Here is a 72,089-nt window from a genome sequence, read left to right as displayed (position 1 = left end):
TAGAACAATTTTGTATATCAAATATCTTCTCCATTTGCATCATCTATTTTTCTACCACCAATGAAATTAGGTTCATCATGCTTTTGCTGCGCCACTCTGATTCAATATCCCCAATCAATCCTTTCATTCCCCTTAATTAATCAGAAACAAATGAAATAGGAGGACCAAAGGTCCTCATCATCCTAGATTCCTAAAATGCATCAAAGAAAATTTCCACCAATCACTATAGTTCATTAGACCTCAATATATTTTGCACGTCAACATATCAAATATTCCAGTAATCCTCAAACAATGCTCTAATACCACCTCTGTCACGCCCCTCAAAATATCCATGATTTTTAAAATTTTCATCACAGACTAATCCAGGATCCAAACTAACGTTTGAGGACATTGAAAAACATTCAATCAAATTCACATCCATAAAACCTGTGCATTTTAAAATCATATATCACATCACTCGATAATTCACATTTATGGCAACCCAAGCCAACTTGACAAACATGAAAAACATTTATAAATCCACAAGCTAAATAAATTATACAATCAGAACTCCAACAATTCACCACAAGTTCATATCGTCATGAATTAGACTTAACATTTCGAAATTCTAAATAAGAGAGATCTTCTAACACTTTTACACAGTATATCCATTTCGATCAACAGAACAATTCAATACATACAAAATATGCTTATACAACAATAGCATAACAACCAACAAGACTTGCCCATAATTCTGAATAGCTATCCACTGCTTCAGCCCAAATCAAACATCTCGAAGAGTGACAAGCTGACCTGAAAGATTTATATAACAACGGAGTGAGCCAAAAACGGCTCAGCAAGTGACAAAACATATTCAGAACAAAAGGAACGGTTTCAAACAAGTAAGGTATCATAATGTAAGGCAGAATACAAGAATTCTCAAGGATACCATCTCATTAGATACAAAATCATATGTATCATGTCATTCAAAATATATTTGATTTATATCAAATGGAGCATAGAGTAATTGGAGCATATCAATGGCAAATAGGACATTTAATAATATATCAGTTCATAACAAATGGAGCACAGAGTAATTGGAGCATATCAATGGCAAATAGGACATTTCAGAACATATCAGTTCATAGCAAATGGAGCACAGAGTAATTGGAGCATATCAATGGCGTACGAAATGTTCCGGAGCATATCAACGACATATGGAATATTTCGAAACATATCAATACTGGATGAAACATTTCAGAGCATATCAATAACAAATACCGTACAGAAGCTCAAACGTCGTCTTTGACGTTGCAAATATATCAATCTTATCCAAAGCATGTACAGAAACACATAACCAAAGCTCTGGATATCATATCAAACATACAGAAGGTGTAGTGGGATCTCAGTCAGAATGTGATTCATCCATTTCTGAATGATCACCTGACAAAAGTCTCCCACATCTGGGAGCTCCATCCACCTACGTCTAGGTGAAGTCAGAGGGGGCCGATAGAGCATCGCAGGCTCTAAGCACATACCCTTTACCATTTCTGGCAAAGGTCCAGACAATCCCACAACACCAGAGTACAAGAGGGCAGTTTTAACAATAAGTAGCACATATCGGAAGCACACGCGGAACAACAAAACGTACATATGCCTTTACGAGTGAATACGAAGTAAGCAATAATCTTTCACAATGGTATTCGAATTTTGAAAGGAAATGGAATAGGCACATATCGAAAGCAAATGCGGAACAATGGGATACACATGTGCCTAAATGAGTCAATAAGATATAGCATAAACGTTACACAATAGTTTTCAAGAATGCAAATAACTTTAAGGGCAAGAGCATACAAGAATTCAAAGCAGTATTATAAAGCTCAATTGAATAAGAAAGCTAAAGGATATCAAATTCCAAAAGAATGAAACCAGAATATTAGAAATCGACCAAAGCTCGATTTCTGGCAGAATACAAGAGGCACATTGAACAAATGATTCAAACTATCAATCGTGCTCCAATTTACTTAGAAATATATCATTGGATTATACTTTCAAATAAGACAGGCTTCATATGAATTGAACTTTCCAATAGAGAGAGTTACAAATAATTTGGTAAACAAGGGTCGTAGAACAAAATCTCTGTTTGGCAGAATTCATAATGTCATATTCAAAAGATAACTGGGCAGGTGTTTGGATTCCAAATCTTTCAATCCATATATCAAAAGAAAGATCTACGAGTCTAGTTTCCAATGAAATAAGCTTTGAATAAATCAACATTTGCAATAGGGACTTATAAGCAGTTCAGTATCAAAAGGTCAGAAATTACGATCCCTATTTTGTAAAATTATTAGGCTCATTTGAAACAGAAGTTTGGGCTGACAAACTTACTCCGAATTCTTAACATATGCTATCAAAACAAAGGTTTATGAGTCTATATTCTGATCAAATAAGTTTTGTCCAAATCAGAGGTCAATACATGAAGTTATAATCATAACAAGGACGAAAGGTCAGAATCTCAAAAGTTGCACAGATTCGGATCGATATGTCTAAACAAGAGATATATCAAATGCAAGGCTAGAACAATTCAAGTTCCACATATTCAAATCAAATGTAGAGATCAAATTACAGTAAGGAAAGATTAGGATACTTGCAATAGGAAAGATAAGAACAATTACAGGAGGAACGAATCGGGATCTTGCAATAAGAAATATCAGAGCAATTATAGGAGAAACGATCAGGGAACTTGCTTTTTAAGGATTTCGATCCGAAGATCCAAAGAAGGTGCCAGCCCAAATCCTTCTACTTTTCCTCCGTGTCCTCTCTCTGTTTCGTTTTGTGCTCCTGTTTTCTTCCTTTCTTCACAACTACACCACGTGTCGAACATCGAGGCACAATCACCTGCTCTCTCTTACTCTCATTCCTTCTTTTTCTTTCCCAAACGCAACTGCCACAGCCGCCGCCGCTGCCGCTGCCACAATCGCAGCCCCTTCCACCGCACTACCTTCCTTCCTCCCTTCTCTCGCAGACATAACTGCTGCATATGCAGTCACTGCCGCTGCGGCCGCAATCCCGTCAGCAGCCCCTTTTTCCGCCTTTCCTTTCTTTTCTTTCCCAGCTGTAACTGTCGCAGTCGTAGTCGCAACCATGGCCGCAGCCACCATAACCGCAACCTCTTCTTCCTCCGCTACTCTATTTCCTCTCCTTCTTCTCTTTCAACTACAGATGCCACTGCCGCAGCTGCCACCCCTTGTCCTCTTCCTCTTTTCTTCCTCTCCTTCCCTTTCTCTTCTTCTTCCTTTCCTTCTCTTCTTTCCCAGCTGCACTGCTGCAGTCGCAGCCTCAGCCACGGCCGTAGCCTCTTCTTCCTCCCCTGCTCATCTTCCTCTCCTTCCCTTCTTCCTTCCTCTTTTTCTTTCCCTGCCACAGCTGCAACTGCCACAGCCGCAACTGCAGCTGCTTCTTTTCATCTCCTCTTCCTTCTCCTTCCTTTCTTCTTCTTCTCTTCTTCCTCACCTTCTTTTCTTCCTCTCCTTCTCTTTCAGCTGCAGCTGCCACCGCCGCAGCTGCAGGTCCTCCTTCCCCTTCTCTTCTTCTCCTCTTCTTCTTCCCTCCTCCTCCCCGGCGTCACACACACCCTCTCCTCTATTTCCTCTGCAGGAAACAGAGGTATCACAACCTCTTCTCCTGCTTCCTCTTCTTCTTCTCTTCCTCTTCTCCTTCTTCTCCTCTTCGAACGCCCCACACCTCTCCTCTGTTTCCATTTGCAGGAAACAGAGGTGCTGCAGCCCTAGCTACTGCCACCTCTCGCTCCTCTCCCTCTTCCCTCTCTTTTCCCTCTTCTTCTCCTCTTCCCTTTTCCTCCCCAACGCCACACACCTCCTCGCTGCAGCCTTGCTGCAGCTATCCTCCGTTCTTCTTCTTCTTCTTCTTCTTCTCTTCTCCTCCCCAACGCCCCACACATACTCTCCTCTGTTTCCACCTGCGGGAAACAGAGGTGCAGCAGCCCTAGCTGCTGCTGCTGCCTCTCCCTCTCCTCTCCATCTTCCCTCTCTTCTTCTTCTTCTTCTTTTCTTCTCTTCTCCCTCTTCCTCCTCTCTTGTTTTCCCTCTTCTTCTTCTTTCTTCTCTCCTCACGCCCCACCGCTCCTCTCTGTTTCTCGAAGAAACAGAGAGTGCGTGGGAGGCGGTGGGATAAAACCGAAATTTTCGGTTTTCTTTATTTTGTTTTCATTTTGCAACTTTGCAATTTAATCCTTGAAATTTTTATATTTACATATAGGTCCTCAAATTTACATATAAATCCTTATTAATAATTTTTAAAAGTGAGGGATATTACAGAAAGGCATATGTATATTTCTTTGTTCCGCATGTGCTTCCAATATATACTAATTTCATTATTAATACTGTCCCTTTGTACTCTGGTGTTTGTGGGAAAAATGTGAACCTTTGTCAGAAATAGTAAAGGGAGTTATGCTTAGAGCCCTCGATGCTCTGTTGGCCCCCTATTACTTCACTCAGACGTGGGTGGATGGAGCTCCCAGACGTGGGAGACTTATGTTTGGTGGTCATTCAGAAATGGATGGACCATATTATGTTATGATCTCATTTCACCTTCTATGTGTTTGATATGATATCCAAAGCTTTGGCTATGTTTCTACACATGCTTTGGATAAGAATGAAATGAATGCATCGTCATGTGACATTTGAGCTTCTATTTATGTTTTGTTCTTTGATATATTTCCGAAATGTTATAAGTCTTTGTTATACCTTGAAATTATTATATGCCATGGATATGCTCCTTATATCAATGATATGCTCCAATTACCCTTCCTCGATTATATGAACAAAACATGCTTCGAATAAAATGACATCGTAATTCTGCATTCAAACAACATATGCTTCTGTTTCATCTTATATCTCTGCTTTATATTTTTGATACCTTATTCATTTGAAAATATGTCCTCTTTGCTATGGATATGTTAGTCGCTTGCTGAGCTTTATATGCTCACCCCGTTGATATATAAATTTTTCAGGATTGCTTATCGCTCGCTAAAATATGTAGTTTGGGTTAAGGCAGTGAGAAGCTAGAAGATTTTGGGGCAAATCTTTCGTACTTGATATGTTGATGTTGTATAAGTTTTTTTTGTGTGTATCAATGATAAATATAGATTGATGTATCCTGTAAATATTTGAAAAGTACCTCTCATGTTATGATTTTGGGAATGTTAAGTTAAAATTATGTAATATATGATATAAACATGTGGTACATGTTGGTTTTGTAATTGTATAGATACTCACAACTATGGATTTATGATGTGGTTATGGTTTAGTTAAGTTGCCTTTGGATTTTAAGAATCATCTAGTGACATGATGTATGATTATAAACTACATAGGTTTTGTGAATTGTGGATTATAGAGGTGAATGACTTGAATGTTTTTCTTAGTGACCTCAAATATGTGATTGGATCCTGGATTGTTTGTTGAATTATAATATTATCAATCTTGAGTTAGGTTCACGCCTCCTCAATGAAAATTAAATTTGGGGGGGCCTGACAAGTCGATCTCTCACAAATCTACAACAAGAACCGTAGATTGGCAAGAATTGTAGATCTCTCACAGATCTGCCTCAATACCCTCTACCCTCCTCACTATAAGAACTACAGATCTCTCACAAATTATAATGATCATTGTGGCAGACTGCAACCAAACACTTCCACTATTGAAGACTCCTCTCCTCTTCTCCCTTAAAGCAAAGATAAGAAAGGAACAATGCTGTTGTCATCCCTTACGAGGCAAATGAGTGTAGCAGCCTAGATATCTAGGGCAAAGAAGATGAGCTACTCCTACAATCGTTCCCTAGGAACTGTACCTACCCAGCACTGTAGTGGAGTGACTTATCCCATCCTGATCGTTGTTACAAGCACCGCTCACAACAGAATAGACCTGCTCCTTCAAGTCATCGTTGACGACGTCTTCTCCCTCGTTGTCCAGCCTCTCGACAGCATATTGAGCCCTCTTGAACACCACAAACTCATAATCTCCTTGCTGCCCATCACAGCCATCACTGCTAAGCAAGGAACAGTAGTTCTTCCTCACGGGTGCACCACTAGTGCTGCCCTCCAAATGATTGAGACTGAACTTGTCTACCTTTGTGACAAGAGTGTCTCCTGATTTGCAATCCTATATGCTAAATCTTTTGAGTACCTTATCAATATAGCTCCTTTATTATAATCCTAGATTACCCTGAGATCTATCTTGATATATATGGATTTCTAATATAAAAGAGGCATCACCAAGATCTTTCTTCTCAAAATTTCTTGATAGAAATCCCTTGGTTTCATACAATATGCCTATATCATTTATGGCAAGTAAAATGTCATTCATATACAAGCTCAAGAAAATGAATTTACTCCCATTGAACTTGTGATACATACAATCATCAACAATATTCATCTCAAAACCAAATGAGAGAATTACTTGATGAAATTTGTGATACCATTGACAAGATACTAGTTTTAACCAATAGATGGATTTAATCAAATTTATAAACCATTTTGTTTGAGTCTCCCCACACAAAGTTTTCTGGTTATACCATATAAATTGTTTCATCAATGTTTCTATTAAGAAACACTATTTTGACATCCATCTGATGAAGCTTCAAATCAAAATGTGTAGCTAGAGCCATAGTTATCCTAAAATAGTCATTCATTAAAACCAGAGAGAAAGTCACTTTAAAGTTAATCCCTTCCTTTTAAGTTATAGTGTCACGCCCCTCAAAATATCGACAATATTTAAAATTTTCATCGCAACTAATCCAGGATCCAAACACACATTTGAGGTCACTAAGAAAACATTCAGATCAAAATTTCACCTCTATAGTCTACAAATTCATAACCCTATGCAGTTCATAAACATACCACACATCACTCGATAATTCAAACAAACTCAACTCAACTCAACAAAATAATAACCACAACGTAATTTCACAAGTGGGGAAGTCTATGCAGTCACCAAACCAATGATTACCATAAGTTCATATCATTACATGAATTTAACTTAACATTCCAAAATCCTAAACATGAGGGATCCTTTAACTTACACAAAATCCACAGGTTTAGATTCATCGTCACCATTTCATTAGATGCAGAGTGGCTTATACAACAAATTCATTTATGCTAACAAAGATCTGCCCAAAATCTTCTAACTTTCCACTGCCTCAGCCCAATCTTAACATTTAAGCAAGCGATACGCTATCCTGAAAAATTTATCAACCAACGGGGTGAGCATATAGAGCTCAGCAAGTGACTAACATATCCATATCAAAGTAGGACAATTTCCAAAGAGATAAAATTTCAGAATACGAGGTAGAATATACGAATTCGTGGACATAATATCATTAGGTGCAGAATCACAATTGTTCTTTCAATCATACAGATTTGGTTCATAACATATGGGGCATAGAGTAATTGGAGCATATCAGAAACGAATGAAACGTTTTGGAGCATACAATAACAAATGAATCATAACTGAGCTTATCAATGGCATATGAAATGTTCCGGAGCATATCAATGGTGTATGGAACATTTCGAAGCATATCCACAATGAATGAAATATTTCGGAGCTTATCAATATCACATACCAAACAGAAGCTCAAACGTCGTCTTTGATGTTGCATTCATAACATTCTTATTCAAAGCTCTGGATACCATATCAAACATACAGAAGGTGTAGTGGGATCTCAACCAAAGTGTGATTCATCCATTTCTGAATGACCACCAGACAGAAGTCTCCCACGTCTGGGAGCTCCATCCACCCACGTCTAGGTGAAGCCAGAGGGGGCCGGCAGAGCATCGCAGGCTCTAAACACATACCCTTTATCATTTCTGGCAAAGGTCCAGACAATCCCACAAACACCAGAGTACAAGAGGGCAGTTTTAACAATAAGTAGTATATATCGGAAGCACACGCGGAACAACAAAACATACATGTGCCTTTTCGAGACAATACGATGCAAGGAACAAATCTCTCACAAATGTATTCAAATTTGGAATGAAATGAAAGCAAGAGTATACAGGGATTCCATGCAATCATTTTTAGCTCAATTCAAATAAGAAGGTTGGATGAATTCAATATCCAAAGGAATGGAATAGAATACACGAAATCGACCAAAGCTCGATTTCTAACAGAATTCCAGTGGCACATAGAACAAATACTTTAGATTATCAATTATGCTCCAATACCCTTAAGAAAGCTATTGTTGAAAGATATATCAATTTATTTTCTTTTGAAACAAGTTTCGTACGAATCATGGTTTCCAACAAGGAGTTACCTTTGATTTGGTAACACAAGGTCAAAAACACAATCAGCAGAATTCATAGGGTCGGATTCAATAGATAATAGAGTAGGCATTTGAATTCCAAAATTTTCAAAATATATGCCAAAAGAAAGGTCTACAAGCCTAGTTTCGGACGAAGTCAGTTTGGTACAAATCAGAATTTCCAACAGGGACTTATAGGTATTTTAGTATCAAAAGGTCAGAAATTTTGGCACCTGTTCTGCAGCATCTATAGGCTCATTTGAAATAGATGTTTGGGTAAGTATTCGGTGTCCAAAATCTACAAAATCAGTGTCAAAATAAATATATAAGAGTCTAATTTCAAACTAACTAGGTCCTGCCTGAATCCACCTTTGGTGCTAAAAATTATAGCTGAAATAGTATCTAGGGATCAGTTTACCAAAAAATTTCAGAATCCATGGTTCTATGTCCAAGGAGAGACATATCAGTTTCTAAATAGAAATCCTTCAGTTTATTTTGAATCAACATAAAAACAAAGACTAATTTCTGTAGGATGGGGTTAGAACACTTGCCTTTGAGAATTTTGACCCCCAATTGAGAAGATTGAGTAAGAAACCTCAAAGCCCCAATTTTTTTCTTCTTCTTCTTCCCCCTTTCTTTTCTCTTCTTCTTTCTTTCTCTTCTGTTCTTCCACACCGCAGCTGCCTTCTCTGGTTCCTTAAGAATGAAAGCAGATAGGCTTAAGCGGTGGGATTTTTTATTTTGTGCATTTTACAGTTTAGTCCTAGTTTTTATTATATTCACGATTAGGTCCTCAGGGTTTACATATAGGTCCTCAGATTCTTTTTTTTTTTTTTGAACAGATCTCCCAAATCTTAAAAATAAGTTACCTCTGATTCATACTCTATTTTTTTTGTCAATTTAAAATAGATGCTTACATTATCACTAGAAATTTATACGAAAATTCGAAAATGAGGGGTGTTACACCTCCCCCCCTTAAAAGAAAAATTTAGTCCTCTAAATTTATCGTACCTCTATCGACGAAAAGACGAAGGTACACCTTTTTCATTTCCTCCTCTAGCTCCCAACTTGTTTCCTCTCCAGAATGATGTCTCCAAATTACTTGAACTAGTGGGATGACCCGATTCCTTAGGATTTTTTTCTTTCTTATCAACAATCTGAATAGGCTCTTCCACATAAGATAAATCTCTATCGATCTCCATCATCTCATACTCAATGATGTGAGAAGGGTCATATATATACTTCCTAATCATCGAGACATGAAATATATCATGGACATGGCTCAATGCTGGTGGCAAGGCAATCCTGTAAGCGACAGAACCAACCCTCTCAAGAACCTCAAAAGGTCCAATAAATCTTGGGCTTAACTTTCCTTTCTTCCCAAACCTTATAATGCCTTTGGAAGGGGAGACTTTTAAGAATACAAAATCTCCGATTTCAAACTCAATATCTCGTCTCCTATTGTCGGCATAACTCTTTTGACGACTCTGAGCAGTTTTTAACCTTTTCCTTATAACTTGAATTTTCTCGGTAGTTTCTTGTACTTTGTCCGGTGCTAACAGCTTTCTGTCACCAACTTCCTCCCAACATATAGGTGTTATGCACTTTCGCCCATATAAAGCTTCATAAGGAGCCATCTGAATACTTGAATGATAACTATTATTATAAGTGAACTCAACAAGTGAAATATCCATATCACATTCACCTTTCCAATCCATAACATAGGCTCTAAGCAAATCCTCAAGTGTTTGAATTGTTCTTTCTGACTGACCATCAGTCTGAGGATGATATGCAGTACTAAACTTGAGTTTAGTGCCCATAGATTCCTGTAATCTTCTCCAGAATCTAGAGAGAAATCTAGAGTCTCTATCAGAGACGATCTCCTTTGGAATACCATGAAGTCTTACTATTTCATTAACATATAAATCTGCAAGTCTATCAAGCGAATTAGTCATATTAATCGGTAAGAAGTGTGCAGATTTTGTTAACCTATCAATGATAACCCAAATAGCATCATGCTTTCTAGAGGTTCTGGGTAGTCCTGAAACAAAATCCATAGTAATACATTCCCATTTCCATTCAGGAATATCTAAAGGTTGCAACAACCCTCCAAGTCTTTGGTGTTCTACTTTGATTTGCTGACAAGTCAAACATTTTGAAACATACATTGCAATTTCCTTCTTCATGCCTTCCCACCAATAATGACTTTGAAGATCTCTATACATCTTAGTGCTCCCAGGATGTATGGTGTACTTTGAAGTATGACTTTCCTTTAGGATTTGATTCTTGATATCCGGTTCATTTGGTACACATACTCTCTCCCCAAATCTCAATAGGCCATCCTTTGAAACTTGAAATTGTGGCTTCAATTCCTTTTCTACTTCATTCCTCAAGTATATTAAATGTGGATCTCGTAATTGTCCTTCCTTAATTTGTTGAATAAGATCAGATTGCACTTGAATGGAGGCCATCAATATCATCGAGTCTTGATCTTTCCTCAAAGCTTTCAAATCAAAATTTTCTTCTAATAACTTCCATTGCTTCACGACCAGACTAGCCATAAAACTTGTAGATTTCCTACTAAGTGCATCAGCTACAACATTGGCCTTGCCCGGGTGATAACGGATGGCACAATCATAACCCTTCAGAAGTTCTATCCATCTTCGCTGCCTCATGTTTAACTCTTTCTAAGTGAAAATATATTTTAAACTCTTGTGATCAGTAAAGATTTCAAACTGTCGTTCATACAAATAATGTCTCCAAATCTTTAGAGCAAAAATAATTGCTGCCAATTCCAAATCATGAGTTGGATAATTCAATTCATAACCTTTAAATCGGGTCTTCCAATAGGTGTAGTCTGTCCCATTAAACATATGGGTGGACGTGTAATAGAATGGCTCTCTTGGTTTCCAGCGTAAGCCATCTCTCTTGGGTTTTAATCCGTTTGAGAGTTAACCGAGCTCTGATACCAATTGTTAGGATCGAGAGCACTAAGAGGGGGGGGGGGTGAATTAGTGCAGCGGAAAACTTTCTGCGATTAAAACCGAAAGCTGCGTTCGCACGATAAAAATAATTTCTATGTGAAAGTCGATACTGAGCAAGATTAACGTCAATCTATGCAGGCAGTTTGCAGTTATGATGAAAACCAGAATATAGGAGCAAACTGAAATCCGACGTTCGTACGAAGAAACTGATTTACGTCTAAATGCTGATTCGTAAATCACTTGATTAGACAAGACGTAGTTTAAGCAAGAGTATAAAGGCAGTGTGCAGTTATGGTAAAGCTCAAAACGTAAACGCAATCTGCAATATGATGATCGTACGAAAAAGTAGATTTACGTCTAAACGCAGATTTAGAAAGTTCTGTACTTAGAAACTTATTCGTAAGATCGTAGAAGGTACTAAACAGTTATGATTGAAATCAAAACGTAAATGTAAACTGAAATATGATGATCGTACGAAAAAAGCCGATTTACGTCTAAACGCAGATTCGGAAAGCTCTGAACTTAGAAACTCGTTCGTAAAATCGCAGAAGGCAATAACCTATTGAGAAGTTTGCAGTAAAGGTAAAATGCTCAAAGGAAATGCAAACCGAGATTTAGAGTGGTTCGGTCAATCTTGACCTACTCCACTTTTGGCTTCCTCCACCGATGAGGTCACCGACGTCAACTAGAGGCCTTCCTTCAATAGGCGAAGGCCAACCACCCTTTTACAGATTCACTCCTTTTGATGGGCTTAGGAGACAACCCTTACAGAAGTTTTCTCTCCTCTCTTTACAACACAAACTTTGAAGAACAGAAGGAGGAGAACTTTTGGTCTTTACAACAGTTTTGAGCTCTAAGAATCACAGAAAGATATCAAGAAGAGGAGTGTAAGTTGCTGCCTTTCAGTGCTGAATGGGTGGGTTATTTATAGGCCCTAACCCAGTTCAAATTTGGAGCTCAAATCTGTCAATTCCTGGAATTTTGGGATCAGGCGGTTGCACCTCCTGACTGGGGCGGTTGCACCGCTTGGCAGAGCTCGAAGACTGAGCCTCTGGGTGGTGACACCTCTGTCAGGGGTGGTTGCACCTCTTTGCCAGAGCTCGAAGACCGAGCTCAAGCGGTTGCACCTCATGACTGGGGCGGTTGCACCGCCTGGCAGAGCTCGAAACTTGAGCTCAAGCGGTGCCACCTCTTGTCAAGAGAGGTTGCACCGCCTAGTCTCGCTCGGAGACTGAGCCCAGGCGGTTGCACCTCCTGGCTGGGGCGGTTGCATCGCCCAGTCTCCCTAAGAGACTTAGCCCAGGCGGTGCTACCTCTTGGCTTGGACAGTTGCACCTCCCACAGCAACCAGGGTCCGAATGGGTTGATCCATTCGGCCCAATTTGGGTTTTTCAGGGGCCCAATTGCCCCAAGATTAAGCTAATGGAATCACCTCCCATTTTCAACTGAATCATTAGTGCTAACTACGATAAATCCTAAGACGATTTCTGCAGCTTGCTCCGATACGTCAATCGCTTCTTTCGGCGAGTTTCGGCGAACTTCCGTCGATCATCCGATGAACCCTCGGTGATGCTCCTGTGGACTTCCGGCAAACTCCTGGACTTGCGACGATCCACTTGGCAAGTTCCGACGAGCTTCTTTGGCAAACTTCTGGACTTCTCGGATTTGTTCCCGCAGAACCTCCGACGACTATCCGAACTTCCGTCGAGCTCTCGAACTCCCAACATGATCATTGTCATGACTCCGGCGCAACTCCTGCTGTATGTCTTACTTTTATCGTAGTTAATCCTGCACACTTATCTCAACACATAGATTAGACAACAAATGATAATTGACTTCATCATCAAAATTCGAGATTCAACAGGTGTGACAGTGGACCCCTTCAAAATTGAAGCAAGGCAAAACTAGCCTACCCCGAGGAACATAAAATTGCTACATGGCTTTCTGAGTTTAACAGGATACTACTGCAAGTTCGTGAAAAACTATGAAGAGATCAGTGCACCACTTACTTCCTTACTGAAAAAAGATGTCTTCCAATGGTCGGACAAAGCCTCTACTGCCTTCGACAAACTTAAGGCAGCCATGACGACGAAGCCGGTGCTAATAGTACCAGATTTTAACCGACCCTTCATTATTGAGGCCGACGCATCTGGAGTCAGAATTGGAGCCATTCTCATGCAAGATGGTCGACCACTCGCATTCACTAGTAAGGCATTATCTCCCTCCCATCAAAATAAGTCAACATATGATAAGGAGATGCTCGCCATTGTGCGCGCAGCAACGAGGTGGAGACCCTACTTGATTGGTCGACGATTTCAAATTAAAACCGACCATAAAAGCCTCAAGTACTTTTTGGAGCGAAAGATATCATCCCCTGAGCTACAAATATGGGTAACAAACCTTCTTGGATTTGATTATGAAATAACTTACAAAAGGGGGAAAGAGAATGTTCTTGCATATGCGCTTTCGCAACTACCCGAGTAAGTTGAAGTTTCGGTCGTTTCACCTCCGACAAGCAACTTCCTCGAGGATATTAAGATGGAATAGCAGGAAGATTCAGATACTAGTAAGATTATAAAAAAATTGGAGGAAGCACCAAGCCCCATGGCTCATTACAATTGAAACTCAAAAGATTTACACTATAAGGGACGCATTGTGCTTATGATAAATTCTACTTGTATCTTCACGAGTAGATTTTGGACAAAGTTATTCCATATGCAGGGTACTAAATTGAAAAAGAGTACGACATATCACCCACAAACCGACGGCCAGACAAAAATTTTAAATATGTGCTTGGAGACAGCCCAAAGCCACCCACCAAATATGACTACCCAAGGAGAACTTTAGACTAAGCCAAGTACCATTATTGATCGACAGATCGTGACTCGACGACAATGATCCACTTCTGAATTGCTAATACAGTGGGCAAATCTACTAACAGAAGCTGCCACTTGGGAGAACTATGATGACTTGAAGATCAAATTCTCAAAATTCATGAATCGTTAGCCTCGAGGACAAGGCTGATTTGAAGAGGGCGGGTTTGTTAGGACTCTAGCTAGGAGATTCCTAATTGAGAGGGACATTCATGTAAAACCTACCTAAGCCGACCCCTATTAAAGAGGTGAAGTGGCCGGCTAGGGTTAGGAGGTTATTTCTTAGAGAAGAATAAGGAGTTGTAAAGGAATATGAGTCTTGAGTAGGAGTCCTATTAGGAGTTGGTTAGAAGTAAGAGTCTTGAATAGGAGTCCTATTAGGAGTTGGTTAGAAGTAGGAGTCTTAAGTAAGAGTCATATTAGGAGTAGGGTTTAGAAGCCCTATAAATAGTCATGTATTCCACCTCTTTTGATAAGCAATAGAGGAATCTTTTCTACAGCCTTTGAGCAGCAACTTGTGTTGGGAAATCTTGTGGGGGCGACATCACATGCGCAGCAGAAGAACAAGAAAACAAAATCCCCGATTCCCAAAAAGATGTTCATCGTCGTGCGAAGATTGGTGCGCAAAATTCCGCGAAACATAAAACTGTGTATAGAGTAGATTGTGTTACCTAGGGAGATCGTATATCCCTGTTTCCTTACAGATCCTTAGGAGAGGGTGAAGGAGGTCAAGCGTCCTACTCTCTAGCGATGATCCACACAGCAGGGTTGCGACGACGCTCCTCAAGACTCCAGGCCTGCTCTAAGGTGGAGAGGAAGAGGAGAATAGGAAAGTCAAGCAAAGGCTCTCGCCTATTAGGCTCTGAATCCCTCCTATTTATAGAGGTCCCCTGTCAAACCCTAATGGGTCCTCCCCTAGTGGGTATTGGATCTGCATCCAATAAGACAAGGGCTCCGTCGGATATCTCATATCCGAACCTCTACTCATCGCAATGCCTACCATATGTGTATGACCCTCTAGGCCCAATATCGAGCTGGCCGTGAGTCATACCTGTCAGAACTCCTTCTAACTCAGTGAATTATTATCTCTGTAATAATTCACTTGACTCATCGACTACGGAAGTACTATGCCACTACGCCGTAGTCCCCAGACGATACAGGAGAATCCAATCCATTGGACCTGTCTATCCTCAGTTACCATGTACCTATAGTCCCTCATCCATCTAATATCCCAGAGACCGTATATTGAGCATAATGTTGTCAGACCCATACGGTTTCTACTCGAGTCTCGCTCTAATCGGATTCTCCCGGAGAACTCTTTCTCTCTTAACTCGAATGACCCTAGCCAGGGATTTGTCAGAGCAAGAACACATGTGATATTCCTCTCATGACGCCGAGAGTGGATGGTCCTCTATCGACACTCAATAGCCCTCGTAAGGTCGACTACCACTCCCAATGACTAACTATACTAGATCTGGGACAGCCAAACCTATAAGTCTGGTATCAAAGAGTGGAGCACTCATATAGGACATTCTTGGTGTCTCAAGTCTAAGGACCAGATACACCACTAGGACTACGGAATCGTTGTCTGACAATAAGGCATCATCAACCATCCAGCATTCCGTAAGCGGATCAATCAGTGAACTCATTCTCTAATTAGCACCTGTACTGTATCCCTAGTGTCCCTACACGAGCAACTATGAGACCAGCTGCATCCATCATATGGACGGGTATACAGCACACCAGTCTATCCGGTTATCACGATGTCCCTCTCGAGTAACCTATGACCGGGATTATTTAGGATATGTGTTTAAAGGTGAATCGATCTCATTATCATGATCTCATCACGATCTGATTCCCATTTCACAAATCCAAGGACATCACAATATATTTATGCATTTATGCAATAGTTATAAAGTGATATACGCAAAAATATAATAAGCAAAAAGATTCTGTATCAAGTCACACGTGCCATCACTCACGTGATTGGCTTGCTGGGCACCTATGACTAGCAATCTCCCACTTGACCTAAAGCCAATCACCTATGTGTCTAATCCCCATCAGACCCCTGTGACGCTCAAAGAAAAAATGAGACAACGGCTTTCTCAGTGGATCTGCAATGTTATCTTCGGATGGAACTCTTTCCACTACTACATATCCTCGGGTTACGATCTCTCTGATAAGTTGGAACCTCCTCAGAACAATTCTGATGAGACCTGGGTTCCCTTATTTGAGTAATCGCCCCATTATTATCGCAATATAAGGAGATCGACTCCTAGCTACCCAGCACGACTCCCAAATCTGTGATGAACTTCTTCACCCAAACTCCCTCCTTTGCTACATCTAATGCAGCAATGTACTCCGCCTTTGTGGTCAAGTCAGCAATGGTATCTTGCTTGGAACTCTTCCAGCACACTGCTCCTCTATTCAAGGTGTACACATACCCTGAATTCGACTTTATATCATCGACATCAGACTGAAAACTTGAGTCAGTGTAGCCTTCAACCTTAAGGCTATTACCTGCATATATTAGTAAAAGATCCTTAGTCCTTCTCAAGTACTTAAGGATACACTTTACTGCTTTCCAGTGCTCCAAGCCTGGATCCGCCTAATACCTGCTCGTGACACTCAGAGCATGCGCTATATCAGGCCTAGTACATGTTGGGAAATCATGGGGGGCGACATCACATGCGTAGCGGAAGAACAAGAAAACAAAATCCCCGATTCCCAAAAAGATGTTCGTCGTCGTGCGAAGATTGGTGCGCAAAATTCCGCGAAACATAAAACTGCGTATAGAGTAGATTGTGTTACCTAGGGAGATCGTATATCCCTATTTCCTTGTAGATCCTTAGGAGAGGGTGAAGGAGGTCAAGCGTCCTCCTCTCTAGCGGTGATCCACACAGTAGGGTTGCGACGACGCTCCTCAAGACTCCAGGCCTGCTCTGAGGTGGAGAGGAAGAGGAGAATAGGAAAGGCAAGCAAAGGCTCTAGCCTATGCGGCTCTGAATCCCTCCTATTTATAGAGGTCCCCTGTCAAACCCTAATGGGTCCTCCCCTAGTGGGTATTGGATCTGCATCAACTAAGACAAGGGCTCCGTTGGATATCTCATATCCGAACCTCTACTCATCGCAATACCTACCATATGTGTGTGACCCTCTAGGCCTAATATCGAGCTGGCCGTGAGTCATACCCGTCAGAACTCCTTCTAACTCAGTGAATTATTATCTCTGTAATAATTCACTTGACTCATCGACTACGGACATACAAGGCCACTACGCCGTAGTCCCCAAACGATACAGGGGAATCCAATCCATTAGACCTGTCTGTCCTCAATTACCGTATACCTATAATCCCTCATCCATCTAATATCCTAGAGACCGTATATTGAGCATGGTGCTGTTAGACCCATACGGTTTCTACTCGAGTCTCGCTCTAATCGGATTCTCTTGGAGAACTCTTTCTCTCTCAACCCGAATGACCCTGGCCAGGGATTTGTCTGAGCAAGAACACATGGGATATTCCTCTCATGACGCCGAGAGTAGATGATCCTCTATCGACACTCAATAGCCCTCGTAAGGTCGACTACCACTCCCAATGACCAGCTGTACTAGATCTGGGACAACCAAACCAATAAGTCTAGTATCAAAGAGTGGAGCACTCATACAGGACATCCTTGGTGTCTCAAGTCTAAGGACCAGATACACCACTAGGACTACGGAATCGCTGTCTGACAATAAGGCATCATCAATCATCCAACATTCCGTAAGCGGATCAATCAGTGAACTCATTCTCAAATGAGCACCTGTACTGTATCCCTAGTGTCCCTACACGAGCAGCTATGAGACCAGCTGCATCCATCATATGGACGGGTATACAGCACACCAGTCTATCCGGTTATCACGATGTCCCTCTCGAGTAACCTATGATCGGGATTATTTAGGATATGTGTTTAAAGGTGAATCGATCTCATTATCGTGATCTCATCACGATCCGATTCCCATTGCACAAATCCAAGGACATCACAATATATGTATGCATTTATGCAATAGTTATAAAGTGATATACGCCAAAATATAATAAGCAAAAAGATTCTGTATCAAGTCACACGTGCCATCACTCACGTGATTGGCTTGCTGGGCACCTATGACTAGCAATCTCCCACTTGACCTAAAGCCAATCACCTATGTGTCTGATCCCCATCAGACCCCTGTGACGCTCAAAGATAAAATGAGACAACGACTTTCTCAGTGGATCTGCAATGTTATCTTCGGATGGAACTCTTTCCACTGCTACATATCCTCGGGTTACGATCTCTCTGATAAGTTAGAACCTCCTCAGAACACTTCTAATGAGACCCGGGTCCCATATTTGAGTAATCGCCCCGTTATTATCGCAATATAAGGAGATCGGTTCCTCGCTACCCGGCACGACTCCCAAATCTGTGATGAACTTCTTCACCCAGACTCCCTCCTTTGCTACATCTAATGCAGCAATGTACTCCGCCTTTGTGGTCGAGTCAGCAGTGGTATCTTGCTTGGAACTCTTCCAGCACACTGCTCCTCCATTCAAGGTGTACACATACCCTGAATTCGACTTGCTATCATCGACATCAGACTGAAAACTTGAGTCAGTGTAGCCTTTAACCTTAAGGATATTACCTCCATATACTAGGAAAAGATCCTTAGTCCTTCTCAAGTACATAAGGATACACTTTACTGCTTTCCAGTGCTCCAAGCCTGGATCCGCTTGATACCTGCTCGTGACACTCAGAGCATGCGCTATATCAGGCCTAGTACATAGCATGGCATACATGATAGACCCTATTGCTGAGGTATAAGGTATCATATCCATGTTCGCCCTTTCTTTGAATATTCCATGCCAAAAATTTTGACAATGGTTTCTATGTACCTGGACTGGGACAAGCCAAGCATCCTTTTGGATCTATCTCTATAGATTCTAATCCCCAAGATATAGGATGCTTCCCCTAAGTCCTTCATGGAGAAGTGTCTAGATAACCAAGCCTTTACTATGGATAGCATTCCTACGTCATTCCCAATGATGAGGATGTCATCCACATATAACACCAAAAAGGTGATAGCGCTCCCACTTACCTTCCTGTACACACAAGGCTCATCTTCGTTCTTAACGAAGTCATAAGATCTGATTGCCTCATCAAATCTTATGTTCCAACTTAGGGAAGCTTGCTTTAGTCCATAAATGGATCTAAGCAACCTACACACCTTATCTGGGCAGTTCTTGGACACGAATCCCTCAGGTTGCATCATATACACCTCCTCCTCGAGGTTCCCGTTGAGGAATGCGGTTTTCACATCCATCTGTCAGATCTCATAATCATAGTGTACTGCAATAGCCAATAGAATTCTGATGGATTTTAGCATTGCTATGGGTGAGAAGGTTTCGTCGTAGTCAACACCTTGCCTTTGACGATACCCCTTAGCCACTAGCCTTGCTTTATAGGTCTCTACCTTTCCATCTACTCCGATCTTTTTCTTAAAGATCCACTTACAACCGTTGGGTACAATACCTTCAAGCGCATCAACTAGGTTCCAAACCTTGTTGGAGTACATAGAATCCATCTCAGAATTCATGGCTTCTTGCCACTTCCCGGAGTCTATACTCATAATAGCCTCCTTGTAGGTTTGAGGATCAATATCCTTAACATCCTCTTCTCTAATATGTCCCACATATCTCTCAGGAGGATGAGATACTCTATCAGACCTGCGTAAAGTTGAAAATTGTGTATTAGGTACCTGAACAAACTCGGGCTGTAGAGTGGTGCTTGAGCTTGGTTCTTCAACCTCGCTCAACTCTATCATTCTCCCACTGTCTCCGCCAAGAATGTGTTCCTTCTCAAGGAACACTACTCTCTTAGCTATAAAGACCTTTTGGTCCTCGAGATGATAGAAATAATACCCACAAGTTTCCTTGGGGTATCCCACAAATTTGCATCGCTCTGTCCTTGATTCTAACTTATCGGGGTGGTGTCTTTTAACATGAGCAGGGCAGCCCCAAATCTTAACAACCTTAAGATCAGGCTTCTTCCCTTTCCATAGCTCATATGGTGTAGACACTACCGACTTAGTTGGAATTCTATTCAGAAGGTAAGCTGCGGTTTCTAGGGCATATCCCCAGAATGAGATGGGTAGGTCAGCGAAACTCATCATGGACCGTACCATATCTAATAACATACGATTTCTCCATTCAGAGACACCATTGAGCTGAGTTGTGTAAGGAGGTGTCCATTGGGATAATATCCCATGGTCCTTGAGGAACTAAGTAAACTCTGTACTTAAGTACTCACCTCCTCGATCTGATCGAAGAGTTTTGATACTCTTTCCAGTCTGGTTCTCCACCTCATTCTTATACTCTCTAAATTTCTCAAAGGCCTCGGATTTGTACTTCATTAAGTACACATATCCATACCTTGAGAAATCATCAGTAAATGTAATGAAGTAGGAGTAACCTCCAATGGCATGAGTTGACATGGGTCCACATACATCACTATGTATGAGTTCCTACAACTCAGTGGCTCTCTCTCCAATTCCACTAAATGGAGAGTTGGTCAATTTTACACGAATGCAAGGTTCACAAGTTGCATATGACACATAGTCGAATGGATCTAGATATCCATCATTTAGTTACTTTTGAATCCTTCTTTCATGGATGTGACCTAGCCTACAATGCCACAGGTATGCACTATTCACTTCATCTCGTTTCCTCTTAGACACATTTACATTCATGATATGTGGAGTAGTGTCTAACATATATAAACCATTATGCAATGTTCCTTTCATTATGATCTTATCATCTAATAATATCGAACAACCATTGTTCTCAAAAACAAATTTATATCCACTAACTGTGAAACATGAAATGGAGATAACATTTTTGATAATAGAAGGAACAAAATAACATACATCTAATGCAATAAAAGCTCCACTAGGCAGATGTAGGAAGACCTCGCCAACAGCTAATACAGCAACTTTTGCTCCATTACCCATCTTGAGGTCCATCTCGCCTCTCTCTAGTCTCCTAGGCCTTGCTAGAACCTGCAACGAATTGCATATATGATAAGCACTAGCGGTATTCAATACCCATGTTTTATCATAAGAGTCTAACAAATGGAGACTAATCATGAATGTATGTAAAGCTTCATCAAGCTTTTGTTTCGCCCTTTCTGCAAGGTACTCTTTGTAGTTCCTCTTCCAGTGCCCATCTTTACCACAGTGGAAGCATTGGCCTTTGTCCTTTACAGGGTCTTTCTTAGCAGCTTTTGCTTTACCTGGTCTACCCTTGCCCTTTCCCTTCTTAAGGGACCTTTCTGCTTTCCTTTTCTTTCTGGTCTCACTAGTGTAGAGAACTGGCATCTCTTTCTTAATAGTACTCTTTGCTTCCCTCAACATATTGAGGAGCTCTAGGAGAGTCACCTCAAGCTTGTTCATATTAAAATTCATTATGAACTATGAAAAGGAATCTGGTAGGGACTGAAGCACAATGTCCACACACAAGTTATCCTCTAGGACCATTCCTAGACCTGTGAGTTTCTCTATCCACTCAATCATCTTTAGGACATGGTTCTAAACCGGTGTCCCCTCAGTCATCCTAGCGCGGAAAAGGCTCTTGGATATCTCATATCGTTGAGTCCTTCCCTGTTCCTCAAATAATTTGTGAACATGTAGAAGAATGGATCTAGCATCCATCTTTTCATGTTGTCTCTATAACTCAAGAGTCATAGAGCCCAACATATAGCACTGAGCAAGAGTGGAGTCATCAATGTACTTCACGTAGCAAGCGATCTCATCCTCGTTTGCCCCTTCTTCGGGCATAGGTATCACTGTATCAAGGACGTACACGATTTTCTCCGCTGTGAGAACAATTCTCAAGTTACGAAGCCAATCCGTATAATTTGGACCAGTGAGGCGGTTGACATCAAGTATGCCACATAAGGGATTTGAAAGCGACATTTTCTGAAAATAAAGATGCAACAGAAATGAACAACATGCAGATTTTGTAAGAAATAAACTATCAAGATATGGACTTCTATCTTAACATGCAGATGCAGCAGAAATGAATAACCACTATTTTACTAACGAGTCACGCGACACCCTCAGCACGTGAAACGAAAGTCTCCGGCAGACTTCTAGTGGGGATCAGGATCCAATCAGCATCTTAGTGTAACCTCGAGGGACTCGACCAATCACACTAAGCCTAAAAGGTAGGCAACTCTTGCCGATCACAACTCCTTGTGATTCCTGTCCTGTTCGGCCTCCGAATCACCATGGCCTCGAGGGACTCGACCAACCATGATGCTCGGTTAAGTCAACACCTTCGTTACAAGATGAGTCTGATTTGATGATATACCCTCGAGGGACTCGACCAAGTATATCATGCCCTCAGGTCATCGGTGACATCTCTATGTCGTAAGCAAGATAGCGAATCGCGTTATAGGTGAGTCTCGAGGGACTCGACCAACTCAACCTATACCAGGAATCGATTCCTACTTATAACGATGGAAGGCCACGTGGGTCAATCTAATTGCCTCACGTTTACCGACTTAATATTATCGAGAGATGTTTCTAAGATTTGGTCTCCTAATATGACATGTCACACATAGACATATTTAATATATATATACATCGCATGCAAATATATATACTTATCTAGTATGTGTATAATCAATTACACCAGATGATCATGGACCACAACCTAATGTGATTAGGCCTGAGCCAGTAGGCCTAATCACTCACATCAAGATCTATGTGTGCAACGGTGCATCTCCATGCCCTGTGATCGTCCATCTCGTCCTTATCGGTTCCGTCGACATCTTGATGCATCTTCATGCATCGCGATCGTCCGTCTCGTGGGTCCCGTTATCGCATCCATGCTCCCGCTGCGCCTCCTCATGTGATTATAACTTAATCATAGGCAAGCAGGCCCGACAATAAACGAGAAATATAATGGAGGCTCGCAGACCTCAATAATAATAATCACAAGTACACACATCACACGGTCCATAATCATCCGTCCACACATCATACATCACATGTATAAATAATCATCATCATGTAGGACTACTAGATAATAATAAAAATAATAATCAACTAAACCTTTTAATTAATTAATATTTTCTGAAATCAAGGACATGTAGGGAATTTTTGAATTTATAGGAGTATTTTTGTAATTTGGACAAAAGACAGAAACTGGAATTTCTCAAATTCCGAGGGGTAAAACTATCTTTTTTCCAGGAAACCCTAATATGCCCTACTATCCTTTGTTGCTGTCGTCGCCGCCGCCACCCTACTGGCGGTGGCTTGTGTGGCGGGGCGAGGGCGCTGCCCTCGCCTGCAGGTGACAAGCCCGATGGCGGTGCTGCCGTTGCAGGTGAGCTCCCTCGCGGGTGGTTCTACCAGCGGGGCAACGCCCGCAGGCGGTGCTGTCCCGCCGGGCGGCCGCCCCTATGGGGGGGAGGGTTTCACCCGCGGGAGCAGTGGCGGCAAGCGCCGCTGCCCTACGGCACCTCACCCCACGGGAGAACCGGCCGCAGGCGCCTTTGCCCGCGGGCTCCCAGCCCCGCCGGACGCAAGCCCGCTGCAAGCAGGCCACCGGCCGGCTGTTGCAGGCACAGCGCTTGCGCATGCATCGACGTTGTGCTGCCTGCCTTCGGTTGCGCTGAACGCACGCAGATCGAGGGCAACAACTGTTGCTGCCCTTCCTTGTTTTTGCGTCAACGATTTTGACGTCAAAATTCTTCCTAAACACAACACACGCTGTTCAAAACCAATCATTCGCATGAACAACCTGGCTCTGATACCACTGTTGGGAAATCATGGGGGAGCGACATCACATGCGCAGCGGAAGAACAAGAAAACAAAATCCCCGATTCCCAAAAAGATGTTCGTCGTTGTGCGAAGATTGGTGCGCAAAATTCCGCGAAACATAAAACTACGTATAGAGTAGATTGTGTTACCTAGGGAGATCGTATATCCCTATTTCCTTGCAGATCCTTAGGAGAGGGTGAAGGAGGTCAAGTGTCCTCCTCTCTAGCGGTGATCCACACAGCAGGGTTTCTAGGGCATATCCCTAGAATTAGATGGGTAGGTCAGCGAAACTCATCATGGACCGTACCATATCTAATAACGTACGATTTTTCCTTTCAGAGACACCATTGAGCTGAGGTGTGTAAGGAGGTGTCTATTGGGATAATATCCCATGGTCCTTGAGGAACTGAGTAAACTTTATACTTAAGTACTCACCTCCTCGATCTGATCGAAGAGTTTTGATACTCTTTCTAGTCTGGTTCTCCACCTCATTCTTATACTCTCTGAATTTTTCAAAAGCCTCGGACTTGTACTTCATTAAGTACACATATCCATACCTTGAGAAATCATCAGTAAATGTAATGAAGTAGGAGTAACCTCCAATGGCATGAGTTGACATGGGTCCACATACATCACTATGAATGAGTTCCAACAACTCAGTGGCTCTCTCTCCAATTCCACTAAATGGAGAGTGGGTCAATTTTCCACGAATGCAAGGTTCACAAGTTGCATATGACACGTAGTCGAATGGATCTAGATATCCATCATTTAGTAACTTTTAAATCCTTCTTTCATGGATGTGACCTAGCCTACAATGCCATAGGTATGCACTGTTCACCTCATCTCGTTTCCTCTTAGACACTTACATTCATGATATGTGGAGTAGTGTCTTGCATAAATAAACCATTATGCAATGTTCCTTTCGTGATGATCTTATCATCTAATAAAATCGAACAACCATTGTTCTCAAAAACAAATTTATATCCACTAACTGTTAAACATGAAATGGAGATAATGTTTTTGATAATAGAAGGAACAAAATAACATGCATCTAATGCAATAAAAGCTCCACTAGGCAGATGTAGGGAGACCTCGCCAACAGCTAATACAGCAACTTTTGCTCCATTACCTATCTTGAGGTCCATCTCGCCTCTCTCTAGTCTCCTAGGCCTTGCTAGAACCTGCAACGAATTGCATATATGATAAGCACTAGCGGTATTCAATACCCATGTTTTATCATAAGAGTCTGACAAATGGAGACTGATCATGAATGTACCTGAAGCTTCACCAAGCTTCTTGTTTCGCCCTTTCTACAAGGTACTCTTTGTAGTTCCTCTTTCAGTGCCCATCTTTACCATAGTGGAAGCATTGGCCTTTGTCCTTTACTGGGTCTTTCTTAGCAACCTTTGCTTTACCTGGTCTGCCCTTTCCCTATTCCTTCTTAAGGGACCTTTCTGCTTTCCTTTTCTTTCTGGTCTCACCAGTATAGAGAACTGGCTTCTCTTTCTTAAAAGTACTCTCTGCCTCCCTCAACATATTGAGGAGCTTTGGGAGAGTCACCTCAAGCTTGTTCATATTAAAATTCATTATGAACTATAGAAAGGAATCTGGTAGGGACTGAAGCACAATGTCCACACACAAGTTATCCTCTAGGACCATTCCTAGACCTGTGCGTTTCTCTATCCACTCAATCATCTTTAGGATATGGTTCTGAACCAGTGTCCCCTCAGTCATCCTAGCGCGGAAGAGGCTCTTAGATATCTCATATCGCTGAGTCCTTCCCTGTTCCTTAAACAATTTACGGACATGTAGGAGAATGGATCTGGCATCCATCCTTTCATGTTGTCTTGTAACTCAAGAGTCATAGAGCCCAACATATAGCACTGAGCAAGAGTGGAGTCATCAATGTACTTCACGTAGCGAGCGATCTCATCCTCGTTTGCCCCTTCTTCGGGCGTAGGCATCACTGTATCAAGGACGTACACGATTTTCTCCGCTGTGAGAACAATTCTCAAGTTACGGAGCCAATCCGTATAATTTGGACCAGTGAGGCGGTTGACATAAGGGATTTGAAAGCGACATTTTCTAAAAATAAAGATGCAGCAGAAATGAATAACATGCAGATTTTACAAGAAATAAACTATCAAGATATCGACTTCTATCTTAATATGCTCCCACTATTTTACTAACGAGTCACGCGACACCCTCAGCACGTGAAACGGAAGTCTCCGGCAGACTTCTAGTGGGGATCAGGATCCAATCAGCGTCTTAGTGTAACCTCGAGGGACTCGACCAATCAAACTAAGCCTAAAAGGTAGGCAACTCTTGCCGATCACAACTCCTTGTGATTCCCGTCCTATTCGACCTCTGAATCACCATGGCCTCGAGGGACTCGACCAACCATGATGCTCAGTTAAGTCAACACTTTCGTTACAAGATGAGTCAGATTTGACGATATACCCTCGAGGGACTCGACCAAGTATACCATGCCCTCAGGTCACTGGTGACATCTCTATGTCGTAAGCAAGATAGCGAATCATGATATAGGTGAGTCTCGAGGGACTCGACCAACTCAACCTATACCGGGAATCGGTTCCTACTTATAACGATGGAAGGCCACGTGGGTCTATCTAATTGCCTCACGTTTACCGAGTTAATATTATCGAGAGATATTTCTAAGATTTTGTCTCCTAATATGACATGTCACACATATATATATTTAATATATATATACATCGCATGTAAATATATATACTTATCTAGTATGTGTATAATTAATTACACCAGATGATCATGGACCACAACCTAATGTGATTAGGCCTGAGCCAGTAGGCCTAATCACTCACATCAAGATCTATGTGTGCAACGGTGCATCTCCATGCCCTGTGATCGTCCATCTCGTCCTCATCGGTTCCGTCGATATCTTGATGCATCTTCATGCATCGCGATCGTACGTCTCGTGGGTCCCGTTATCGAATCCATGCTCCCGTTGCGCCTCCTCATGTGATTACAACTTAATCATAGGTACGCAAGCCCGACAATAAACGAGAAATATAATGGAGGCTCGCGGACCTCAATAATAATAATCACAAGTACACACATCACACGGTCTATGATCATCCGTCCACACATCATACATCACATGTATAAATAATCATCATCATGTAGGACTACTAGATAATAATAAAAATAATAATCAACTATACCTTTTAATTAATTAATATTTTCTGAAATCAGGGACATGTAGGGAATTTCTGAATTTATAGGGGTATTTTTGTAATTTGGACAAAAGACAGAAACTGGAATTTCTCAAATTCCGAGGGGTAAAACTATCTTTTTTTCATAAAACCCTAATGCCCTATCCCCTTTCGCAGGTGCCGCCGTCGCCACCCTGCCGCGGCGGCCTGTGCGGCGAATGAGGGCACTACCCTCGCCTGCAGGCGGCACGCTTGCTAGCGGAGCTGCCGCTGCGGGTGGGCGCCCCCTTCGGGTGCCGCTGCCTCCGTAGGGGGTGCTGTCCCGCCAGGCGGCCACCCCTGTGGGGGGAGTTTAGCCCGCGGGAGCAGCGGCGGCAGGCGTCGTTGCCTTGCGGCGGCAGGCGTTGCTTCCTTGCGGCAGCTCGCGCCGCTGCCCTGCGGGGCCTCTGCCCATGGGCTGCCAGCCCCGCCGGCTGCAAGCCTGCTGCAAGCAGGCCGCCGGCCGGCTACTGCAATCGCAGCCCCTATGCTGCCCGCCTTCGGCTGCGCTTCACGCACGCAGATCGAGGGTAACAACTGTTGCTGCCCTTTCTCGCTTTTGGGTCAACGGTTTTGACGTCAAAATTCTTCCTAAACACAACACATGCTGTTCAAAACTAATCATTCGCACGAACAACCTAGCTCTGATACCACTATTGGGAAATCTTGTGAGGGCGACATCACATGCGCAACGGAAGAACAAGAAAACAAAATCCCCGATTCCCAAAAAGATGTTCGTCGTCGTGCGAAGATTGGTGCGCAAAATTCCGCGAAACATAAAACAGCTTATAGAGTAGATTGTGTTACCTAGGGAGATCGTATATCCCTGTTTCCTTGCAGATCCTTAGGAGAGGGTGAAGGAGGTCAAGCGTCCTCCTCTCTAGCAGTGATCCACACAGCAGGGTTGCGACGACGCTCCTCAAGACTCTAGGCCTGCTCTGAGGTGGAGAGGAAGAGGAGAATAGGAAAGGCAAGCAAAGGCTCTCGCCTATGAGGCTCTGAATCCCTCCTATTTATAGAGGTCCCCTGTCAAACCCTAATAGGTCCTCCCCTAGTAGGTATTGGATCTGCATCCAATAAGACAAGGGCTCTGTCGGATATCTCATATCCGAACCTCTACTCATCGCAATGTCTACCATATGTGTGTGACCCTCTAGGCCCAATATCGAGCTGGCCGTGAGTCATACCTGTCAGAACTTCTTCTAACTCAATGAATTATTATCTCTGTAATAATTCACTTGACTCATCGACTACGGAAGTACTAGGCCACTACGCCGTAGTCCCCAAACGATACAGGGGAATCCAATCCATTGGACCTGTCTGTCCTCAGTTACCGTGTACCTATAGTCCCTCATCCATCTAATATCCCAGAGACCGTATATTGAGCATGGTGCTGTCAGACCCATACGGTTTCTACTCGAGTCTCGCTCTAATCGGATTCTCCCGGAGAACTCTTTCTCTCTCAACCCGAATGACTCTGGCCAGGGATTTGTCTGAGCAAGAACACATGGGATATTCCTCTCATGACGCCGAGAGTGGATGATCCTCTATCGACACTCAATAGCCCTCGTAAGGTCGACTACCACTCCCAATGACCAGCTGTACTAGATCTGGGACAGCCAAACCTATAAGTCTGGTATCAAAGAGTGGAGCACTCATACAGGACATCCTTGGTGTCTAAAGTCTAAGGACCAGATACACCACTAGGACTACGGAATCGCTGTCTGACAATAAGGCATCATCAATCATCCAACATTCCGTAAGCGGATCAATCAGTGAACTCATTCTCCAATGAGCACTTGTACTGTATCCCTAGTGTCCCTACACGAGCAGCTATGAGACCAGCTGCATCCATCATATGGACGGGTATACAGCACACCAGTCTATCCGGTTATCACGATGTCCCTCTCGAGTAACCTATGACCGGGATTATTTAGGATATATGTTTAAAGGTGAATCGATCTCATTATCGTGATCTCATCATGATTCGATTCTCATTGCACAAATCCAAGGACATCACAATATATGTATGCATTTATACAATAGTTATAAAGTGATATACGCAAAAATATAATAAGCAAAAAGATTCTATATCAAGTCACACGTGCCATCACTCACGTGATTGGCTTGCTGGGCACCTATGACTAGCAACTTGGAGGAAGGAACCCCTATACAGTTCCAAGGAGGTCGATCCCCTAAAGAGATCAACGCCAAGTTTAGAATTTGCAAGGATTCTAACACGTCCTCTCTTGCTCGTATTGTCCAATTGGCATGTTGATCTCCGCAACATCCGATCTCCATAATATAATGTTCGATCCTTCTAGTCCGATGCTCATGGCACGAAGCTTTCTACCGACATGTCGACCAATCCTTTGGCTCGACGTCCAATCTCCTGACATATATTGGCCTAACATCTGATTTCACTACTTTAATTGATTTGACTTTCCCTGATTGAAGCTAGTCCTATATCACTCAAAACATAGATTAGATCGTTAACTTCATCAATTGATTTCATCATCAAAATCTGAGATTCAACAATAGGTGTCCTACAAGCCAATCATGTGAGTGATGGCACGTGTGACATAAAACGCAGTCTTTTTGCTTATTATGATATTTTCTTACTTTATATTGATTTATGCATAAATATATTATGATGTCCATGGATCTATGCAATGGGAATCGAATCGTGATGCGATCACAATAATGATACCGATTCACCCATCCATATGATGGAGGCTGTTGGTCTTATAGCTACTCATGTATGGACACTAGGGCTATCGTGTAGGTGCTCATTGGAGAATGAGTTCATTGATTAATTCGCTCACGGAATGCTGGATGATTAATGATATCTCATTGTCTGACAGCAATTCTGTCATCCTAAGTGATGTAGCTAGTCCTTAGACTTGGGACACCAAGGATGTCCTATATGAGTACTCTGCGCTTTGATACCAAACTTATAGGTTTGGAAGTTTCAAATCTAGAATAACCAATCATCGGGTATGGTAGCCAAACTTATAAGGACTATTGAGTATTGATATAGGATCATATGCTCTCAGTATTATGAGAAGAATATCTCATGTGTTCTTGCTTAGACAAATCCTTGGCTAAGGTTATTCAGATTGAGAGAGAAAGAGTTCTCTAGGAGAATCTAATTAGAATGAGACTCGAGGAGAAATCGTATGGGCCTGACAACACCATTCTCGATATATGGTCTCTAGGATATTAGATGGATTAGAGACTCTAGGTACATGATAACTGATGACAGATAGGTCCAAATAATTGGTTCCCTTATATCTGCTAGGGACTACTACGTAGTGGCGTAGTACATCCGTAGTCGATGAGTTAAGTTAATTATCATGGATATAATAATTTACTAAGTCAAAAGGAGTTCTGACATGTATGACTCACGACCAGCTTAATATTAAGCCTAGAGGGTCATATACATATAGTAGGTGTTACGATGAGTAGAGGTTCAGATATAAGATATCCACCAGAGCCCCTATCTTATTGGATATCCAATAAGCCCTTGAATTATTGGATCATATGAATGAGATCCAATGAGAGCCAATGAGAGATTATTAGATAGATATCCATTAATCTAAGATGCTTGGTTAATTGGATGGAGATCCAATACCTAATAGGGCATGATCCATTAGGGTTAAGTTAACATGAGACTTCTATAAATAAGAGAGAACCAAAGGGCCATAGGCTAGGCTTTTTGGTTGCCACCTCCTATTCTCCTCTCCCCTTCTCTTCCTCAAATAGCAAGTGTGGAGATTTGGGCAACAATTTGAAGAGCATCTTTACAGTCCTTACCATGTAGATCACTACTAGAGAGGAGGACGCTTGACCTCTTTCATCCTCTACCACAAATCTGTAGGAATTCAGGGATATACGATCTCCCTAGATAACATAACTATCTCACATGAGGTTTTTAGTTTTACGGATTTTTATGCACAAATCATCGCACAACGATGAACACCTTTTGGAAAATTTAAGAATTTTATTTTATGTTCTTCGACTATACATGTGATATCACCCCTAGATTTTCCTACAAATAATACCACAACTTGACATTGGGCGGTACCACCGCTGACCCTATGGTACCATCATCGAGTTTTTTTAAAAAGTACAATTCATACTTTCCAACTCACAAGCAGTACCATCACCTAGCCTAATGGTGCTATCGCTTGGCCCAACCTTATGTCACTGAATTAGTCTTTCAATTGGCCCAATTCAATCCGATTCAAACCTAATAGGCTCCTAATTAAATTGACATAGTTACACTCAAAATCAACTCGATTAGATACTTAAACTACTTTGATGAAAACACAACATTTATAATCATAAAACCTACATTGTCCGCTTGTCTTTAGTTCATTTGGCACTTCGTCTGAACTTCCGAGACATCGTCCTTTCTTTCGGTGTATTGCCCGATCTATTGACAAGTTGATCTCGCACAATATTCGATCTTCTTGGCGCAATGCTCGATCTCTAACATCTGACTCAACATCTAATTCTCCTGCTTCAATTGATTTACCTTTCTATGATCAAAGTTTGTTTTGCATTACTTTTATCAAACGCTCATTAGTTTATAAACTCATCAATTGATTTCATCAAAATCCGAGATACTAAATGCTTTTGTCCTATCATGGCTTTGTCTTAATAATTTTGAAAACCTTAAAAGTATTTTGTACGTTGATATCATTGATGATAATGATGAAAAGTTATTTTTGATATCTTCCTTGAGTAAATATTTGAGATTGAGACCTTAAATAGTTGAACAGGTTTGCTTGAGTTTGAATGATATGTTTCCACAAGGGTAAATATTATTTTCACTGACATCAAATATATTATTTTTTTATTATGATGTTATGACATATGGATAGGTGAGCTTTTTAGAACTCCATGATTAATTAATTATCATTATAAAAAAGAGATTATCAAACCTCATGTTTTCATGATTAAATCAATTAATAAATTTTAAAAACTAACTTTATATTGAGATAAATTATATAGGATATACTTGAACTAAGAGTATGAATCATCAAAGGATCAATTATCAAATGAGAGAATTGACATTGAGTTAAGCTGGATGAATAGTCGATAAGTTAGAGCTTTGATAGACAATTAAATCATGATTAAGCTGCTAATAGGCTAAAAATGTGCTTTTACTAGGCTAACTAGAAGGGAGGTTATAGCAGATTTGAAGTGGGTTGGAAATGGGCTCTTATTGGGCATTTCATTAGATCTGACAGTAGCACCATTTAGGCCACAGGCGAGGTATCATATTGTGTCAGCAGGCACTGTTAGTACTCATATTCATTTTGTACCGGTTTTTATAATTTTGCTCCATATTTTCTAAGATCTCTCAGGCCTATAAATATCCCTTCAAACTTTGCTGGTGGTGATATTAGCTCTTGAGTGTTCAAATTCTCTCCCAAAATCCTTGTTTGAGTTCATTCTGTTTTCTTGAATTTGAGCTGTACTATTTAAGTCATTAAAAGTGTGAAACATTTGTAAAAGTGTAAGTTTTAGTATTATATTTTTAAAAAAACAAATTATAAATATTAATTAATCTTCCCGTTCAAAGTAAGATTAATAGTGAAAACACGTAAGGTGGATGTAGATCAAAAAAATCAAACCAAAATTAACTGGTATTTACATCCTTCCTCACTTACATAATTGAATTAGTTTTTGTATACTTGTTTATATTACATATTTGCTTCATTATACGATTTAGATTTTATCATGAACTCAATGTTGTATACATGCTAGTGGATGTGAGTATCATTTCAACAATTTTTTGTCAAGGTACTAAAATCCTTAGAAACATAAGCTGTATAGCTCGATTATGTCAACTCGATTATGTCAATGTACGGAATTTCTATTAATTTTTTGGTCAATGAGAGTGATAGGAGCTAAGTGATTCATGAGAAAATGAATTCATGACAAGATTAATCGATTGTGGATCGCCAATAGTTTCTCCCTTCCTGTTCACCATCCCCTGAAGTTGATGTGTACTCCGTGCATCTTAAAAACGTATGATATTTTGGGAGGATACTCTCACGGAGGTAAAGCCGAATAACAGTGTCCAACCTGGAAACTCAGGTTAGCAATAACCTACGGGTAGAAGAGGGTCCCAGATGACATCACTGTTGGGATTGAAAGAAGTAAATCAGATTATATTTCCGCAGGCCTGTCAGTGCCCAAGAGCCAGAGGAAGCTAGAGAAAGCGCAACGAAGGCCCAACATTCAGCCTCCTACAGCACTTCCAGCTATGCTTACTCATCAGTCCACCAACCAGCTCTACGGGACACAGCCGCAAACCCATAGCGGTTGCACGATGCTACCGCCGCCGCCTTACGGACGTCAGTAAGTTTTGAGCAATTGGAAGTGACCAAAACACCATTCCCTCCATCCTCGCGAGAAGTTCATCAGGGAATAATTCTCAAACGCAAATTCGCATGACTGGCAAAAAAAAAAGAATAAAGAAAATGTCTTATATAGTGGCATTACTCAAAAAAATATTTGCACAGAGGGAAGACTGGTGCTGTCTCACAAGCAGAAGGATACTCCTCGAAGCATTATGCTCGGTATACCTTAAGCGGTATAGTCACCATCGCCATCTGTGAACAGGGAACCCAAGTTTCAGTCGACAAACCAATGCAACCTTAATTATAATTAAAAGCTACACTCACCCATGGCCTTGGAGTTCTAAGATCAGATTTACGGTACAGTTTAGATAGCTGAGATTGGAAACTCACAGTAATCGAGACATGGAACTCAATAGAAAATGACCTGCATATAGATTTGCAAAACTACTTAAACATTTTACATGCATGGAAACTTCACATGGTAGCACCTAATTTCAATCTTAGTAATCTCTCCAAGGACTTTAGAGATTGCTGTTACTTTTCAAGCAAGATGATATCGTAGGGTGAAAACAGTAGGTCCCGACTTGGGAGCATATAGAAGCATGTATAGGTGTTACATTGATCTAAAGCAAAGAAACCAATGATGTTTGCTATTTAATGTATCAAACGGGAGTATAACTAAAACAAGTCAAAGTGATTACCCAGCAAACAAGGTGGGGCATACCAACAAACGGGGAAGTAGGACATAGATAGGCAAAGTTAGAGATCGACAAATATCTCCATCTGCTATCTGAGTAACAATGATGTTTGTCACTATAAAATATAGTTGATATAAGCACCCCATAACAGTGTGACATATCATACCTGAGTAGTCTGGATCACTGATGTGTCAGTGACAAACCTCTCCCCAGAGAGAATAGATTCAACACGAAGTAACTGTATATCAACAGAGTCTATAGGAACTGCAGATGCTTCAACGGTTAGGTCACCAGTAATAGGATCCTTCAGAGAACACTGGGTTAAAATTTTCCCTGTGACCCGAAAACAACCTGCTAAAGATGATTAGCCCATCATTATAGCTGATGTTGACCAAGGACTACCTTGAATAAATAACAAAGTTCTACTACGGGCATTTCGGATTCAATTACGTAACACCAAATTGCTATCAGCATGAACTTCAATCTAAAGACACCATGAAAATTGAAATGGACCTGTAAGCAGTTCAGGAAGCAATTGATGCTTTTGAGTGTCCTGTGTTATGTAAAAGCTAACAAATTCCAGCAACTGAGGTGACGTGATTAGATTGGCTGCAAATATCATTTAAAGAGTTATATCTATGCAATAAAAGACTTTGTTATAAAAGAACTGATTGAGAAATAAAACAAATTATAGGATATTTAGTCAATACCTTTATCATTTTCAACTATGAACTCCAATGCAGCAGATAAAGATTTATGTAGGTAACCTCTCATTACATCTGCTGTTATAAGATACTATTGAAAGAACAATTAGAAAATAACAATCTAATACATTGTATGAATATTAAATAAGAACCATTAGTTATCCTATATAAAAAAATGCAACCAGCAAATTGAAGTTATTATCATTTGCCATGCACAAAGTTCAAAAACATGGTCATTGTTCTCGAACATAAAGTCCTTGGTAGCACATATGCAGTGTGGCTGTAAACATGAGCACATATGCAACTTATGTAAAATACCATTGCCCATTACCATTACAGGTACATAATTCCTGGTATGATTATTGAAAGGGGAGGTTCTTTAGATATCAAAACTTTTGGAATGATTATGAGGATGTGACATCCATTGTTCAAAATTGTTGGTTTGATGTGGTTGACTTACATTCCTCTTTTGATTGTTTTCATCAAGATCTTAGAAGAGTTAGGAGGGAGTTATCCTTCTGAAATAAGCATAAAATAGGAAGGATTGAGGAAAATTTGTCTAATACTTATGATGAGATTTTGAGTTTGGAGAAAGATGTGGGGGAGCATAACTTGGAATTATCAGAAGAATATGAGACTTACAGCTGAGTTTGAGAACACATTTACATTTTTAATGTGCATTTGGAGAAGGGAACTTGAGTAAATGTGCAGTTGTGGGATGCTTTGTGTGTTTGATAAACAATAGATGAAAACTGTATCTTAAATGTGCATGGACACAAGTGTTGTTTGATAAAACTATGTTTCAAAAGTGCATTGAATGTTATGTGACAAATTTACCCTTCTAATATTTTGAATAATTATTCAAATATAAAATACATTTTTATTTAAATTAATATGTAAATAAATAAAATATAATCATATAAATAAATATAAATAATCTTTAAAAATAAATAAATAAAATTTCACCTTATAGAAGACATAAATAAGTTAGTTTCCCACTAAATCATATTAGTAAAATTGTGATTTTGGATAATATCATAAGGTACTTTGAAAATCTAAAATATTATATTAGTTTCCTGTCAATACTGAAATGTTAATGCTACCCTGAGGTAGCATCAATATTTGGGCATTTGCAATACAGCAACCAGGACAAATGCAACTTGAAAAAATTTTACTAAGCACCAAATCACATTTGAAATGTACATTGAGCCTTTAATGGACATTTCAAATGTTTTCTTAAAAGCACCTAACATGTCTTTACAATAAATATCAAGCTTCAACTAGGCAAATTAGTCTAAAATGGTGGGATAAGGCCAAGCCTGAGTGGCTTAATGAAGGGGATAAAAAAACCAAATATTACCATAACTTCGTAGTCATGAGAAGAAAACTCCTGATTACCAACCCTAAGGTTAACAACTGAGTTAGTGTCAGATTCAAACTCCATTAATAAGGCTTTTGTGGATTTTTATCAAACTTTATGGTGTGCTAAAGGTAGAAACAATTCATGTTTTTATTCTCGGCCTAACCTTTCTATCATTAATATTACTTCCAACAACCAGTTGATTAAACATTTCACGGTTTTCACCTATGAGGAGGTGTGGGCTTCTTTAAAATCTATGGGTTGGGGTGGTAAAAGCCCGGGCCCAAATGCTTTTACAGTTAAATTATTTAAAACCCATTGGGATAGAATCATTGAATCTTTTATAAATCATTTCCATAAATATGCTTATCTTCCTAATGAATGAGCTAAGACCTTTCATATTTTTATTCCCAAATGTGCCAATTCAAAAGAGATTAAAGATTATAGCCCCATTTCCCTATGTAATTTGGCTTATAGAATTCTTGCTAAAGTCTTAGCCAATCATATTAAACCTTTTCTGGATACTATTACATCTAAAGTGTAGCATGCTTTCATTATCTGGAGGTGTATACACGAAAGGTTCCTCGTGGCATAGAAAATTGCTCATGCCATGTATGAGTCGAGAGGAAAAAACCTTAACATCATCATCAAAATAGATCTTGAAAAGGTTTATGATAAGATCTGTTAGGATGTCATCATTAAATGTCTCAATTTGTATCATTTTCCTATAGTCTTCATTGATTGGATAATGGCATGTACCTCTTATAGTAGTTTTGCTTGCTTAATCAATGGCTCGCCATCTTCCTTTTTTAAAGTAGGAGAGGTCTTCGTCAAGGGAATATCCTTTTGTCATGCCTATTCATCGTGGTTGCACAATATTTATCTAATTTATCACATGAGGTTGTTGATCTTAATATGGTGTCTTCTTTCCACATCTTTATCAAATGAGGTTATTTATCACATGAGGTTATTTATCTAACTTATCAAAGGCTCTTTCAAATTATATCAGCTCATGTACGCTGATGATATCTCATGTATGCTAATGATATCTTGTTGTGTTTTAAGGAAAATAGAAAGTCATGTATGAATATTAGTAAAGTCTTTCATGAATTTGAGAGGATGACTAATCTTAAAATCAATGTCCAAAAATTTGAAATTAATTTTCCAAAGAATACTAGTAGAACTATTAAAAGAGAAATATGTCAAATTTTTAATATTCATGAAGGTAATTTTCCTTTTAAATATTTGGGTACTATGGTCTTCCCTAGAAAACTACCTCTTTCAGCTCATGAAGACATCGTTAATCAGGTCCGAGGTAAACTCATCAACTGGAACAGCAAGACCTTGTCTTAAGCGGGCAAAGTGACCCTCTATTAATGCTGTCATCATTGTTGTTCCAATACATTATGTGAGTGTCGTGTTGATGCCTTAAAGATTATTAATAAGATTAATCATATTGTGAGAGACTTTCTATGGGTGAAAGGGTGTAACAGTAGAGGCCTGCATCTTGTCACTTGGGATAAGATCACTTGTAGCAAGAGAGATGGGGGATTAGGAATCAAGGACCTCAACTAGACAAAGTTTGCACTTCAAAAAAGGAGGATTCAGAATATTTTTAAGTTGTGAGCCCAATGTTTGGACTAGTGTGGTCTTGGCTAAATATCAATTTTATTCTTTGTGGAACTTCCAATGGCCCAAAAGGACCAGTTGAAGTTGGAGGTTGTTCTTGAGAGCCATGGAGAGATTAAGAACAGGTTTTACTAAACTTGTTGGTGATAACAAATCTATTGATCCTTATCAGAATAGTTGGTTATTTGATATATTTTTTAAGTTAGCCCTTGTGATGACAAATGGATTTGAAAGGCTAATCCTAGAGGAGTGGTTTCTACTTATTCTGCTTACAGATTCTTCCTTGGAATTGATGCTAGTGAGATTTTGGATGGGGTTCTACAACCATTCGTAGGGTATTAATCTATTGTTGGAAATTAGTACATTGTTGCCTTCCTACTTCTCGACAATTGGCCAAGTAGGGTTTAAGATGTGCTTCTAACTGCTACTCATATGGGCTTGGATGGTGATTATATTGATCATTTATATTTTAGATGACCTGTTGTGATGCAGGTATGTGAACACTGTAAACATAAGTTAAATATATTTTTTTTTTTCAATAATTGGAGGGATGGTGTTGAATCTCAGATTTTGATGATGAAACTAATTGATTATGTTTAGATGTTTAATTACATTTTGAGTGATGCAGGTCTACTCGATCAGGATTAGACAATTGACGCAGGAGGAATTGACGTTGCGCCGGAGGAGATCACGTCAGGATATTGGATGCCAGAAGGCTTCGGACGTCGGGCATCGGGCCAAGGAGAGCGGAATTGCGCCAAGGATATCGGGGTTGCGGAGGTCAACCGCCGATTAAGCAACAAGCCGCAAAAGAGGACAATGCGCAGAAGAATCGGACGAAGCGCCAACCAATGACGTGCCGGGCAACAGAATGTCAATTTGCATTGTAATAATTGTCTAGATCGAAGTAGAGTTTTGGCTTGTGTGTGCCGGAGTCAAGCGTGAAGGATTCGTTGGGAGATCGAGAGTTCGACGGAAGTCCGAAGATTCGTCGGGAATGCTGTCGGAACTAGCCGAGAATGAGTAGGGAGCTTGCCGAAGGGTTTTTCGGAAGCTCGCCGGAAGGTTCGTGGGAAGTTCGCGGAGCTCGCCGAGAAAGATCGGAGCTTGCCAAAGAAGCTCATTGGAACTCGCCAAGATCAAATCGTGAAGTCTAGGAGCTTGCCGGGAGTCCGCAGAATGGTTTCCGAGAGTTTATCAGAAGACCGCCGGAAGTTCGCTGGAAGCTCGCCGGAAGAAGTCTTGACTTGCGGACTTTGTAATAGCTTAGGAAATGTCTTTAAATTCATAGTTAGCACGTTAATTAAGGTTAGGATTAGGTGTTAATCCTATAACCCAAGTAGGGGCCAATTAGGCCGGAGTTCGGATTGGTTTGGGCCAAGTTTGGAGCCCAACCAGTGAGCTAAAATAGTGTAGGCGGTGGCACCGCCCAAAACCCGAGAACTGAGCGGTGGCACAGCTTGACTGAGCGGTGGCACCGCCCAGCACCCGAGAGGTCCGACGGTGGCACCGCTGGACTGGGCAGTGGCACCGCCAGTACACTGTCAGTGTCAGACACTAACAAGCGGTGGCACCGCTAGCCTCAGAAACCCAAGAGAATTCAAAATTTAGAGAATTCTCAGCTGAGATTACAACCTTTAAGAAGCAAAAGATTGAGATAAAAATCTTAGCAAAGTCTTTAGCAAGTTTTTGTTTTCAATAGCTTGAGTGTTCACTTCCCTCTTTCTCTTTGAAAATTTGTAAGAGTGTGAACCACTTGTAAAAGGTTGTAAGAGGGGTATTTGTCCTTCCCCTTCAAAGTGATTTGCTAGTGGAAGTTGGGAGCCTCATTGGAGAAGGCTTCGCAAGTGGATGTAGGTCATTTTGACCGAACCACTTTAAATTGGTGCGTTCCTTGAATGTGTGAGTTCTTATTTTCCTGAAATTGTTATTTACACTACTGCTAGTTTTCGGTTTTCATCTACTCAAGTTACTATCGAAACGAAATCTCCTCGTATTTACGAATTCAGTTTTAAACTTGCGAGTTTTAATCCGCTGCACTAATTCACCCCTCCCTCTTAGTGCCGCTCCGATCCTAACAGATGGCACTTGGTTCAGGGTAGGAGATGAGAATCAATCTGATTTTATCTTGAGAGCCCGTCATTGCAGACATTTTCTGATTACTATGGAAGGCTCAAAATGATGCCATGTTCGATGGGATTAAACCAAATCCTTATATGATGTTTTAAAAACCTGCCATGTTGCTTTTATATTGCCATTGCAGCTTAGAGTCTGAGGGGTCTAACGGGAGTACTTGTAAGATTGTCACTTGGAACAAACCTAATCTTAAATTGGTATAAGTTGAACACTGATGGTTCTGGTAATTTGTTGCCCAAGGGTGGAATTGGTTTTATCTTACGGAACCGTGATGGGACTGCTGTGTTTGCAGGAAATGGATGCAAGGGACAAACAATTCTGTTCAACAACACTGTTATTGTCAGGCAAGCACTATTGGCAGCAAAGGCAAGGGGAATTAGAAAGATCCATAGTCAAACAGATGCTGAGGTCCTCATTTATATATATTGAAGAACAAAGTGGAGACTCCATGGACTACTTCCATGGTTGTGCGTGATATTAATATTTTATCCAATGGTTTGAAGGAGGTAAAAATCTTCCATGTGTTCAAGGAGGGTAATTGCCCGACGAATTGGCTTGCCAATTCGGCTAGGATGAGTGGATGTCATAATTCTTGGACTGGGGAATTTCCCTAATGCACTAGGTGTGTTGATATCCTTTGATAGAAGAGGGGATGGTTGTACTCGTTTGAGATAAAAATAATAATTTTTGTTTGGAAATATAGATGAATTCCTGAAAAAGCCTCTTTTTTGGTTTCTCCCAAGGGGTGCCCCTTTTTCACATTTCCCAAAGGTGCCCCCACCTTTTCATAATCCCGAAATACCCCTAACATGACAACAGCAGCTCCCATCTTTTTTTGGCGGACTAGTCCATAGAGTGATCTGGTCCATCGAATTTGGACAGATCCAATTCCTCAGTTGTAGTGTTTTTTAATAGACCTACCCTGTTTTCCAAAACATAAGCCTACTCAAAAATACAGTAATTGACATGGAAGTCTCCGTTTGTTTTTATTCCTAAACCAATAAGGATATGGTAAGTCTATTCAAAACTATTATTATTGACATAGAAGTCTCCTTGTTTGGTGTTCTTATTGCTAAACAAATAAGAATAATCATTTGAAACTCTATTTTTGTATATAAGTTGGTTTCTATTAGGTTTTGAGTCAATTTGCCTCAGTTAGAGTGTTTTATAATAGACTTGCATTGTTTTGGTGAAGATGCTAAAAACATTGTAAATCAATTCAAAAACACTATAATTGGCAGTGTAAGCCTTTCTACAATCTGCACCTTAAAAGTCTCCAAAAATTCAAGTGCAGCCCTCAAAAATCTGTTCCGTTCCTTGAGCGATCATCATTGCATCTAAATAATGTATCCCACTTTTGACTGATTCGATAAGGAAGTCCATCGACCAAACAATCCTTACAAAGTTATCTTGTTACAGTCCTACTACCTTGTCTTGGTACATGGTGTCCACTATGTTCTCCAATGCCTTGATTCCTTTTCTTGACCATGACTCATACTAGAGATCAAGGGATTGATGATTGTATGAAAGTTTCACCTTTACGATACCATGTGCTCCCTTGTGCCTATGGCTCTATTATCCACCCATGCCTCTATGAGACTATGTAGCTCCCATATCTTCTCTTTGTGATCTACCACAATAACATCATAACACTCCCTCCAAGTCCATCTCACATTCTAATTGTTACTTGATTTTGCATAGTCAAGTCGTTCTAGACTTATCATCGCTTCTACACCCCTTTCTGCTAGTTATAAGTGCTTTGCAAATCAATCACATGAGTGATGACACGTGTGCATGACACAAACTCTTTTTGCTTATTATATTATTTGGCATTTTATCACTTTATATTGCTTATTGCATGAATATATATTATGATGTCCATGGATCTGTGCAATGGAAATCAGATTGTAATGATATCACGATAATGAGACCGATTCGCCTTTAAACACATACCCTAAATAATCTTGATCAGAGGCTACTCAAGAGGGACATCGAGATAACCGGACAGACTGGTGTACTAAATACCCGTTCATATGATAGAGGCAACTGGTCTCATAGCTACTCGTGTGGGAACACTAGGTTTACAATGCAGGTGCTCATTGGAGAATGAGTTCACTGATTGTTCCACTCACGGAATGTTAGATGGTTGATGATGCCTTATTATATCAGACAGCGATTCCGTAGTCCCATTGGTCTATCCGGTCCTTAGACTTAAGATACCAAGAATGTCCTGTATGAGTACTCCACTCTTTAATACCGGACTTATAAACCTAGAAGTTCCAGATCTAGCACAGCCGATCATCAATAGAGGTAGCCAACCTTACGAGGGATATTGAGTGTCGATAGAGGATCATCCGCTCTCGGTGTCATGAGAGGAACATCTTATATGTTCTTACTCAGACAAATCCTTGGCCAGGATCATTCGGATTGAGAGAGAAAGAGTTCTCCGGGTGAATCAGATTAGAATGAGACTCGAGTAGAAACCGTATAGGCCTGACAACACCATGCCCAGTTTACGGTGTCTGGGGTATTAGATGGATGTGAGACTATAGATACACGGTAACTAAGGACAAACAAGTCCAATGGATTGGATTCTCCTATATTGTTTGCGGATTGCGGCGTAGTGGCCTAGTAAGTCCGTAATCGATGAGTCGGATGAATTATTATAGAGATAATAATTCACTCAATCAAAAGGAGTTCTGATAGGTATGACTCACGGCCAGCTCGATATTGGGCCTAGAGGGTCACATACATATGGTAGGTATTGCAACGAGTAGAGGTTTAGATATGAGATATCTGTTGGAACCCCTATCTTATTAGATATCCAATAAGCCCTTGAATTATTGGATCCTATGGATGAGATCCAATAAGAGCCAATAAGAGATTATTGGGTAAAAACCCACTAATCTAAGAGGCTTGGATAGTTGGATGGAGATCTAGTACCCAATATGGTAGAATCCATTAGGGTTAAGTTAATAGGGGACTCTATAAATAGGAGGGAACCAAAGGGCCATGAGCTTGGTTCTTTTTGGCTGTCACCACCTATTCTCCTCTCTCTCTCTCTCTCTCGTCCTTATACTACAACTCTCATTTGGGGCATGTGGGCAACAAAAAGGGGCAACATTTTCTTTATTGCGTGGTACGCGTGAGGAAGAGATTTGGGCAGCGATTTGAGGAGCATCTTCGTAGCCCTCGCTAGAGAGGACAATTAACCTCCTTCATCCTCTCCCATAGATTTGCAGGTTTTCAGGGATATACGATCTCCTTAGGTAACACATCTTTCTTATACATGTAGTTTTTCGGTTTTGCGATTTTTACGCACTAATCTTTGCACGATTATGAAACCTTATTTTTCTACGAGAATTCTAGGATTTTGTTTTTTGTTCTTCCGCTGCACATGTAATGTCACCCTAGATTTCCTAACAGTGATATCAGAGCCAGATTGCTCATGCAAAAGATTGGTTTTTAAACTACATGAGATGTTTTCAATTGTGTTGAAATTGTTTTACGTGTTGCTGCGATTTTTTTTGTCGTAGATTACAGATCTATGCTGCAACTTTTTCTCTGTTATAAAGTGTTTTACAAAGGGCTTTTGATGTCAAATATGTTAGCACAAAAAAGGAAGAAAGGGCAACAACTGTTGCTGCCCCTTTGTATTGGCCGAAGGCTGCTCGCAGCCTTGGCTGAGAGCTCCAATCTGCTGCTCTCGGCATGGCCAAAAGTAGCAGGAACAAGAGCAGCAAGGCTGCTCTCAACCTGCTGCATGGCAGCCCCTGTAGTCAGGTTTCCTAGCTGCAAGGGACACCATAGGCGGCTAGGGTTTCCAAGCCGCCCAAGTGCCCTTGGTGGCCAGGACTCTTGGCTGCATTGTCATGGACAAAACTGTAAACAGGGTGTTTAATATAATGCTCATGTATGTCCATGTCTTTTGTTTTATTCATGCTTTGCACAGCATATAGAGGGACGGTTGAAGGCTTAACAACCCCAATTTAGTTGAGTTTAGTGGCCATTTTAGACTTGTAAATAAAGGTTGTGTCATGTGGACACTTGTTGGAGATATCTGTCTGTAGTGGATCATTTGAACCCTTTGTTGTGCGACCGTTCAAAGCTTGTGAAGTCTGGTTGTAATTTGCATTGGTTATAAAGTGTTTCCTGAAATAATTGCTTGTGGATCCCGAGTGAGACGTTTTCTCTAACCCGTTTTCTTTTATGTAGGTCCTAAGGGACCATAGGAGGTTTCAGGGCGGTTGACCTTTGCGGACAAACATGCAAAGGTGTCGCATAACTTAGGCAAAACCAGCTAAGTCTGTAACAGATGGTATCAAAGCAGGACAAGCACTCATAAAAACACTTGGTATGCAAACGTGGGGGACCTAGCGGGACTACGTTGAGGGCAGCCAGCATGCGCGACCATTTGGGGGGGGGAAACGAGCATGGAGATATAGGGAAAAGGAGTCGCTCAAAAGAGCGAGCATCTGAGATTAGCATTCAGAGGAATGACCAACCCTTCGCGCAAGAGGCACCACGAGGAAAAGCAAGCTGGGAAGAATGCATAGCACACAAAGGTTGGGATGGCTGAGTTTGTGCTACGGCTCAACGGCAACCATACTTGATGGTGCTCAAGGCAAGCGAGGCGCTTGGTAAAAGAATGAGACCATATAAGGTGGAATAGGTTGTTTAGCGACAAAAAGAGTTATGCAAAGCTCACAGAGGTGAGGGGAATTACTAACTCGAAAAATTCAGTACTCATGCAAAGGCTTGTATGCGAACGATGGAGTGTTCGTGGCCATCCCAAGGTAACCGAAACTCGATATCATGGAGCATTGAAACTTTCTCTTCAACATGAGAAGGATACGTCCGTAGGAGGCTGAAGTGTGCCGTGAGTTCAACATGTTGCTAGGCCTTGAGGGGTGCAGCGGGGGGCTGTATTGACATAGAGTCGCAATATAGCAAGTGCGTTTGGGGGAGGCAAAACAATAGATAGCTTGTTCAGCAAGGAGGAGTAGTCCAAGGGGATGGTGGTCTTCGAAACTTTCAAAGAGAAGGAAGTAAAGAGAGAAGTTGCTCCAACGGGACAGATATCCAGGAGGGATAAATCCCGGCTCTCTAGAGGGAGAACCATGTGCAACGGACCGCAGATATTGAGGAGTACCTCAAAAACAACTTCACAAAGCTCAACGGACCGAGCGAGCTGTCACGAACGGTCGTCACGCACTCGCAACAACTTCGTTCAACGAGTCGTTCGTCGCTTTTGCATGCTTGTACAGAGACATGGCAGCCTGTTTTGTTTTGGTTTGGTGTTTTGCTTGTAAAAATACATATTCGAATAGTTATAGCGCTACAGTGCGACCGCTCACCTCGCCGAGCCAAAAAGCCCCACAATGGCTCCGCTTTTGCGTGTCGCAGGCTGTTTTCTGCAGCCCGCTGCAGCGCCCAAAATGTCGGCCATCTCAGCACCCTAGAACCCCCAAGGTGGCACAAGGCTGGATGGGGCTTCGGTATATTGTCGGACGTTGAAAAATCTTCACAAGTTCGCACGTTAACTTGACGGGAACTTGCCTTCGTGCTCGGCACCCGGTGAGCAATTGTTTGTGGACTTACAACTGTTCATTCTACCTTCTAAAGTCCTTGTTTTCTCCTTTCTCTCTTTTCTCCCTTGCACTCAAGGTGCTTGCTAAATTGCTTGTAAAGCTTCCCTCTTCGTGAGACATGTGCACAAACTCTATAAGCCTTTGCACAAACTCTTTTAATCATAGATCAACAAATCTAGACATGTGCGAACTCATCCTTTGTTGATCAACCAAGATATCCCAATGGATTGGGGACTGAACACTCCAATTTTGGACAGTTTTTCCTTCACACATGACAACCACATGCAAGCTGCAATTACAAACTAGAAACGACTAAAATGAGGCTGCCAAGCCTATGCAACCCCTTACATGCTGCCTATGGTATGAACAATTCTAAAAGCATGAACATTACATCGAACACCTTCGCTGCAAATAGAATGCGCGTGCTTGATGTTTGTCATTGTACTGTGAAAAAGTCTGATGCTTTTCATTCCTACGCTTGCTTCTACAGAATGCACATGCTTAAAATGAAACCTAGTCTACCCTAAATTCCCATTGATGGAAGTCTCCATAATGGATGCATGTAGGATAACTTTGCCAAGGAAAAGGCTCCTTCCCTTCCACTGCATAGTTGCACTATCAGGTACTACGGACCCTTCATCCCACGTATCTAACGAGCTCGCTGTGAAGTTATGTTCAATGGTGTGGCTGCCTGCTTCCAAAGGCCATTGCATTTGGGGTTTAATCGAGTGAAAGGGAGGACTAAACTTCATTTCTGTTGCCAGTTCAATCAGTGTTAATCACAGGTACAATTGGTTGCAGTTGTCTCTTCCTTTGTTCAGTAGTGAGGGAAACAAGCCTTGCATTACTTCTTAGCTGGCTCATTGGTGCCGTAAGAGAGATCCCTTTAATATGACATTCTATGGGCATTTGTTTCTATCAGCTATACAGGCATTTTAGTTTAGTCAAGCCAACAGGTCACACGACAGAAAAACACCCAACATCAAGAAGCACACTCCATGTGAAATAGGAAAATCTTTACTTGCTGTTGGGATAGGAATGAGAAGTATAAAAATAGCTGATTTACGTCCAATTTACTGAGCTAGTCAGCATATGTAGCATGTTTAACATAGCAGATTTACATGCAGGTTAAGCAATCATTTTAAACTAAGTACCTGGATGCTAATATTTCCACCATGAAACGTCTCATAGAATGTTGCAATAGTATCATTCTCCTGAGGACTCAGAGTGAATGAAAATGGTGTCTAGAAACAATATAAGACAGCATTAGCTTCACAGATGTTAACAACAGGCATAAAGCATTTTGCAGTAATTGGAACAAAATGTTTTTTTTAGTGTTGAAGGAATTCTGCATATATTTCTGTTTGTTATTGTAATAATCAATTTTTGGACCTAGTTCATGCTCATAGTGGTAATGTCAATATGAAAAATCTTAGTAGCTACCTATCTATGAAACTGAAAATGAAACATCATTACAAAGTGGACATTTTAAAAAATTGGACTAGCATCAAATCTTCTTGTTTTGCCTACTTTAAGTAAGCCTGTAAACAATTTTTTTTATTTTCTCTCAGGTTCACAAATTATATGTTGATATACTTTTAACCAAAGATTGAAATATCATACCATACCGGAATTTCGAGATTCGCTTAGTATAGTACCGTACTATATACCGAGCGGTATACCGTTTGGTATATATATATATAAAATCTTTTATTTATATATATTTATTTTTTTTTATATATAAGTTTAGAAAAAATGTGCGACATCGCCTCTCTTCTCCCCACACGAGGCGATGTCGTCGAGGCGACGTCAGATTTTTTTTTTTTTACTTATATATATATATATATATATATATATATATATGCATACATATACATATACATATATATGTATATGTATAAGTATACATATGCATATATATGTATACGTATACATATATGTGTATATGTGTACATATACACATATATGTATATGTAAACATATATACATATATACATATATACATATATACATATAAATGTATATGTATACATATACATATATAAATATATATATGTATACATATACATATATATAAATATATATGTATACATATACATATATATAAATATATATGTATACATATATATATATATATATAATAAAAATATCTGATGTCGCCTCGTTTTTCTACGACATCGCCCCGCGTGGGGAGAAGAGAGGCGACGTCCCATATATATATATATATATATATATATATATATATATATATATATATACGGAGCAGTATTATTCGAAATTGAATACCTTGATTTTAGCAATATCTAAAAAAGGGTCTTTGAAAATGAATTTATGAAGTTGAGCCAAGTATTAATACAAATTTCAAAGAAATCTAGAACCATTCTACATGACATGACCAAACAGCATGACTAAGAAAAACCTTAAAGAAGGCAATAATGAACTTTGCCCACAAATGATAGAAAGCTACTATTCTTGTCTTTCCTCACAGAAGTGCCAGGAATATAACACGATTAACCCATATTTGCTCTATTTTATCACATGTGTGTGAATACAGCAATGAACCACAAATCACAACTATTTGGAGTTGACTACATGGATCATTTCCTGTCATTGAACTCTATAAGTAGCTATGTCAGTAATCAAAGTAAGAGGCCATGAAATCCATACTTATGTGCACAAATAAAACCTTCTTAAGTATTCTACATCTTCTAGCACCAAAAACCTTAATTGGCTCACCTTATTACACAAATGCATATATAGGTATTCTCTAGACAAGAATATAAACATATCTTAAAGAATGTATATGTATATTAAAGTGCACACCTTATTACATCAATGCATATAAATCATCTTAAAGTGCACCCCTCATGTTGTCAATGACCAAAATATCCTTGATTGTTCTAGAATATATACATTCCTGGTCCTATCGCTTCTACCTACCAAAAAAAGCCACAACATTTTTTATATGCTCTTTCATAAAAGCTTAATGTTCTCTTAAACTATAATAGGCCCTACAACTATCTAATAAAAATTACATTTAATGCTAACGGATGCACAATAGTCACACAATACTCTTGCTTTAGACCTCTAAGAAATGCTTTTATCAATATTCTCCTCTTGTTAAGCAATTGATCAAAGATATTGATTTCTTTATCTTTTAAGGACTTGTTTTCCGCCTTTGTTAACTGCTAAAATAATTGATTTTTTATTCTAAATAGCATACACCAAATGTAATGGATACCTTCTGAAAAACAAGAGCTTGTTTTTTCACAGTACTAACTAGAGATTTGTTCAGCACTTTTTTAGCAATGTACTTTCAGTACTCCTTGAGGATATCAAAATGAAACATATATTACAAGAAAGCAGTAGTTTCATCCCTTTTGTCTCAATTTGTATATCCGAAAAAAAATTTACGCACTATTTAGCGTTTTCCATCCCATTGCCAACAAGATTAATTAAGAACTGTTATATGCAAGAGAATTATTGTGTCATTCTTGTACTACTATTCTACTACAATACCTCTTGAACTTTCACAACACATGTAACCTACGTTCTCGAAATGATAGTCTTAATATGTAACCATAATTTTAAGTAAACTGATTAGTTCTTTTCTTGCATCTTCAAATGTGAAAACCCAAAAGCTGCACATTGCAAACCCATCAAGATGTGAATAATTACTGAACAATATTTTTATGCCAGATATTATATAGAAGTAGAAAGAGGGAAACAAATAGATTTTTCAAAGTTTACTATTTCTTTTACATTAGCAAGGTAGATAAAAGTCTTCTGCACCACAGACTTATGATATCCAAACAGAGTAAACCAACTAAATGTTCAAACATCAAGGACCCCCACTGTTAAATTATTTACTCTAAATACAAGCTAAATATAATAAAAAGATACTTGCCCTGTGCAACCAAGATGGAATGCAAAATAAGAATGCAAAACTAAGAAAATTTAAATCTGAGTACAGGAATGATGCAATCAATTCCCCTTATACAGTAGAATTTTAAATGTTTTGCATCCTTCAAATCAACTATGAACAGAAGAGTTATGTGATGGAAATACTACATCAGCATCAATCGGGGAAATAAAATTAAGATTGGATCACCTACATGTATATATGAGATGGAATTGGTTGAATTTTGGAAGAACACATGCATGCATGATAGATCAAGAAAACATAAGGGAAAATAAGAATGTGCAAGTACCAAAAGGAATTACTTGTTCTAAATTAAATTCCCATGCACCCAAGTTTATAATATATCACATCGCACTTACTCACCTCTATTTTACCTGGACCTAACTTTCCAGCAGATGCAACCTGCAAGCTCTTTTTCCTGTCCATCAAATCAAACTATTGGAATCGGAGCAAGAAATTGACCATTGCAATGTCTTCAATAGCATGCTTGTATCCATATTTTCTTATGTGTGAGATAAATCACATTGACGGAACTCAGAAATGGAAGACACAAGAGCATAATTAATTTTCGTGCATTACCACAAAAGAAAAGAAAACTTATTGACTGTTAACAGCAAGGATTAAACGAATCTTTGGAAACAACGACGTAAACTTTCAGACCATTCAAAATTGTGTTACAATTAGTTGACTACTGGTCATGACAACAAAGGAAAAAGAAAACGAACTATGGAATAACCTCTCCGAGTTTGAAAGCAGAATTATATTAATAGTTGAAGATGTCCATGTATTTTAGGCTTGTATCGAGGACAAGAACACAGAAAAGAACACCACGAAGTCAGGAGCCAAAACAAACGACCTCAAACAGATGCCCGCTTGTAGGAAGTGATAATGTTGACCCGTCGGAAACATCGTCTCAAAAACATGGCGAAGCCAGAAAGATTCGCGTACATAGACGTAAGACAGGGGCTTACAAGATGCGTATAGGCTTGACCACGCCGTACAAGGAATCGATCACCCCCGTCACGCCCGCTCGGATCTTTCCTTTAGAAAACGAAAGAGATTAGTGACTCCCAACACAGCCCAAGAACAAGAGAGAAGGCTTTCTTTGTCCTTTGGTGTGCGTGTACCTGAAGGTTGACGGTTCCGGTGGCGGTGATGACGATCTTTTGGTAGGAGATGGGGCTGGTGAGCACCGTTACGATCTTTCCTTCGATGGATTCCTGGAGAAGGCCACAAAAAGAGAGACAGGAAGGAAGACGAGTTATGGATCAAGAAGAGGAGAGAGAGGCAGGAGGAGGAAAGCTGAGGGTGCGGTGCGTACGCCGAGGCGGTAGACGCGGCTCGGACGGGAAAGACTCAGCTCGATCTTTGACATCGGCGTTGCGTTGGGTTCGTGAAACAAGGGAAAAGGGGCGAGAAGGGGGATCGGGCGACGCGGTCATCGGATCTTGAACCCCCACCAACTGCAAAACTACATCCTTTATATAATACCATAATTTGTATAGTTAAGCAACTTTAGATAAGCCACTTCAAAACTGCATGATGCAAGTTTATTCTACGAAAAATAAAATAAAATAAAATATTCGGATGAAAAAACAACAACATGATCCATTATCCTTATATATTTATATATCCTTTTATTTTAATATCTCACTTATACGTTGAGAAAAAAATATGTGACATGGTCTTATTACCCCTTTCAAAATTTTTCGATAGCAAATACTTAAGAACAACAAAACAATGCAGATGACATTTTATTGTGTTTAAGAGTAAATAAAAATTTCTGTAATAATATCAGGCAAAATTTTTCTGTAATAAAAGCCTCTTTAATTAAAAAAATTAATCTTGGTAAATTTACCCCTTTTTTTTCTCCTAGGAATGCGAAACTAAAAGATTGAGATGTTCTCTCTTTAAGATTAATGAAAGAACTTTTCCCTTTTACATACCTAGTAACTCCTCTGCTGCTTATTATAAATATCATCCAGCAAATCCAGCACAAGCTCAGTAGTTGGTCCAGGTCTTTTCATTCACAAGTTGGTAGGACTCTTTTGATTAACTCCATTATAGATTCTTTGCAAATTCACACCCTATTCGTGAGATAGATGTCTTTACATTTACTCAACAAAAATAAACGATTTATTAAAAACTTGTTGTGGCAAAAAATTCACTAAGAAAAAGTCAGGAAATTGTTACGCTCCTAAACAATCTTTGGGGCTTGGGGTTGCAGACCTTTTATCTCTCCAAATATGTCCTCGTTTGTGAAGGAGAACCAGTTCGTACCATAAAACTGAAGAGACCCTGTGGTGTAGGGCGGTGCAGGCTAAGCATGATAGTAACATCCTTTGCAGTAAAAGCCCAACCCATAATACTAGTTGGTCTTAGAAATTAATCATGACTGGCATGCATAAACTCAAGCAAGGTTTCAATGAAGTCTCTTGGAAAAGATTAAGAGGTTTCAAAGTCATTGGGAATGGTTGTGCTAATGATATTTATCCAAACAATTGGCTTTTTGACGTCCCTCTTTAACTTGTGAACCAATTACCTAACCAATATCTTTTGATGGATTATCATTGAAACCATGATACCTCTAGTAGTAACCCTAATCATGGTTTCATAAGAGATAATTTCAGCTTCAGAATCAATGATTCCAGTTTTCTAAAACCTAAAATCGGAACCCAATCAACGGTTTGGTTGGTTTCAGTTCAAGTTTGAACCAGTAATACCTTTTTAATTAAACATAATTTATAACATGATAAATTTTATAATTTTGTTTAAATTTGAAAAAAAAATTGATCTACACTATAATGAGTGTCATAAGATTAAAACAAGTTGATATGAATTAAATAAAATTATAATTATTTTATCGCTTCCTATGTTGAACATTATGATTGTTCATTTGATTGATATCGAATCGGAGGTTATTGTCTTTGTGGATAAAATCATAGTTCCATTTTGCTGGCTTTGTTCAACTATTAATATTTGCGATTTGGGGATCATGCTCAATTTAGTTTTATCTAGGATATGTTCCTCCACACTAGATATTTACCTTACAACTATAGTCAAATTGTTAATATTTATCTCGTAATCATTAAAACTCTATATTTATAGTATTATTACCGAACTCAAAAAAAAATATTAGATACATATCTAAGTTGGAAGTTTGAGCTTGTTGGTACCTTAGTTTTTTTATCTTTATAATAATAATTTTTCTTTCTTAGAGATTTTATTACCCTTGCTAGTTTAATGATCTTGAAGTTTCATATGTAACATTGTGGTTAGTGCTACAAGGGTGGTATAAGTTAATGACCAATCTTTTAATTTTTTTATTTTATCACCAATATTGACATTTACTCCTAAACTTTTGTAATGTGTTTAAATAATCACTTAAGTCATCTAATCTAATAGAGGATAAAACAAATAAGTAATTAAATAAATCGACAAAATTTAAAAAATAATTTGTCCATTTTGATTTCATAGCTATTATAGTCATATTTAAATCATTATCATATTAATATTTTTTAAATCACCAATAATATTAATTAAATAATTAAAAAAGGGGCAATACGATAATGAGTACTAGACAAAGTATAAGATGCATTATTAAAATTTTTAAATTCTTTCACACATATTCTAATGTTATTTATATAAACTAACTTGTCTAATATTATTTATAATAAAAGTGCATAATAATTCTTTATATTCATTTTTTTAAAAAAATAATTCTTATGTAGAATTCATCAAGTAGAAATATCCCTAGAAAATCTGTTAGGCCTTTTATCATTTGATTTATAAAATTTGGCCAACTCTTTTATTACTTGTGAAACATCTTACAAGAATAAAACAACTTACTTAATAAGAAAAAAAAAAGTTTCAAGAGACCTAAGATATTTTTCTATATATATATTTAAAATATGATAAACATACCTAACAAAAAAAAGGACACCAAAAGCAAGTTGACATACTTCTTATAATTTCAAAATAAAAATGGCATTTGTTGCTACATTATCAAAACTAATGAAATTTTTTTTTAAATCATTAATATTCTTATAAAATTATATTTATTATTCTATAAATATTATTGACCATAAGCCCTTCATTAAAAAATCTAAAAGTAATAATTCATTTTTACATTGTCCAATTTTTATTAATCCAATGACAAGTGGTTCCCATATAGGAGTGCATTTACTAGTGATCACTTCAAATATCAATACAAATAAAAATATGATTGCCAACGGCTCAAAATTTTATAAAGATTATATAAAGTACATATAAGAGTGATTTGGGGAACTCGTTGGGTAATGGGATTTAAATCCTATTGACAATAATCAATAAAATCAATTTTTTTATTGAAACTAAATTAAAAATATTTAATAGAAATTAATCTAACTAATGTTTAATATTTTTTAACAAAAAATAAAAAGTAGGATTAGTAGGCTACCCAAATATTTATATTTGTTTTTTTATAGCAACTGTGTTAAAATTTTTTTTCTAAATATACTTTCGAAAAATATCATATCCTCCTTTGAATTCATGAATCTAACCACAATAGTTGAAAATAATATAGTAGTCATCTGTGTTTTATGATTTCCGAATGTGATTAAAAAAACTTCATGTTTAATGAAATCATGCTTGATTATTTAATAATATATAATGATCATACTTAATGAGTTCATATTTCGAAATTATGCATAATGATTCTTGTAATTTATAGCTTATAGGTTTTTACTATAATGAAAGTTACTTTTTCGGTTTTAAAAATGATACATATTTTGATTTGATATAAATAGAAAAGGCATGTTTATATAAAATAATGTAAGTATCTTGATAATTTTATATTTAATTATGTATGATAATTTGAAGTAATAATGATTTTTGGATAATTTATGGTTTATTGATCTTGATGATTTCTACGATGAGATTTGCTCTTTCGATTTTAAACTATAATGTATGTTTTCATACGAAAAACTTGAGCATCCGAATATCCTAATATGAAATCAATCACATAAATTGAAACACATAAAAAAATATATATTATCATTGGAATCAAAATGATAAACCAAATCATTTGTTTAAAGAAGCCTTATGTTTAATGTGTTATATTTTTGGCCATGGTGATGAAATTTATTTTTTGATATTAAACAATGATTCTTGCTTTGACTTGGCATAAAAAACTTGAGCATGCTTGTGTGAAATAAATAAATAAATAAATAAAATATTTTTCTTAAAGAATTTCTCAATCCCTACTTTATCGATCTTTCAAAAAAGGATATCAATGAATGTATATTTGTTATTTTTTGAATCTCTTGAAAATGATTTTGAGGTGACGATTTGAATTTGAATGAGCTTTTATTTTGATTTTTCAAGAATTATAAGTTGAGATTTCTTTTGCATGAATTAAGATATTATATCATTTGATCTCTTATGTCTCTTTTTGTCATTTACTAAAGAGAACATCTCTTTCAGAATTTATGACTTCAAATTTTTTTTGAATATCTTTTACTATTTGATTTCCTATGATTCTACTTGTTTTATATTAAAAGGAAGCATTATTGAAATCATGATCTTGAATTCTCGGAATCAAAACTTGATATTTTCCTTATGTGAATCAAGATCACTCACTTTTTATTCTCTAATAATTTTTTATATTTTATTAAAGAGAATATTTATCCAAATAAATCATAATGTTTCCTTGATTATGTTTTTTTCTCACAACTTGAGATGATGTGCTTTGATGTTTGGAACATTATATACATAAATTGATTTTTTTTCTATGTTTCGATACTCCCTTGTTTTGATGAAGTATAACTCATCACCAAATTAATTTTTTTGTTATTTTTCATGTGATAATTTGAAAATTGATGGAAAGGGAGAGAAATAAGTGATAAATGCTTAAAAATTTTAATGTCTTAGTATCATGTATGATATGCCCATAGTGATGATTGATTTATTTGGTATCATGCATAAGTGAGATGTAAAGGGAAAAAAAATTACAAATTATATTCTTCCCTTCTTTTTGACAATTACAAATTAGCTTGCATGATGATATATGGAAGAAGAAGCTAAAACTTGTTAGCTTACATATCGCAAAGACAACAAAACTTGCTAGCTTGCTCATCTCAAAAGAGAAGCAAAAATTCAAACTTACAAAATTTGCTATCTTGCACATCTCAAAAGATGCAAAAATTTTACCAACTTTTATATATGAAAAACCTACTAGCTTGCATGTTCTAAACTTGTTATTTACTATCTCACATTTAAAAACTTGCTAGTTTGAACATCGTAAAGAAAAGCAAACATGTTAAGTTTCACATCTAGCAAAATTTACAAACTTGCAAAACTCAAAATTGTTGCCAGCTTGTATGTTGTAAACTAATATAAAATTTTGCTAGCTTGCACTTTGCAAAGGAAGCAAAAAATTACACTTCTTAAAAGAGAAGAAAGAAAATTACTAGCTTACATAATGATATCTGCAATGATGAAATTATACAATGATTTAAAATTATATATCAAAAACTTGCTAGTTGCACTTCTCCTTTTTGTTGATGACAAAGGGGAAGAAGTTATGTTAATGATCATGCATGGAATGATATATTTAAAAATTAATTATGCATGATTTTATATTGCTTGGACTGATAATGATTTTATGATTAAATTTGCCTTGACTTGAATTCAAGGTTTTATCAATATGACATATTGATAGGGGGAGTTAAGGTTAACTCCATCATTAATTGGTTGTCATCATCAAAAAGAGGGAGATTGTTGAATCTCGAATTTTGATAATGAAATCAATTGATGAGTTTGTGATCTAATCTGCATTTTGGAGTGATGCAGGACTAGCTTCGATCAAGGAGGGGCAACTTAATTAAAGAAGGAAGAATCATATTAGGCTAGAGTGAACATGTCAGAAGATTGGACGTCGGGCCGAAGGCTCAGTGGATATGTTGGCAAAAAACGCATGCCATGAATTCGGGCATCGGGCCGAAGGAGCAGACATTGTGCCAATAAAATCGGAGTTGCGAGGGTCAACATACCGATTAGGCAAAAGACTACAAAAGAGGATGATGTGCTGAAGGATCGAACGAGTGCCGGATGAACCAATGAAATGCTGGAGAAAGGATTCATGCTTTGTAATCATATGTCTAAGATCGAAGCAGTTTAGGAGGCTAATTAAGTTAGCTTTTGGTGTAATCATGCTAACTTAATTAGGGATCAATTGGGCCTTAATTGGGATTGATTTGGGCTCATTGGGAGGCCCATTTAGTGACCCAAAAGTTAGGGTAGGCGGTGGAACCGCTTGTGAGTTGGAAAACTTGAAAAACCCAATCTCCGAGGCTATCAAGTAGTGGTACCTCCAATATAGGCGGTGGTACCACCTAGACACAGTCTCCTAAGCAGTAGTACTGCTCAGTATCAGGCTGCAGGCGATGGTACCACCCGTATCCCGAAATCTCAGGGATTTGAATTTTGGGCTCCAAATTTGAATCTATTTAGGACCTATAAATACCCCACTCGTTCCTAGCAAGAATTGGGTAGAAAGGGGGAAGAATCATTGATGAAAAAGAGTTGAAAAAGCTTGAAAAGTGTTGAGTGTTCCCCTCCACCTCTTAGAGATTAGAGTTCATTCTAAGAGACGTGTGAAACTTGCAAAGGTTCTCTCCTGAGCTTATCAAAAGGAGAATAGAGTTGTAAGAAGGTGGTTAGTCTTCGCCTATTGAAGGAAGACTGTTAGTGGATATCGGTGGCCTCAACGGAAGAGGAATCGGTGGAGTATCCTAGGTCACGACTACTGAACCACTATAACTCGGTTTACATTTACTTCTTGCGATTTATATTTACTGCAAACTACTATTCTTTACTTGCTTTATGTCCACTACACTCTTCTATATGCTTTTAAGTTAACATCTTCCGAAACAGGTTTAATCACAACGAGACAATAGTGGGACCCACGAGGTCGAGATGGACGATTGCGATGTATAGAGATGCGCCGAGATACCAACGGAATCGATAATGATGAGATGGATGATCACAGGGCATGGAGATGTGCCAATGGATAAATAGATTGTGATGTGAGTGATTATGCCTATTGGCTCGGGCTTGATCATATTATGCTATGGTCCATGATCATTTGATGTGATTGCTCATATGATATGTAATTGCTTATACACCTAATATATATATATATATATATATATATATTATTTATTTGCATACGATGTAGATATATATTAAATATGTATATGTGTGACATGTCATAGGAGATTGAATCAAAATCTCCTCTCTCAATAATATTAAGTCAGGAAACATGAGGTAATTAGATTGACCCACATGACCTTCTATCGTTATAGGGAGAAATTGATTCCCGACATAGGTTGAGTTGGTTGAGTCCCTCGAGGCTCACTTATATCACAATTTGAGATTTTGCCTATGACATAGAGATGTCATCGGTGACTTGAGGACATGGTATGCTTGGTTGAGTCCCTTGAGGATATATCATCGAATCAGACTCATCATGTAACAATAATGATAACATAATTGGACATCATGGTTGGTCGAATCCCTCGAGGTCATGGTAGTTCGAAGGCCAAACGGGATGAGAATCACAAGGAGTTATGATCGACAAGAGTTGCCTATCTTTTTGGGCTTAGTGTGATTGGTCGAGTCCCTCGAGATTACACTAAGATGCCAATTGGATCTAGATCCCCACTAAAAGTCAGTCAGAGACTTCTGTTTCACGTGCTGATGGTGTTGTGTGACTAGCTAGAAAAATAATGGGAGTACGTCAAAATAGAAGTCCATATCTTGATTGTTTATATTTTATAAAATATGCATGTTATTTATTTATGCTACATCTCTTGTTTGTCAGAAACATATCACTTTCAAATCCCTTATATGACATACTTAATGTCAATCACCTCACTGGTCCAAATTATATGGATTAGCTCCACAACTAGAGAATCGTTCTCATGGTAGATAAGATCATATATGTCCTTGATACAATGATGCCTATGCCGAAGGAAGGGGTAAGCAAGGATGAGATCACTCACTATGTGAAGTACATAGATGACTCCACTCTTGTTCAATGTTATATGTTGGGCATCATGACTCCCAAGTTATAGAGACAACATGAAAAGATAGATGAGATAACTCTTGTTCAATGTTTCATTCTCCTGCATGTCTCTATAACAAGAGTAGAGTCATCTATGTACTTCACATCAATGAAGTCCATAGATATGTTAGTCTAAGCAACATCAGGAAGGGAGGGGATAAAGTAGGCCTAGGGTGGCTACTATCTCACCTTTATAGTGCTAGCAAATATTACATTCAGTAACAAATTTCTTGATAATTTTTTTTATACTTATCCAATAAAAAAGTTGTTGGACTCGTTTATAAGTGCGGAAAAATCTAGAATGACCAGCAATTGGTGATGAATAGAACTCCTTCAAAATTATCTTCTAACAAGAAGAATGTGGTGCTATAGTTATTCGACCTTTATAGTGCAAGTCCATTAAATCTCAACTATAATTTGGGACAAAACCTAGAGCTTCTTCTAGTCTTTTAATAATATTCTAGATCTCAGGATCATCTAATCATTCCCTCCCGATAACTTCCAAAGTCTCACAAATAAGAATATAAATAGTTATCAGTTCAGCTTGTTTTGGAAAGCGTGAGAGTGTATTTGCAATTAGATTCTCTCTCCCCTTTTTATAAATGATCTTATAATTGAAGCCCAGTAGCTTTATAACCTATTTCTACTACTATAAAAAAGAAATCTTTTGCTCCAGGAAATATTTGAGGCTTTTGTGATCAATGCGTATTTGAAATCTCTAGCCAATTAAGTAAGGTATCCATTTTGTGACTGTATGTACAATGGCTAGCAACTCCTTATCATAAATATATAAAGTCAGAAGGGAAGGGGAAAGAGCCTTACTAGTATAAGCAATGGTCGGCCTTCCTGTATTAATACAACTCATATACTAGTTCCAGATGCATCAGATTCAATTACAAATAACTTGTTAAAATCAGGTAGAGCAAGCACTAGTATAGTAGTCATTGAAATTTTCAAGGAATTAAATGCTTGGGTTGCCTCTTTCGACCATCTGAATGTATCTTTCTTCAAGAGTGACGTCAAGGGGGCACTGATTTTTGCTAGTTATAGGTGCCCAGCAAGCCAATCACGTGAGTGATGGCACGTGTGACTTGATACAGAATCTTTTTGCTTATTATATTTTAGCGTATATCACTTTATAACTATTGCATAAATGCATATATATATTGTGATGTCCTTGGATTTGTGCAATGGGAATCGGATCGTGATGAGATCACGATAATGAGATCGATTCACCTTTAAACATATATCCTAAATAATCCCGGTCATAGGTTACTCGAGAGGGACATCGTGATAACCGGATAGACTGGTGTGCTGTATACCCATTCATATGATGGATGCAGCTGGTCTCATAGCTGCTCGTGTAGGGACACTAGGGATACAGTACAGGTGCTCATTGGAGAATGAGTTCACTGATTGATCCGCTTACGGAATGTTGGATGGTTGATGATGCCTTATTGTCAGACAGCGATTCCGTAGTCCTAGTGGTGTATCTGGTCCTTAGACTTGAGACACCAAGGATGTCCTGTATGAGTGCTCCACTCTTTGATACCAGACTTATAGGTTTGGCTGTCTCAGATCTAGTACAGCTGGTCATTGGGAGTGGTAGTCGACCTTACGAGGGCTATTGAGTGTCGACAGAGGATCATCCACTCTCGGCGTCATGAGAGGAATATCCTATGTGTTCTTGCTCAGACAAATCCCTGGCCAGGGTCATTCGGGTTGAGAGAGAAAGAGTTCTCCGGGAGAATTCGATTAGAGCGAGACTTGAGTAGAAACCGTATGGGTCTGACAGTACCATGCTCGATATACGGTCTCTGGGATATTAGATGGATGAGGGACTATAGGTACATGGTAACTGAGGACAGACAGGTCCAATGGATTGGATTCCCCTGTATCGTCTGGGGACTACGGTGTTAGGATCAGAGCGGCACTAAGAGGGGGGGGTGAATTAGTGCAGCGGATTAAAACTTCGATTTTAACAAAATCTTTCGTACGATAAGAACGGAACTTGAAAAGTTTAACTTGAAAGCGTATTCTTAAAGTAGCACAGCAAGGGTAATAAGGAACTAAAGCAGTAAGAAGATTTGCAGTAATATAAATGACAATAATAAAATGCAAACCAGAGATTACGTCAATTTTTAGAGTGGTTCGGTCAAATGACCTACTCCACTTGCGATGCCCCTCTTCGATGAGGCTCCCACCTTCCACTAGCAAATCACTTGAAATGGAAGGGTAAACACCCCTCTTACAACCTTTTACAAGCAGTTCAACCTCTTACAAATTTTCAATAAGAAAGAAGGAGGAGAACTCTCTAGCAAATTGAAAACAAGACTTGCTAAGACTTTCTAAGACTTTTCTCTCAATCAAAATGCTTCTCAAAAGTTGTTATCTCAGCTGAGATTTGAGGGGTATTTATAGGCCTCAAGAGGATTCAAATTTTGGGCTCCAAAATTTGAATTCTCTTAGGGTTCCCGGTGCTGGAGGTGCCACCGCCCAGCCAGGCGGTGCCACCGCCCAGCCAGGCGGTGCCACCGCCCAGCGCTCGGGTGCTAGACGGTGCAACCGCCCAGCCAAGGAGGTGTCACCGCCCAACTCTCGGGTGCTGGGCGGTGCCATCGCCCAGCTAGGCGGTGCCACCGCCTACAGTGTTTTCAGCCCGACTACAGTGTTTTCAGCCACTAGTTGGGCTTCAATCTTGGCTCTCTAGTTCGCTGGTTTAGCTTAATTTTTAGCCTAAACTAACTCTGACTTTGGGCCCAGTTGGCCCCTAACCAGGATATAGGATTATCTCTTAATCCTAATCCTAATTACAAGTGGACTACATAACCAAAACACATCCTAAGCAAATTTTCAACCGCGAACGTCGAGTCTTGTTCTGGCGAGCTTTCCGACGAACTTTCTGCCGACGGGCTTCTAGCAAGCTCCCGAACTTGTGATGACTTTAATGAGTAGCCGAGCCTTCTCGGTGATCTCCATGAACCTCCGACGATCTCTTCGGCGAACTTCCGAAAATTCCGACAGGTTCCCGATTTCTTCTCGGTTGGTTCTGGCAGCATCTCCGACGATTCTTCGGACTCTTAAACGTCCATCGAACTTGACTCCGGTATTCTCGCTTTGTGTTTTTTGGTTATCGTAGTTAATCCTGCACACTTAACTCAATAACATGGATTAGATCAAATAACCCATCAATTGATTTTATCATCAAAATCCGAGATTCAACAATCTCCCCCTTTTTGATGATGACAATCAATTGATGACGGTGTTAAACATAACTCCCCCTATCTATATGCCATATTATGAGAAGATAAAAAACACTTGAATTCCATCCCATTGGATTCAAGCATAACCCGATAAGTTTTAACCGTAGAGCTTATCGTGATCCTCATTAAACAATAGTGAGTACGAAACTTCTATGAAAAACATAAGTTAAATGAAAAGGGACGAATTTTGCTACGACAAAAGATAAAGATTTTCAATATAAATTTTATGATATAGATGTAAGGCATGCTTTCAATATGATCAATCAATCTTGTGATATTTTTAAGGATTTTGCAAGGCATATAAGTCATTCATATCACACAAGTTTTTGTAATCCATATAAGTCATGCTATCATTATGGTGTAGGTCATTACTTAGTCATCACTTCTCCCCCTTTGTCATCAACAAAAAGGGAAATGAGACTTGAAGCACATTTTTTGTCATACAAAATTTTTATCATTGAAAATTAAGAATGCGAAAATATTTACGCAGAGTTTATTTTAAAGGAAAATTCAGCATGCATTCATATTATCTAATCTCTTCTTTCTATGAATAACAGATAGATGTATAAGAGAGAGATTAGGATAAAAAATTCAAGTAGTAATTTCACGAAGTCAAGATCATAATTCGAATACAAACTCATTCAAATCGTCAAATTCATGAAAATCTCAACATTACTTTTAAATCATCACATAAGGCATTTAAAGAATTTTTGAAACATAGGAGAATGATTAATTTAAGCATACAATGTTTCAATCAAATTCAAGTCATGAATGCCAATACTTTCATATTTGTAAGTATCAATTCATGAATGCCAAAAGATATTATTTGTGATTCCAATTTTGCAAGATCAAGATTATGATTTAGATAAAACTTATTTAAATCAAATCGCTAACTTGAAATTCATAATCAAGTCATCCAAGTCGATTTCAAGATTTCACAACATGTCATATAGAATTTGAAGGAGAATGAGAGATGGAAAGAAGATGAAAAACTTTACAGAAAATCCAATCAAACAAGTTTATTGTTTAGGGACAATTTAACATACCTAATTCCCTTCTAATGAATTCAAATTGGTCTTCATTCAAGGCTTTTGTGAATATATCTGCTAATTGATGCTTTGTGTCAATGAATTCTAGAACAACATTATTGTTAAGGACATGATCGCGTATGAAATGATGCCTAACGTCGATGTGCTTAGTTCTAGAATGCTGAATTGGATTTTTAGTAAGACATATGGCACTAGTATTATCATATTTTATGGGAATATTTTTAAAGTGAATTCCATAGTCTTCTAATGTGTTTTTCATCCAAATGACTTGTGCACAACATGCACTAGCAGCTATGTATTAGGCTTCTGCGGTAGATAGTGCAACTGAATTTTGTTTCTTGGAAGTCCAAGAAACAAGTGCATGTCCTAAAAATTGGCATGTTCCGGATGTACTTTTTCTATCTATTCTGCATCCGCCAAAATCGGCATCCGCATAGGCTATTAAATCAAAATTTTCAGATTTTGGATACCATAATCCTAAATTTGGAGTTCCTTTAAGATACCTAAATATTCTTTTAACACTTTTAAGATGAGATAATTTAGGATTTGATTGAAATCTAGCACAAAGTCCTACACTAAACATAATATCCGGTCTAGTCGCGGTAAGGTAGAGTAGACTACCTATCATTACCCTATATGTTTTTTGATCGAAATTTTCACTATTTTCATCCATATCTAACTTAGTCGCAGTACTCATGGGGGTGTTTATTGCTTTTGAATTATCCATGTTAAATCGTTTTAACAATTCTAATGTGTATTTAGATTGGTTAATAAATATACCATCCTTAAGTTGTTTGATTTGTAATCCTAAAAAGAAAGTTAATTCCCCCCATTAAACTCATTTCAAATTCATGACTCATAGATTTGGCAAATGATTCACATAGTGACTCATCCGAAGAGCCAAAAATAATATCGTCAACATAAATTTGCACAATAAGAAAATTATTTTCAAAATGTTTAATAAACAATGTAGTATCAACCTTGCCTTTGGTAAAATTATTTAAAATAAGAAAGGAACTAAGCCTTTCATACCAAGCTCTAGGAGCTTGTTTCAAGCCATAGAGAGCCTTAGTCAATTTGAATACATGATTAGGAAAAAGAGTATTTTCAAATCCGGGAGGTTGTTCGACATATACTTCTTTGGAAATAAAACCATTTAAGAAGCACTTTTGACATCCATTTGAAATAGTTTAAAATTATAACTACTAGCATAGGCAAGGAGCATCCTTATGGCTTCTAATCGAGCCACGGGAGCGAAGGTTTCTTCGTAATCGATACCTTCTTCTTGGTTGAAACCTTTGGCCACTAATCTAGCCTTGTTTCTAACCACGATACCATTTTCGTCTTGCTTGTTTCTAAAGACCCACTTAGTACCAATGACTAAATGGTCACTAGGTCTAGGAACAAGCTCCCACACCTTATTCCTCTCAAATTGATTCAATTCCTCTTGCATTGCAATAACCCAAAAATCATCTTTTATGGCCTCGTCAATGCACTTAGGTTCGATTTGAGAGAGGAAGGCGGCATTAGCACAAAAATTCTTGAAAGAGGAACGAGTTTGAACCCCTTTAGATGTATCCCCTATAATTAGCTCTTTTGGATGAGCATCTATATACTTCCATTCCTTAGGTAAGGAAATTTCGGAAGAAGGTGCATCCAAATGGCTATTTTGAGGAGAGGGTTCATTTAAATTCAAATTATCAAACCAAGATCATCATCAAAATCATTTTTCTTTAAATAAAAAATTTCATTAAAAACTACATGAATAGACTCTTCTATTACTAAGGTTCTTTTATTAAAAATCGGAAAAGCCTTAGAAACGGAAGAGTAGCCAAGAAAGATGCCTTCATCGGATTTAGCATCAAATTTACCTAAGGCATCCTTTTCATTTAAAATAAAGCATTTACAACCAAAAACTTTAAAATAAGAAATATTTGGTTTTTTGTTATTCCATAATTCATAGGGAGTTTTTGATAGAGATGGTCTTATTAGAACCCTATTCATGATGTAGCAAACCGTATTTACGGCTTCGGCCCAAAAATATTTGGGTAAACTATGTTCATTTAACATAGTTCTTGCTATTTCTTGTAGGTTTCTATTTTTTCTTTCAACTACACCATTTTGTTGAGGATTTCTTGGAGTTGAGAAGTTGTGATTGTATCTATTAACTTCGCAAAAATTTTGAAAGTCATGGTTTTGAAATTCACCACCGTGATCACTCCGAATTGATGAAATCATGAAGCCTTTTTCATTTTGAGTGAGTTTACAAAATTTAGAAAAACACTTGAAGCAATCACTTTTGTGAGCTAAGAAATAGGTCCAAGTGTATCTAGAGTAGTCATCCACAATCACAAAAGCATATTTGCTTCCACCTAGACTTGTTGTATCAATTGGTCTAAATAAGTCCAAATGGATCAATTGTAATGGTCTAGTGGTGCTAATTTGATTTTTTGGTTTGAAGCTTGTTTTTATTTGTTTGCCTAGTTGACATGCATCGCATACTTTGTCCTTAATAAACTTTATATTTGGAATTCCTCGTACTAATTCTTGAGATGAGATCTTAGATATTGTTTTCATGCTTGCATGGCCTAATCTCCTATGCCAAAGCCAAGCATCATCATTTACGGCGGAGAAACACATTTCATTACTTAGTTCATCAAGATTGATGGTATAGACATTATTTTGTTTTAAAGCAATCATAGTCATGTTATGATTTGGTTTTTCAATAATGCACATATTTGATTTAAATCTAACGATATAACCTTTATCGCATAGTTGACTAATACTCAAGAGATTATGTTTCAATCCATCAACTAGTAAGACATCATCAATGGAAAAATTAAATTTGTTACCAATAGTTCCCTTGCCAATGATTTTGCCCTTGTTGTTGTCTCTGAAGGTAACGTACCCTTCTTCTTTGCTAGTGAGCATAGAGAATGAGATGGATCTCCAGTCATATGTCTTGAGCATCCACTATCGAGATACCATCTCTTGCTCCTAGCTTGTGGGTTTGTCTACAAAAGAGGATGATTTTTAGGTACCCATTTGATTTTGGGTGCCTCAAAAATTGACCCACTAACTTTGTTATTTATTATTAAATTCTTTATAGTTCCTTTAGGAACCCATATTAATTTTTGTGAACTAATTTTTCTAAATGGGCATTTGTAGGCAATATGTCCGGATTTGCAACAAAAGTTGCATTTCATATAAGAGGAAACATGTAATGTAGGTTCTTTTATGAAAGTGGTAGGATTTTGATGTAATCGTTTTACAAATCCAATTCCATTTCTATTTGCGATGTGACCCTGTTATGAACCTTTTTCAGAGCTTTTGAATAATGTTTATTGAGTCTGTTTAGTCCAGTTGTTTATTGAGTCGATTTGATTCAGTTAGAGTCAAGTAGAGGTTTATTTAATATTTATTTATTATTAGAGTTCAAGTCCTGATGGACTCTGGGTGGAACTCTATAAATAGGGATGTAATTGCTTCTTTTCAGTAAACTATGAAGAATACTATTCTGTCTTTTGACAAACCCTAAGAGGCCGGAATACTATTCTGTCTTTTGACAAACCCTAAGAGGCCGATCCCCTCGAAGCGATCAAGGAGGCCGATCCCCTCGAAGAGATCAAGGAGGGTCGATCCCCTCGAAGTGATCAAGGAGGGTCGATCCCCTCGAAGCGATCAAGGAGGTCGATCCCCTCGAAGCGATCATTATCATCCTCATTTCTCCCCTTTCTTCCACGATAAGACTTTAGGGTCTTATCATTTGGTATCAGAGCCTACGATAAGACTTTAGGGTCTTATCATTTGGTATCAGAGCCTACGATAAGATTTTAGGATCTTATCATTTGGTATCAGAGCCTACGATAAGACTTTAGGGTCTTATCATTTGGTATCAGAGCCTACGATAAGACTTTAGGGTTTATCATTTGGTATCAGAGCAGCGATCTTTGGCGTTCTCGCTGCAACGAAGCTATCAAAAAAAAAAAAAAAAAAAAAAAAGAAAAGAAAGAAAGAAAGAAAGAAAGAAAGAGAGAAAGAAGAACCAGCAACCGCAGCCAAGCACCCGCAGCCACGCACGCCTGCTTCCCCTGCTCCCTTCTCTTCCACCGCCGGCGCTGCTTCCTGATCGGCGACCACCGCCGCCGCTGCTCCCCGGTCAGTGCCCACCGCTGCCGCTGTTCCCCGGCCAGGAGACGACGCTGCCAGCGTCCATCCCAGCCCTACTGCCGCCAACCGCCTCCCCTTGCGTCGCAGCGCAGCCGCTCGACCTCTCCTCCTCGGCGATCGTTGGTGACGCTGGTCCCAACCGCGCCACCACCGCTGCCTCTCCACCGCTGCCCGCCTCCAAGCCGCAACCCTAGCCGTGCCCCCCCTTGGGTCGCAGCCGCCGGTTGTCGCAGCCCCTCGTTGCAACGGTTGCAGAAACAGAGCTCCTCTGTTGCCGCAGCCCCTCATCGATCGCAGCCGAGCCTCCACCAGCCGCGCCGCCTCCAGCACTCCTCTTCCCCTCCAGCGCCGTCGCCGCCCAGCCGACCCATCACCGCTGCGGGCCACCGTGCGACGACCGCCGCACGCCTCCCAGCAGCCGATCCTCCTTGCTCTGCATCCGTAGTGCCAGAAACAGGGCAACTCACCGGTTGCCCTTGTTCCCAACCGTGACACCGCCGACTCCTCCTTCTCCACCGCTGCCGCTGCTTCTCGACCGCACGATCACCGCCGCACCGCCGTTGCCAGCATCGCCAGCGGCTCCGGCTGTGGTGCGATAGAAACAGAGCACCCTGTTTCCCATCTCCAGCATCGCAACTTCTCGGCCAGCGACGACGCTCGCTGCCTTTTTCTCGCTCGCCAACGCTGTGCTCCGGCCAACGATCACCGCTGCTGCCAGCCACCGCAGCCTTCTCCTCATCCGCTGGTGATCCTGCCGGCCAACTCATTCGGGTGCGACAAAAACAGTGGCACTCTCTGCTACCGTAGCCGCCGATTGTAACCACCGTCGTCGCTCCCAGCCAACGACCAAACCCTCATTCTGCAGCAGCCACCCTCCAACAGCGAACGCAGCAACCACAGCAATGTGACAGAAACAGAGCAACGTTGCCTTCCATCCGCGCCGTCGCAGCCATCGCAGTAGTGAGCCCTTGGCGGTGCTGCCCCAGCCGCACCACCATCGCTGCCTCCAAGCCCTCAGCAACAACGATCACTCTACGCAGCGATCGCAACAAGCATCGCTGCCTCCCACGCGACGACCGCAGCTACATCCCCGCATCCTCGCAGCAACCCTTCATTCCCATAGTGTTGCCACCGACTACGTCACAACAGCAGCACCGAATAGGGCAGTGATTAATGCCCTTGTCCGACACCAAAAACAGGAGTTGAGATTACAGATTTGCAGTCTTACGAAATGGCCATCGATGACTCAGTGAAAGCACAAATGGAAGCACTGGAAATTAGAATTGAGAACCGATTACAAGAAGTACTTAATGGTTTCAAAAAGGATTTACTGGGGAGCCTTAGTAAATTTCAACAATGTGGGAGCTCAAGTTCTATATTGCACAGATCTGGAAATACTAGAAAAGGGCTCCAAGATTTGGATGAGCAGCTCACCAAAATTTGTCAGACTTCTACAGTGTTGGAATATCAGAGTAGGTTTGAAAAATTATCAAATCAAGCTAGAGATTGGTCAGATCGACAACTTATGGATACATTTATTGAAGGGCTTATTCTAGAGATCCGATGTGAAGTTAAGACTCGTCAACCCCGCACTATGATAGCTGCGATCTCATTTGCAAATCTACATGAGAAAAAAATTAGCAAGGAAAGATCAGCAAGGGGTTTGTACTATGATGAAAAGTGGAGTATGGAGCACCAATGTAAACAAGGGCAACATATGATGATTGAGCCAATTGGAGAGGAACCGAAAGCAGAAGAGTTGGACTCCGATCATGAAGGTATAAATTCTAATGAAGATGTTGTACCTACCAAACATACAATGCATGCATTAGCCGACTACTCTAACCCGCAAACTCTAGAAGTTGGCGAAACTCTGGAACAACAGCCTGTTATAGTTTTGATTGATACTGGTAGCACTAACAATTTTATGGACAGTGAGACTGTTGACCGATTGGCCCACCACATTGAAGACTATGCCAGATTTAAAGTAAAGATCATTGATGGGCAGATTTTCACTTGTGATAGCAAAGGTTCAAAGATAAAATTGATTATACAGGGCCAAAAGTTTCATGCAACGATTACTACACTGAAGGGCCGACCTATTGCTTACACTATCAAAAACTGGAGACCATACTTACTTGATCAACAAGTTGTGATGCGTTGCAGATAGTCTATGGCTAAAGTGCTGAAAGAGAACCTCCTCGAGATTGATGCTGCTCAGCCTTGAGGACAAGGCTGATTTGAAGAGGGAGGAACTGTTAGGAACCTTTTTCAGAGCTTTTGAATAATGTTTATTGAGTCTGTTTAGTCCAGTTGTTTATTGAGTCGATTTGGTTCAGTTAGAGTCAAGTAGAGGTTTATTTAATATTTATTTATTATTAGAGTTCAAGTCCTGATGGACTCTGGGTGGAACTCTATAAATAGGGATGTAATTGCTTCTTTTCAGTAAACTATGAAGAATACTATTCTGTCTTTTGACAAACCCTAGGAGGTCGATCCCCTCGAAGTGATCAAGGAGGGCCGATCCCCTCGAAGCGATCAAAGAGGGCCAATCCCCTCGAAGAGATCAAGGAGGGTCGATCCCCTCGAAGTGATCAAGGAGGGTCGATCCTCTCGAAGCGATCAAGGAGGCCGATCCCCTCGAAGCGATCATTATCATCCTCATTTCTCCCCTTTCTTCCACGATAAGACTTTAGGGTCTTATCATTTGGTATCAGAGCCTACGATAAGACTTTAGGGTCTTATCATTTGGTATCAGAGCCTACGATAAGATTTTAGGGTCTTATCAGACCCTTGTGTGCAAGAATCACATCTAATCCTTTGCTACAAACCTTAAACTTGTTTAAGGTTTCCTTAAGAAGCAAATTTTCATTTTTTAATGCTTCTAAGTGCTCACACTTAGAGCATGGAGGAGTTTGAAGACTATCAAACTTATCTTGTAGCAAAGCATGCTCTTTCTTTAAGATACTTAACTTCTTGCTAACAGTTCTACATTCATCAAATAATTCATGAAAAGTGATAGATAGTTCTTCAAAAGATAAATCTTCATTAAATAAATCACATACCTCTTCTCCTAACGCCATTAGCGCGTAATGAGCAACTTGCTCGGTGTTTGTCACGCCCCTCAAAATATCCATGATTTTTAAAATTTTCGTCACAGACCAATCCAGGATCCAAACTAACGTTTGAGGACACTGAAAACATTCTATTCATATTCACATCCATAAAACCTGTGCAGTTTATAATCATATATCACATCCCTCGATAATTCACATTTATGGCAACCCAAGCCAACTTGACAAACATGAACAACATTTATAAATCCACAAGCTAAATAAATTATACAATCAGAACTCCAACTATTCACCACAAGTTCATATCATCATAAATTAGGCTTAACATTCTGAAATTCCAAATAAGAGAGATCTCCTAACACTTTGACACAGTATATCCATTTCGGTTCATCGACAACATTTCATTACATACAAGACATACTTATACAACAATATCGTAATAACCAACCAGACTTGCCCATTATTCTGAATAGCTATCCACTGCCTCAGCCCAAATCAAACATCTCGAAGAGTGACAAGCTGACCTGAAAGATTTATATAACAACGGAGTGAGCCAAAAACGGCTCAGCAAGTGACAAAGCATATTTAGAACAAAAGAAACGGTTTCAAACGAGTAAGGTATGATAATGCAAGGCAGAATACAAGAATTCTCAAGGATACCATCTCAATAGATACCAAATCATACGTATCATGTCATTCAAAAACATATTTGATCCATAACGAATGGGGCATAGAGTAAATGGAACATATCAATTTCAGATAGGACATTTCAGAACATATCTGTTCATAACAAATGGAGCACAGAGTAATTGGAGCATGTCAATGGCATATGAAATGTTCCGGAGCATATCAACGGCATATGGAACATTTCGAAGCATATCATCAGTGAATGAAGCATTTCAGAGCATATCGAAAACAAATATCGTACAGAAGCTCAAACGTCGTCTTTGACGTTGCAAACATATCAATCTTATCCAAAGCATGTACAGAAACACATAACCAAAGCTCTGGATATCATATCAAACATACAGAAGGTGTAGTGGGATCTCAGTCAGAATGTGATTCATCCATTTCTGAATGACCACCTGACAAAAGTCTCCCACGTCTGGGAGCTCCATCCACCCACGTCTAGGTGAAGTCAAAGGGGGCCGGCAGAGCATCGCAGGCTCTAAGCAATATCCCACATAGCGGGACCCCACATAGCGGGCAAATAAGCGCATACCAGAATATCCCACGTAGCGGGACCCCACATAGCGGGCAAATCAGCGCATACCCTTTACCATTTCTGGCAAAGGTCCAGACAATCCCACACACCAGAGTACAAAAGGGCAGTTTCAACAATAAGTAGCATATATCGGAAGCACACGCGGAACAACAAACGTACATGTGCCTTTACGAGTCAATCCGAAGTAAGCAATAATCTTTCACAAGTATATTCAGATTTGAAGGGAATTGAAAGCAAGGGCACATATGGAATCCAAGCAATCACAAATAACTCAATTCAATAAGAAGATTTGATGAATTCAATGTCCAAAGGAATGAAACTGGAATAGGCACATATCGAAAGCAAATGCGGAACAATAGGATATACATGTGCCTATATGAGTCAATACGATATAGCATAAACGTTCCACAATGGTTTTCAAGAATGCAATAATTTTAAGGACAAGAGTATACAAGAACTCAAAGCAGTAATATAAAGCTCAATTGAATAAGAAAGCTAAAGGATATCAACTTCCAAAGGAATGAAACCAGAATATGAGAAATCGACCAAAGCTCGAT

General features: G+C 39.3%; 1 protein-coding gene across 3 annotated transcripts; it reads right to left on the bottom strand.

The window, feature by feature from the left end:
• Positions 1-33,260: 33,260 nt before the first annotated feature.
• On the bottom strand, positions 33,261-51,123 carry LOC103973320 (uncharacterized). 3 transcript variants are annotated; one of them, XM_065121249.1, is made up of 12 exons: positions 50,967-51,123; positions 50,773-50,865; positions 50,617-50,686; positions 50,009-50,063; positions 46,878-46,967; positions 35,014-35,098; positions 34,817-34,912; positions 34,470-34,654; positions 34,307-34,395; positions 33,930-34,029; positions 33,791-33,857; positions 33,261-33,699 (listed from the first exon to the last, which is right to left on the bottom strand). In XM_065121249.1, the coding sequence occupies exons 1-11, from the start codon at positions 51,085-51,087 to the stop codon at positions 33,816-33,818; spliced, it is 1,026 nt and encodes a 341-aa protein (XP_064977321.1). In that variant the 5' UTR covers positions 51,088-51,123; the 3' UTR covers positions 33,261-33,699; positions 33,791-33,815. The 3 variants fall into 3 exon arrangements, 2 of the variants coding, with proteins under 2 accessions (XP_064977321.1, XP_009386125.2); XM_009387850.3 differs by having other exon boundaries at positions 50,617-50,681; XR_010489374.1 differs by lacking the exon at positions 33,930-34,029.
• Between the last annotated feature and the right edge of the window lie 20,966 nt (positions 51,124-72,089).

Source organism: Musa acuminata, chromosome BXJ2-8, assembly GCF_036884655.1.
Source record: "Musa acuminata AAA Group cultivar baxijiao chromosome BXJ2-8, Cavendish_Baxijiao_AAA, whole genome shotgun sequence".
Taxonomy (NCBI): domain Eukaryota; kingdom Viridiplantae; phylum Streptophyta; class Magnoliopsida; order Zingiberales; family Musaceae; genus Musa; species Musa acuminata.
The sequence above is the reverse complement of the archived record's forward strand: the minus strand, read 5'-3'. Positions and strand labels throughout refer to the sequence as shown.

What these genes read in the sequence shown, in the direction of transcription:
- LOC103973320 (XM_065121249.1), bottom strand. Translation starts at nt 51,087, where the DNA reads ATGACCGCGTCGCCCGATCCCCCTTCTCGCCCCTTTTCCCTTGTTTCA. An exon ending in CATAGTTGAAAATGATAAAG is followed by an intron (nt 34,913 to 35,013) that starts GTATTGACTAAA and finishes TGATATTTGCAG; the next exon opens with CCAATCTAATCACGTCACCT. An exon ending in CAGTGATCCAGACTACTCAG is followed by an intron (nt 34,396 to 34,469) that starts GTATGATATGTC and finishes ATTGTTACTCAG; the next exon opens with ATAGCAGATGGAGATATTTG.